At 39.4% G+C, this 71,832-nt stretch overlaps 4 protein-coding genes and 1 non-coding gene across 7 annotated transcripts; 4 read left to right on the forward strand and 1 right to left on the reverse strand.

Annotated features, from left to right (window-relative positions):
* Positions 1 to 4,469: 4,469 nt before the first annotated feature.
* LOC103695893 lies at positions 4,470 to 11,749 on the forward strand. 2 transcript variants are annotated; one of them, XR_602316.3, is made up of 4 exons: positions 4,470 to 4,700; positions 8,481 to 8,760; positions 9,919 to 9,993; positions 11,549 to 11,749. XR_602316.3 is itself a non-coding variant. In XM_008777338.3 (3 exons), exons 1-2 carry the CDS (start codon positions 4,625 to 4,627, stop codon positions 8,720 to 8,722), a joined length of 318 nt encoding a protein of 105 aa, XP_008775560.1. In that variant the 5' UTR covers positions 4,471 to 4,624; the 3' UTR covers positions 8,723 to 8,760; positions 9,919 to 10,222. The 2 variants fall into 2 exon arrangements, 1 of the variants encoding a protein (XP_008775560.1); XM_008777338.3 differs by lacking the exon at positions 11,549 to 11,749 and having other exon boundaries at positions 4,471 to 4,700; positions 9,919 to 10,222.
* Positions 11,750 to 12,951: 1,202 nt separating this feature from the next.
* TRNAY-GUA lies at positions 12,952 to 13,044 on the forward strand. The gene is made up of 2 exons: positions 12,952 to 12,988; positions 13,009 to 13,044. It is a non-coding gene; the product is annotated as a tRNA-Tyr (tRNA).
* Positions 13,045 to 21,445: 8,401 nt separating this feature from the next.
* On the forward strand, positions 21,446 to 35,263 carry LOC103695894 (KH domain-containing protein At1g09660/At1g09670). Of its 2 annotated transcripts, none has more exons than XM_008777339.4 (7): positions 21,446 to 21,844; positions 22,853 to 22,938; positions 23,343 to 23,488; positions 28,831 to 28,965; positions 29,050 to 29,166; positions 34,375 to 34,518; positions 34,622 to 35,263. In XM_008777339.4, exons 1-7 carry the CDS (start codon positions 21,738 to 21,740, stop codon positions 34,766 to 34,768), a joined length of 882 nt encoding a protein of 293 aa, XP_008775561.1. In that variant the 5' UTR covers positions 21,446 to 21,737; the 3' UTR covers positions 34,769 to 35,263. The 2 variants fall into 2 exon arrangements, with proteins under 2 accessions (XP_008775561.1, XP_008775562.1); XM_008777340.4 differs by having other exon boundaries at positions 28,831 to 28,917.
* A 3,227-nt stretch (positions 35,264 to 38,490) lies between these two features.
* LOC103695896 (glycine-rich cell wall structural protein-like) lies at positions 38,491 to 55,485 on the reverse strand. The gene is made up of 3 exons (XM_008777342.4): positions 55,223 to 55,485; positions 46,113 to 46,287; positions 38,491 to 38,741 (listed from the first exon to the last, which is right to left on the reverse strand). The coding sequence occupies exons 1-3, from the start codon at positions 55,356 to 55,358 to the stop codon at positions 38,651 to 38,653; spliced, it is 402 nt and encodes a 133-aa protein (XP_008775564.1). The 5' UTR covers positions 55,359 to 55,485; the 3' UTR covers positions 38,491 to 38,650.
* A 2,152-nt stretch (positions 55,486 to 57,637) lies between these two features.
* On the forward strand, positions 57,638 to 58,498 carry LOC113461146 (zinc finger BED domain-containing protein RICESLEEPER 2-like). The gene has a single exon (XM_026800708.2). It carries the CDS (start codon positions 57,638 to 57,640, stop codon positions 58,496 to 58,498), a length of 861 nt encoding a protein of 286 aa, XP_026656509.2.
* The last annotated feature ends 13,334 nt before the right edge of the window (positions 58,499 to 71,832 follow it).

Here is a 71,832-nt window from a genome sequence, read left to right on the forward strand (position 1 = left end):
TATCCGAGCGGATTCAGCCCATAGCCTATGCGAACTAGGAATACTACATCACTAGTCCATTGAGCTGACTAGGAGCTGATCATAGTATTTATGATTGGATTTGTGGCACTTATGATTTATTTGAATTGATTTGAATCCTTAGCTTGGCAAGGATACTAGGACTTAAACGAAGAGAGTATATGAGGACCATGCAAGCATGTGTCTGCTCTCACATCAGCTATGCACTAGATAGCTCTTGAATACTTATACAATACCAAAAAAATCTAAATAACGTCTTCAAGCTAGCCATTTTGGATGAGATTTTAGGTTATTACAAAAAAATCCATCATCTAGGTTGGCACATTACACAGCCGCACATTCCATAGAGCATAGCCCTAGGGAACATGCAAGACTTGATAATTCTGATATGACAACCCAAGTGATGGGTTTGGAGCATGACAATATATGTAGGCATCATTTGCTCGAATGGAAGCCATCATTTGCTTCACCATCCCGACATGCATATAGATCAAGAGGGTCCTTCTGTTTACATCCATAAACTCCTTACTTCCATATGTGCTGCTTTCTCAATGATCCAATCAACAAAATTCTTCATGTCATCCAAATAATAATTGTTCTCATATCTTGCCTAACTTAAACAAAAATATAATTAACACATGAAAGTTTAAGGTCAAGAAAAAAGTATTAGTACCAAAGCATGTCACCTTATGTCCAAATGCATGATAGTACTTGTCACCTTCTCCATGGCTGATTGATCTTTCTCTTCAATCTCCATGGGGCGTTTGATTTGGAGAAGCGGGGTCCCCTGCGGGCACCGCAAAAGATCTGTTTAGAATGTGGTCTTTCGGTCTTTCCTTGCTCATTAGCCAAGTAATAGTTTGACTGATTGCACTTCTCTCCATTCTTCTTGGACTCTTGGTATCCATCTTCTCTTAACAACTCTTATACGCCATTATAGCCTTCCCACTGGCACGCTCGCTTGGCCACTTTCGTGTATCATTGTTTTTGCTAAATCTATCAACTTCTTATGTCCGAAGAGAGCGAACAATGATCGGAGGATGGATCAATCAATCCACGTAGACATTTCAGTTCCATATCTTTAATCTGAAGTTATTTCTGTCACTCGTATGCCCATGCTATGCCTATCTGAGCATGCACAACAAAAGATTCGAACTTGCTACGATATATATTGAACTTTGAGAGTCATGCACGATTCTATGACTATTATCCTACTAGTTAATCATCGAAAAATGACATATTTCAGAGTAATATATATTTGGTTGAATATCTATTTTTTTTTTTAAAAAAGTAAAATACTTGTTGTGTCCTTAACAAAGAAAAAAAATCTTATCCTACTCTATCTAAAAATTTAAGATTATTTTTGAAAAAAATTACTCTAATTTTCGATCCATGAAAAATAACTTTTCTATATCCCATATAATTTTTTTTACATTAAATTTTTATATAAAAATTTTATTTTTATAAAAAAGTACTTCTTATTTTTTTTTAAGTTCTCAATAAAACATAAACTATTCCTTCATTTATCCATTAGTCTCTCTCTCTCTCTCTCTCTCTCTCTCTCTCTCTCTCTCTCTGTGTGTGTGTGTGTGTGTGTGTGTGAACCAAACGAGTCCTCAAAATCCTTGGCATCATCTAGCTTTGCTCTCACCAGTGTTTTGAGTCAGGCCTAAATCTTCTTTTCCTGGTGAATGTGAATAAATCAGCAACTAATTATATCCTAAATCTGGTGTACCTGCTCAGGCCCATAATATTCGCCACGTAGCCAAAATGTCCAACTCAGCGAGGAGAAATTAGCATGGAAAAAGGAAGCCTCTCGCAATCCGCTTGAAGACTCAACTCTCTCTTCCCTCGTTCCTTCTCCCAATCCATGGAGGCCAAGCAGGGCCAGCCCAAGCCTTAGGCGACCGAGGCGGTCCCTTAAGGCCTCAGCCCAAAGGAAGGCCTCTGGGAGAGCTGCTCCAGCGTAGGCTCGTAGGCATCCAGGCTCCTGCATGGCCATGGCAGCATCCAGGCGGCAGACGTGGCCAACGGGGTTACGACTTACAGCCTACAGAACAAGACGTCCTAGCTGTCCCCCGTCCATGGCCCGTCTTCTCCAGGCTCCAGCGTAACCCGTTTTCTCCATCCGACCATCTGTCGTAACCAGTAATCCAGATAACCAGTAAATCGCCGTAGTCACCCGTCTTCCTCAGCTCTTCTTCTTTGGTTCTTGTCTTCTTGAGTTCTTCCTTCCTGAGTTCCTCCGTCCTCGGCAGTCGCCTAGTCGGTTGTCGGTCTTCCTTAGTTCTTTCGAGTTTCGTCGGCGTCCTTTGCCGTTTGGTCTTTCGCCATCCTCTGTAACTCGATTCTTATAGTCTCACTTCGCCCATTCGCCACTGGCCCACTCACCGTCCTCTCCGTCGGGTTGGCACTCCACACTCAGCCAAAGAGAGTGATGAGGGATCAGGGAGGCGGTGTCGCCGGCGTGACAACGTCTCTTCTCCAGTTCTCCTTCTCCGCCCTCCGTCCTCTCCAGGTGAGCTTCCGACTTCAGTTTTCTTTTTTTTTTTGGTGACTTCAGTCTTCCGATTAGCGAATGGCGAATGACTTCCAAAGCCAACGAAGGGGCAACTAGGCAAGGGGCTGGGCCCTGGGGACTTCAAATTTCTTTTTTTTTTTTTTTAGATTATGCTATTTGTTTGAAAACCTTGTTTATCTCTTAAAATTGCTGCTATGTGTTTGCCTTCTAGTGGCTATGGTTATCATTTTACATTTTTAATCATTTTGTTCTTACTCTTACATCATTGTATGCATTCTTTGTTTTTCTTTTTGTGCATGTGCTGATTAGGTGGGGGGGGGGGGGGGGGGGTTGGATGCATTCTCTGCTAATTGAAGGCGCATATTTTCATATACTTGATTTTTTTTTCTAGTTCGATTTGTCTATATTTCAATCTCTTCATTGATTAAAGTTTGCTGGGGGGGTGGGGGTTGGATGCATTCTCTGCTAATTGAAGGCGCATATTTTCATATACTTGATTTTTTTTTCTAGTTCGATTTGTCTATATTTCAATCTCTTCATTGATTAAAGTTTGCTGCCAGAGCCTCTATCATGTTTTAAAAGAGCAAATACTCTTTTCATATGCAAGACCTCCTAGGACAAATTTCTAGAGGACAATGATGTAAGGCTACCGATTGCCAGAAATTAATCTGCTTGACATAGATGTTTTGTAAAGTTAATCTTGTATTAATAGTTCCTATAAGGATCAAGAAACTCTACATTTGGTGTATGTGCCTGCAGTTACGAGGCATTTCTTTTTTGTACTGCATTCAAGCAAAAAATTTGGTTCTCTTCTGCTGTTGTTGTATATAACCACATTAGCACTTTAAACCCTACATTTAAATGGCCACACACCTGTATGGTAGTGCTCAAAGCCTCAAAGGCTGCACTTGGTTCAAGAATAAGACAAATAAAAATAATAAAAATGATGTTTGTGTGAATCATTATATCATGAGCTTGAAATTTTTTATTCAATCTTATTTTTTGAATAATTCTTTATTAATAAGTATTTTTTCATTCTTAAATAAATTTTTAAAGTATTTTATTTTTATTAAATAAATGGCGTTTCTTAGGGAGCTCGCCTTGGCCCTCCAAATACATTGGGCCGCCTTGAGGCCAAGAATCCATGGCGAGCCTTGCCAACGTCTATCTCAGCACCCCTTCCTCCCCTCCGCCTCCATCTGTAGCCGCTCCGCCGCTGGCGGCAGTGGTGGCACCGCCCTGAGGCTGGCTCCACGGATCCAGGCCAAGATCCACGAGATCTTCGTGCTGGTATTGGGCTCGACGATGACCGAAGGAAAGATCGTGTCTTAGGTGAAAGCCAAGGGCCAGAGCGTCGTCGTCGAGTCCGACAAGGCCGACAAGGACGCCGAGACCTTCTATGATGGATATCTCGCCGCCATCATGGTCGAGGGGACGGCGCCGCCGGCTCTGCCATCACCCTCCTCGTCGAGACCCAGGACGAGATCCCCCTCAACAAATCATAGGCGGCCACCGTCGACCCCGCCGTCGCTCGTCCGGCCGCTGAAACCCCAGCACCACCATCTCCTATGGAGACTTTCCCAGAAGCCTTATCCTCTTCTCCTTCTCCGAAGTTCTCCCCCTGTTGCTGCTTCTTCGGCGGAGGGCTGGGTTCGGTAAGGGGAGCACTTCGTTTTTTTCGTCCTCCTTACGCGCAGTTGGACATTCTTGTCACGTGACGTAGGATCTAATTCCTCCTAAACCGCTGCCCAGTCTGTGGACTAGGTCCACCGTGGACCTAACCAGCTGTCGTCCGCGCCTTCGAGCCAGTTGTCTAAGCTGTCTTTCGCACCAGCCCACCGAACAACCGTCCGATTCATCCACTCCTCAATTAATCAATCGGCCTACAAGCTGAGAAAATTTATTCTGAAGATATAACGTGAGAAAGCTACAACCCGAAATCTAAAATTTCCGTTCGCCTCTCTCTCTCTCTCTCTCTCTCTCTCTCTCTCTCTCGCTCTCTGAACCGCTTCTCTTCTCTACAAGACTTCGAAAGTAACAGGAACCGACCCAGCGCGACGGAGAAGGGGAGAGAGAGGGAGAGAGATGAGTAGAGACGTACGTGGAAGATCCTACCGACGATTCCTCCTCCTCGTCGCGATACATCTCCAATTCATTTCAGGTTTGCGATTCTTCTTCGATCCGGTATCAACAATTCGCAGGAAAGATCTAAAATTTCAAATCTTCTCGATTCCTCTCGTGCTAGATCTCAAAGTGACTAGATCTCTAGGAGAACGTCTCTGTGTTTTGCCTCAAATTCTGCTTTCTTTCGCAATTTATGGATCGGATAGACATCTTTTACCCAAATTTTTGATCTCCGGATGTGTGCCGATTTTGCATTAAATTCTATGCAGGCGATTTTTTTTTTACTTAAAATTATGTGGGTTTTGGTTTCTAGGGCTTGTCGATAACAACTTGTTTTAATTTTTCCCTCGCGTCTTGTATGTCTATAATCTATTTCAATATCGAAATTTGTCTGATATGTTCCGCTTATAGAATTCTAGGGGTTAATGCAGTAGGATTCGGTGACGTTGCAGGAGTTGAATCACTTCTTTTCAGAGTTGGGAAGCATATAGGTGGAGGAATTTCAATATGATTTATGATCCGGAACCAATGTCCGTGTATAGTGATAGTTGGGGTATTTGTGGAGGCGGTTATTCCTGGATATATAACAAGTTGTTTCCTTTTTGCTGTTTAATTACCAGTGTATTGGTATTTAGTTGTTTGTGGATGCTGTCTCTCGAGGCTGGGTCAAGCCTGTGTGCCTCTCTCGAATTTCATATTACGTGGTTGGGCATTTCCTTTTGGGATGATAATGACTTCTTTACTGGATGTATTAGCTTAGTCAAATCTAAGAACTTCTCGTGAGAATTTTTAGGTTGGTTTGGCCAGCTGGGATGCCCTATGGCCTGGTTTGGTGTTATCTTCTAACTCAGTGATCGGCCTATTATTTCTTAAAATGTATTTACATGTCATTTTTCAGCTATACTTAGCCTCCCTGTCTAAAACTCAGTGGGTATAAAACTTGACTAGGCTTACAATGCAAAAATTGCTTTCTGGTGCAATTATGGTTATCTGAAAAACTTTACACCAAAATGAAAGAAAAATCATTTAAATGGGGACATTTGGTCTTCTCACCTGTGCCTTAATGCTGTATTTCACTATTTCTCAGGACTCTGAAAAAATTATTTCTTGTCGAGTCTTGGGCTAAAGCAAAAGTTGTGGGAAACTGTCGTAACTGTAGTAGTGGCAGTTATCTGCTCCTCATGTGTCCTAGCTGGTGCAAACCCAGGCCTTCATACTTCATTGTTAGCACCCTTGCTACGTGAAAGAGAATACTTACTGTTAATCTGAACCACTGGTTTGGAAGGAAGAATTTGGAGGTAATCTTTAACAAAGGATAACAAGAGGAACGATATGTTGATGTGCAGTCTGCTAAAGGCAGCTCAATCATTAGGGAAAAATTTTTGCTCAACAGCTGCAAAATAAGCAATATCTTACTTACCTAAACCGGGAGTAGACGGGGTAGCGGATTCATGTATATGGGTGGGGTAGTTTAGCTTTAAAAATTTAGGGCATGAAATAACTGGGAAGTGTTTGTATTATGTAATCAAAGATTTTTTTTCCTCCCTTTGGGTAAATCAGTGAAATCTCCCACTTTAATTCATTTGACCTACTCTGTTATAATTGGCACTTTTGGCAGTGCGACTCCACCCTTGAGCTCAACTCTACTTAGTCTTTTTTCTTTAAAAAATGTTTTTCCTTTTCATAGCGACTTTTCTTTGTGTTATTTTCAGCTCTTTAACATGGTAATTCCTTCGAGGGAACCTGCTATGGGTGTTCCAGACGTTTGTGAGTCACAGGCATCACATGCGTGCAGTGTAATATTTTGTAAAATAAACAAACTAAGACCTAGTCAAGAGAGCAGGGCAAAAAGTTGCCACAAGTCTGTCCAAAATTAAATCAAAGATATCCAATAGTGAGTAAAATAAATTTCTTCGTTTATGCAACTCCAAAGTCACAGCCCAAAAAACGTATTAGAGGTAGTGACAAAACATTAAGAACTAAGTGACTGAAGCAGGTGCACAGCCAAAGGAAAAAAATTTCGGTGCACAGATCAAAATATTTAACTATGTTTTTGATCTCTATAGATTTCTTCCTCTTTCTTTCCTCTTCTTGATCTGAGGATTTGCAGTTATTTGTAAACCTAGCTCAATCATATGCTAGTTGCTGAATTGTTCGTGGCTGCTTAAGCTTTTTCTAATTTTTAAAAGATGAAAGAGCTGGAGAACCTGATTCGTGATGAGATTTAACTGCTGTTCTTCAAGGTTTGAATGCACCATTATGATCATTAAAATTATCTATTATGACCTACTATTTTAGAAGGAAGTCTAGTGGTTTCTGTATATCGGTACATTTTTTGTAAAGAGATTATCTTTCACATCCTTTTTTCCCTAAATTCTTGGGATCACTACTTTATGATTTGGTTATACAGTTAACAATTTTGAAATTTTGGTGACTTTTCAATCACTTAGATTCTGTTTAGACTTGTTTCAACACCTTATTTTTAAGTTAAACTCAAATTATGTTGATGACATAGGATAGTTCCTAAAAAAGATGGCAGCATATAATAGCTTAGTCAAAAGGATCTAGTAAGGTTGATGGGGATTTAAAATGCACTAGACTTAATTATGGCCCTACTTTCGTTAAGTTCAGATCTGAGATTAATTAGAAGTGGACTAGCTAGGTTGAACTTTTAAGGAAATTAGCTCGTAATTGACTAGATTCCTACTAGTGCTTTGGAATGTATGGTTAGAATTTGCCTTAAAGCTGTTTAGATGAGAGAATAACTGAATTCTAGTGCTTGCTGCAAGTTTCTGGAAAATTGTGAGATTTTGTTTTGAAATATGAAGTTTGATTAGGTGATGAGTAAAATATGTAGATCATAGGGGAGATGCAAAGGGTTAAATTTTTAGGTTTGATCAAAGTAAAAGGTCTTGATTGCAGATCAAAAGGAAAAGAGCATCGCACAGAATAAAAAAGTGGGGTTGAAGGAATATAAGAATAACAAATTATTATGTGACACAGTCCATACCTAAAAAATGCTCTTGGGGGTTCAAGTTGCATAATTCTAATATGTGGCATCACACAAACATGAATTTTTTTCTCAGAGATAGAATACCTGCAATTGCACTAAACCTCCCCATAAAATCTAATTAAGTGATGAAGCGATACTCTGCTCTTATAGGTTGGGGTCCTATTCCTGACCTTTATTCAAGCTAAGAAATTTTGTAACAAGAAAAGTGAAGCATCGAAAGATTGTAAAACTACTGGAATTCCCTTCTTTTCCTAAACGCCAAGACTTAAAAAGAAATTTGCTGAAGTTTCACATGAGATTGATAGTTGCAAAGGTTGCTAACAAATCTGTTAAGATGTTCCCATGCGATCTGTGATCACAGATCAAAATTTTACATTTCAAAAAAAAAATATGTGTAGTATTGTCTGAAACTTGTATTCCAGAGTCAACCAGAATCAAATGGGGCAAACTAAATTAGGGAAAAGGTCTAAACAAAGTTGAAAATTGTTCTTGCTTCCCATGTTGGTTCAGCAGGTCAGAAATGGAATAGTGTTGGACGTTGTGTTCAATGTTGAGTGGTTTTAGCTTTGATATGAACTAGAAAGCTTGTCTATGCTTGAGTTTATTTGTCTTGTTATCTATGTACTGAATATGGACATATGCTACAAGTGAAACCTCTATGCTTAAATTGCTACAGAGTCTATTTTAGGCCAAGGTTTATGCTGCAGACCTAATTTTTATTTATTTATTTATTTTGGATGGTGAATATGTTTACAGTTATAAAACTAGTTTAGTCAACTTCTAAAAGTTTTCATTTCTTTGCAGGTCTAGGTGATGATCCATCAACTTCGAAGGATGCAACAAAAGCTGATGCCCATTCTAATTCTAGTAGCAAGACAGGACGTGAGATACTTTATATATGTCTTGGAGTGGCTGGATTTGTGATATTTTCTATTTTCCTTTTCAAGTATTGGCAGAAAAAAAAGAGGGAAGAGCAACATGCACGCCTGCTAAGGCTGTTTGAAGAGGATGATGATCTTGAGCTCGAACTTAGTCTTCGGGATTGAGAACTTAATTATCAATTGATTGTACTTTTATGGGTGAGGTAATTTTTTGAAATCTACATTTGGTTGCGACTTATTAGAGTTATCATCGGGATTATAACTGGACATGACTGGAATTTATGATGTAATTCTTTTTCTCTGCCTCAAAAACTAGTTGAAATTGCGTATGTTTCATATTTAGAAAAGTCATTTTTGCTTGTGGTTATTTAGAAACTAACCCCATTATCAACCATAACATGTACTCACATATGAAAATGACTTCACCATGCTAGGAATGAACAGGCTTCTTTTGTTTAATTTATTTTAATGTTGATATCATACAATTAGGATAAATTCAGTTTGAAGTGGAAGGAAATGAACTTGACAGATAAATGAAAAATAATACTTGAGCTTAGACTCTTCTTGGGCCTGCTATGTAGCCGACTGCTCCCTCAATTTTCGTTAGAGTTTATCACAAACTAGCTGGAGTGATATGAAAGCAACTCACCGTTACGCATCTCAATTTCTTTCAGAATTCTACTTTTACTAATCATCAATTCTGACTTGAAACCCAAAATCAAAACTCCATTGGATATTATCGCTTGGTTGTCATTTTTGCATCTCATTCGTTTCTCCTTATCTAAACATTTCTTTCTTGAGAAAGACCTATTTGGACAATTGTTCACCAATCTGTCCATTCAATCTCCTTCATGCTTTCCAATACCAAAGTCTTCCTCCTTGCAAAGTTTTAGGATAATATCTAGCCTTCTAGTATCTAGGACTCTTTTAGAGACTAAATTTCCTAGAATGGACAAGGTTAGTTTCACTATTATGCTGAATTTTTTGTCCGATGCAAACAATTGTTTTCTGTACCCTGTTATTTTGCTGACACTGACTCATGCACCTTTATTGCAAAAGTACATACACATGAAATTTGTCATGATAACATTCACATTAATCCTTTTGGGTTACTTGGTTCTGTAGATGTATATGTAACACTAGAAGGATATAGGTAAGTTGAAATTATGGTGTTGTTTAGGAACTTGAACAGATATCATGTATTATTCTTTCCCATGATTAATGTGAAGAGGAGAAATATCGTCTTCAAGAAAGTTGTTTATAGAATCTTTCTACCTGACATATTGCAATTACTTCTTTTCTTATCCTTTATTTTATTTCTATCATGGTGATTGCTAATACGTTGTTTAAATTACTTCCAGGTCTCGGTCTCCATTCATGACAATGTTCTCCATTGTCAGTGATTGTAAGAATTTTGTTGAATCTGAATGTTTAAGGTACATGAAGATGAGACCAGATGTATTTCATTTCTCTGTAGTTAATATAATGATGCAATGGATTAGGAATTCTTCCAGTAAATGGGAATTCCCTTCTTATTTCATTCAGAAAATTGATCTGGATTTGTACAATGTATGAGTAATTTTCATAGTATACTGTGTCCAACTGATACATGTTCAATGTATATGTATATTTTATATAAATGAGTTTGTTTCCATTTATTCATGATATGAGGACAAGCTTTTATTAAGCCAATTGTGTTTCTCTGAGTTTATTTTTCATATTGCATTGATGAATTTTAAAATGACAAAATATCTCACAATGTATAAATGATGATTAGTAACTTTCAAGGAGGCAACCAGGAAGGTTTAGGCAAGACCAATATATAAAGCAAAATGCTTCAGGCAAGAGGGCCATTCTCAAGAAGTAGAGAGTGCACCTTGTCTGGAAGCATTAACCAGAAGGCTCCACTGGGTTAAGGAGAGTAATTTTCTTGAATAGGATGACATTATATTTAACATTCATGAGCATCTCAACACTCTTTGCCTCATGACTAGATGCTAAAATTATAAAGCTTTTTGACTGCAAGGTAGAAGAGAATTTGAAAGAGGGACCTGTGTAAGAGTTGTTTTGTTGTAGGAGTTGATTTGTGTTCAGACTCCACAAGAAAGATCTTAAATGGAGACTATAGCACATCAAAATTGATTAAAGGTGTTATTTTTTTGTAGACAATTAAATACTCTGACATGTTATGGCTTCAAATATTATCATTATCCCCATATTTATACATTAGTAAGTCTCAGATAATTTGCTCATGCCTGTCGTCATTATTTGCCTGCATAAGAGAATCGAGAAATAAGATAGAACATGGCTGAACTTGGCACCAGATCCTGCTTTTTCCTTCTGCCCTTCAAATATGAATGAAACAAAATACTGCTCATCAGTTAAATCCTTTTCCTGTGTGCAATGCAAATAATTAGCTTTTATTTCCTCTTTTATTTTTTGATTGTTTCAATAAATGTTCAATGCTACTACATTTTCCAAGTATTGTTTTTACCTTATTTACATTCATCCTATGCTAGCAAGACTACTAAGCTGGTTCAGTCATCTTTAGACTTTGTCATGAACTGTTACGAAAATTGTAAAACATATTGGTTGATCTTATATGAAACTCTTAACGAAAGAATGATTGGTCCATGTAACTTCATCACGGCATAGCCTCTTGCAATGACATTTGTCTTCAGCACATTATCATGGTAGTCTATAACAGGATTTAAAAAACAAATATGACCATATATATATGAAATTAATGTGGAATTAGTTCATCGACGAAGAAGCAAAATTTCATTCCTCCAGCTAGGAATCTCTAAATATCTGAGATATCTAACAACTTGGGGAAAACATTGTACAGGAGACCTCAATTCTACAGCCATACACAGTGATGATTGCAAATTATGCCTAAATATTTTTTTCGCTAAGTGCTATTCATTTCTAATGAATCAAGACAGGATCTAAGCCTGTGAATGACTTAGTTCACTTATCTATTTTATGCAGGCAGCGATGTCACATATGGTACTTATATCTCTGTGCTTCCGGTTATCAAAGTATTCAGCTTTCTCGAAGCAATATTGTACATTTATGTAAAAGAAAGTGAAAAAATAAATGTGTCTACTCAATTCTTTAAGCAACAAAACTTTTTTTCATTTATTATTAGATAAACATTTCAACTTGTCTAATGCATTCCATGTCCAGTGATATGAGAGATCCAAATAATTTTAAACAAGCCTTCTTTTTTTTTTTAAGCTGAGACTATTATAGGTACTATTTAGATTTTTTCTGAGCATCCAACCAAGACTACAAGGCTACAGGAACGAGAGCCTGTTCCGAGCATCCAGAGCTATAATTGCTGCAGGTGTCTCTAGCTTAAAACTTGGAAACCTGCCTCTTGGAGAATTGGACTCGCTGAAAAACAGAAATTGCAAAACACAAAATGTTTCATAGTAATCAATTACGGTGAATGAGTTATTCTCAAAAAAAGAAAGAAAGAAAGAAAGAAAAAATATTGGTCCAAAGACTGATGCTGTTGATGGAGGAAGAACGAGGGGGGCCAATAATACTAGCTGAAATTTCTCCAGAAAAGAAAATCAAGTTCCACTCATGGTACTTCTCTTTTAGAAACAAAATGAAAAGTTTACTTCCACATGAGAATTCAATTTGAAAAGCCCTCATAATATCCATAAGTTTCAGAGCCCTTGTTGCCCTAAACCTTATACTATCCATAAGGGCACGAACCCAAATATACACTGATTACAGATTCCACCAAGTATATTACCACGCAGAGGAATCCATAACTACTAATGTCTGATCTAAAGGCTCTATGTTTCCATACAGTTAAACATAAATAAAAAAGTATATAATACTGTCTCTAACACCAACTACCGCTTAGCAATTGACAGACATGCCTTGGTCTTTCCCTTCTAATCTAGACACAAAACTCAAATTGAACTCAAGTCCTTTGCGAAAATTCTAAAAGCCCTCCATGAGCCTGTAATTCTCAGCATTGAAGCTCTGTTCCGTAGAACCCCCAATGGTTAGAAAGAAATATCACATGCCTTTAAAAACCAAACCCTAATGCTCAATCGAACCAAGACTCCTCTCACGGCAAGCATTAAGGAGAATGGTACTATCATATAGACCGAAGTTTTGTTGATGAGTGCTAATATATGCAAATCTCTAACATTATAACATAAAAAAATCTTACATGCTTACGGGTAGCTATAGACATTATATGCTAAACAATCTCTACTGCAAGATTCAATGAAGAATAACCATTTGTTCTGCTTAAGAACCTAACTATTACCGTGTCATAGAAGTCGATAAGTTGTTCCCAAGTGGCAGTGTAGCAATACTGGACTGATATGTTATAAGATAGCACATTAGAGCAGGTATCACGTGTTCCGACCTTAGCTCAGTTGGTAGAGCGGAGGACTGTAGTTAGTATCAGCCTATCAGTAATCCTTAGGTCGCTGGTTCGAATCCGGCAGGTCGGATATTTTTAAATTTCATGATGATGGTGGTCGCACCATGGGTATTTTTTTTAAAAAATATTTCTTTGCGATGATTTCTTAATTTTTTTTTACAAAATTCGAATTCTTTGCAATCATATTTTTTGCATGATGTTTGTTCTAATTGTGTTCTAATTATTCAATTCCTTTTCCATAACGCATTTGCCATTAGGAATGTTTTTCTAAAACATGTAACTTCTCCTATATTTATTTTGGTTATTTATCAAAAATTAAATATTTCAGTCTAAGATACATTTTTAAATTTTATGATGATAGTGGTCATACCTTGGATGAATATAATAAAACACGTAGCAAAAGAAAAATTATGCGAAAGAGCAACATGAGGAGTCTAAGAAATTTTTCTTTTATAGAAAAATTATGCGAAAGAGCAAGAATTCTCCATAAAAAAAAATATTTCCCTCTTTAGTCTAGAAGATGAGGAGCTAACATGGTTGATATCTATTATACTTGTTAGGCATTTGTCTTTGTGAAGCTATTTCTTTAAAAGATGTTGTAATTGGCTCGAGGATTTAAGAAGGCTTTGGAATAGGAATGGCTTAAATATATATAGGTATATGTTGTAATTCAAATTTGGCCCAAGGGTGACCACGCCGGTGGAGCCGAGGGGGCCGCCAGTGGTGGAAGGGGAAGACGGGAGCCACTTCCTGCACTACGGCCGCGGACCTGCACAAAGCCTCACCGGTGTTTCCAAACATGCCTATATAAAGGCATGCCCTATATTTTGTTTTTAGAGTGAATTTAATTCGAGTTTGAGTGAATTAAGGAATTAAGCATTTGGCTTGTTTTTTTTCTTTTGGGTATTCTGTATCTCTAGACTCTTTTCTTTGGGTAGTGAGCATGTTCTTGCTTTGTATCTCAGAAAGATTGTCTGTAAGTGATGATTACTAGAACTTTATATTTCTAGGATGGATTCCTTTGGGTGGTGAGTTTTCTTTTTCATCAAACTCTATATTCCTTGGGTGGATTCCTTTGGGTGGTGAGTTTTTATCTATCCATTGTTCTTGTTCTTGGGGATTTTGGGTTTACCTCTATTATCAAATTGTTAGTTGGTGTTGGAGTGTTCGTTGTTGGCTTTTTTCTTTATTTTTTTCGGCATCAGATTTGGTAGCAGAGCGTCCCAAGTTGTCATGCCTACTCAAGGTCGTGGTCGGAGAGAATAAGAAGTTGAGGGACCAAACCGCGAGCGGGATCTTTGTGATGCTGCAAATGAAGAACTGCGGGGAGAAGTGCAACAGCTTCAACAAAATTTGGCATGTCTTCAAAGACATAATATTCCAAATCATGAATCAGAGGAAGCAGATTCACATGATAAGGAAGAGGAGACCAATCCTTTTCATCGTGATCATAGCCCAACATCGAATCGTTCTCAAAGGAGTCGCGAGTTTCAACGAGAGTTCGACATCAAAGTTGATATTCCTGATTTTGAAGGAACGGTGCATCTTGATGAGTTCGTTGATTGGTTGCATACGGTGGAGCGCGTCTTTGAATACAAAGATGTACCAGAAGATCGCAAGATAAAAATTGCAGCCATCAAGTTGAAGAAACATATCTCTATTTGGCGGGAGCAACTTAAGAAGCAGAGGGCACGTAAAGTAAAAAGGCGAATTGTGACATGAAAAAAGATGAAAAATGTGTTGAGATAGAAATTTCTTCCAAATAATTATAGGCCAGATGCTTTTCTCAAATTTTATAATTTTAAGCAAAAAAAATTATCTGTGGAAGATTATACTACTGAGTGTGAGTATCTCATGTTGCGGTGTGATGTTGCCGAGGAGCAAACCATAGCCTGTTATCTTGGCAGGTTACGTGGTGAAATTTGTGATGTGGTACAATTGCAACCTTATTGGATTTTTAACGATGTATGCAAGCTTACAGCTAAGGTTGAGAAGCAATTGAAGGAGCATCGTAGGGGATTTTTTCGCTCTACAAGTCGTGACACTCTTTTTAATCGGAAGAGTGCTGGACCTTCCAAGGCTAATTCCACCAAGGCATCCTTATCAAAAATTTCTTCTAAAGTAAAAAATTCAGCAGCTAGTTCTAGTCGTTCCCTACCTCCTACCGGTCATCGATGCTTCAAATGCCAAGGTATAGGCCATATTGCATCTGATTGTTCTAACTGTAAAATTATTTCTCTTGTGGAGGAAGATGAAGGTGAACCCAAAGATTTGGGTGAACTAACATATGATGAGGAGGTAGAAGAAGAAAAAGTAGTTTATGCCGATCAAAAAGAACCTCTGGTTGTTTGTAGGAGTTTGAGCGCAGCATATGTAGAAGATGACTTGTCATGGCAAAGTCTGTGATGTGATCATTGATGGAGGAAGCTGTGAGAATGTCGTGGCAGCAACAATGGTGGAGAAATTGAAGCTCAAAATGAAAGATCATCCTCAACCATACAAGCTTTCTTGGCTTTGCAAGGGTAATGAGGTAAAAGTTCACAAGCATTGCCTTGTTCAATTTTCTATTGGCAAGAAATATTCCGATGAGTTGCTTTGTGATGTTATACCTATGGATGATGTCACTTATTACTTGGTCGTCCATAGCAATATGATAGAAAGGTGATACGTGATGGGTTCAAAAATACTTATTCCTTTGTGAATGATGGGTGAAGATTGTGTTAGGGCCGACTAAAATAGAGAGCAGTCCCAAGCCTTCTAAAGGGGAGGAAAATAATCTTTTGTCCAAAACTGAAGTTGAAAAAGCCGTAGTAGAATCTCGTAGAACCTATGCCCTTGTTGTTCTAGAGGAGAATGAGGAGAAGCGTGAGTTGCCTCCTATCATGAATACTTTTCTCCATGAATTTTCTGACATTGTTCCTGATAAAATTCCACCTGGACTACCACCTATGAAAGACATACAACATTGCATTGATTTCATACCCGGTGTTAGTCTCCCAAACAAGGTAGCATATGGGATGAATCCTAAGGAGCAAGAAGAGTTACAAAGGCAAGTAGATGAGTTGATTACTAAGGCATTAATGATGAAAAGCATGAGCCCTTGTGTAGTTCTAGTTCTTCTAGTGCCTAAAAAGGATGGTTCTTGGCGTATGTGCATTGATAGTAGATAGTGAACAAGATCATAATCAAGTACCGGTTTCCAATTCCAATCTTGATGACCTACTTAATCAATTGCATGGTGCTTCTATATTTTCTAAGATCTTCTTAGAAGCAGTTATCATCAGATCCGAATGAGGCTGGGAGATGAGAGGAAGGGACGGATTGTATGAATGGATAGTTATGCCATTCGGATTGTCGAATGCTCCGAGCACTTTTATGTGCCTTATGAATCATGTGTTTGAACCTTTTATTTGTTGTGGTTTAATTTGACGATATTTTAGTGTACAGTAAGCATATTGATCAACACTTGATGCATCTTCGTCAACTTTTTGAGAAGCTTCGGAAGCAAAAGTTATATGCGAACTTGAAGAAGTGTCACTTTTGCACTACTAGCCTCATCTTTCTAGGCTTTGTGGTCTCAAGTGATGGAATCAAGATGGATCTAAGTAAGGTGGAGGCGATTACAAGTTGGCCTGTTCCGAAGTCTATTCATGATATTCGAAGTTTTCATGGGTTAGCTTCATTTTATCATCGATTTATGAAAAATCTTAGTACTATTATTTCTTCTATCACTGATTGCTTGAAAGGAGGAGTCTTTAAGAGGACTGAAGAAGCACAGAAGAGTTTTGAGATTTTGAAGGGGAAGGTAACTAAAGCTCCTATATTAGTATTGCCGAATTTCGAAAGCATATTTGAAGTAGATTGTGATGCTTCTAATATGGGCATTGGTGCTGCCGTTAGTTAAGAAGGTAAGCCTACTGCCTATTTCAGCGAGAAGTTGAGTGAGTCTCGGATGCGATATGCTACTTATGACAAGAAATTCTATACTATCGTGCGAGCTGTGGATCACTGGAGCCATTATCTTTTACCCAAAGAATTTGTCTTCTTTTCTGATCATGAAACACTGAAGTGCATCAATAGGCAACACAAATTGAACCGACGACATGCTCAGTGGGTGAAATTTTTGCAGACCAATTCATTCACCATTAAGCATAAGTCCGAACTTCAGAATAAGATGGTCGACACACTAAGTCGAAGATATTCCTTACTGTCTACTATGTAAGTGAAGGTCTTAGGCTTTAAAGTTCTCAAGGAGCTATATCAAGATGATCCGTATTCAGTTACTATTCTAACTGAATGCATGAAAGGGCCATTTAATCATTTTATGTTGCAGGATGGATTTCTTTTTAAAGACAATAGATCATGCATTCCTCAATGCTCAATGCGGGAGGCAATTATTCTAGAAGCTCATGGAAGTGGCCTAGCTGGACATTTTGGGTGAGACAAATTTTTTTCGTTGATGGCGTCTCATTTCTACTGGCCTAGAATGGAGCGAGACATTATGAGGCACTTAGAGCGATGCAAGACTTGTCATATAGCCAAGAGTCATGGGCAAAATATAGGCTTGTATACCCCATTACCAGTTCCAAATTCACCATGGGAGGAAGTTAGCATTGACGTTGTGATGGGGCTACTGCGGTCACAAAGGAATAAGGATTTTATCATGGTCGTTGTTGATCGTTTTTCGAAGATGGCGTATTTTATTCCATGTAGCAAGATTGTGGATGCTTCACATGTAGCTGACTTGTACTTTCAGAAGATTGTGCGACTTCATGGCGTGCCAAAAATGATTGTCTCGGATCAAGATACCAAGTTCATGAGTCACTTTTGGCGCACTTTATGGAGAAAGCTTGGAACGAAGTTACTTTTTAACACGTCACATCATCCTCAAACTGATGGCTGAACTGAAGTTGTTAGCCGAAGCTTGGAAAATCTATTGAGGAGTCTTGTGGGTAAAAACATTCGTCCGTGGGATCTTTGGTTAACTCAAGCAGAGTTTGCCTACAACCATTTCACAAGCCAAACTACTAGTTGCAGTCCTTTTGAAGCAGTGTATGGCCTTAATCCAATTAGCCCTTTGGATTTGTCTCCTATTCCATCAACACAATAATTTAGCGGAGATGCCGATGAGCGAGCCAAGGCTATTAAGAAGATACATGAGCAGATTAGAGAGAAGATTATCAAGCAAAACGAGAAGCATCGTGCTAGTGCCAATACGTGTCGTAAGCCGACGGCTTTCAAAGAAGAAGATTTGGTATGGATTCATCTTCAGAAGGAGCGTTTTCCAATAGGGAAGTATGGAAAGCTGATGCGTCGAGCTGATAGTCCATTCAAGGTGTTGCAACGTATTGGGAAGAATGCTTATAAGATTGAACTTTCAGGAGACTATGGTGTTTTAGCTACATTCAATGTATCTGACTTGTCCCCTTATCATGGAGATGAAGATGAGGATGGGCCAGACTCGAGGACAAGTCTTTTTCAATTGGGGGAGCATGACATGGGTGCGCAAGAAGAGTTTTTTCAATCAGGAGAGCCAAAAAGAAATTTTGTCTATGGCAATTTTGACACGGGTGCTTAAGGAGGGTCCCTTTCAACCTGGAGAGCCAAAAAGAAATTCTTTCTATGACAATTTATTTTTGGTTTATGCCAAAACAAAGGCAAATTTTAGAATGCCTAAATATGGTTTTTTCCTTTTTCTTCATGTTTATGACTTTTATAGAATGGCAATATATGGTGTTTTTCTTTCTTATGGGATGTCTACTTAGGGAACACCTATTTATGGTATTTTGTCTTTCTTCCTAAGTTTAGAATTATTTGGAATTGCTTAAAAAGCATTCTAAACGTGCTTATATAAAAGCATGCCCTATGTTTTACTTTTAGAGTGAATTTAATTCGAGTTTGAGTGAATTAAGGAATTAAGCCTTTGGCTTGTTTTTCTTGTTTTGGGTGTTGTGTATCTCTAGGCTTTTTTCTTTGGGTGGTAAGCGTATTCCTGCTATGTATCTCAGAAAGATTGTCTATGAGTGGTGATCACTAGAACTCTGTATTCCTAGGGTGGATTTCTTTGGGTGGTGAGTTTTCTTTTTTCATCAAACTCTATATTCCTTGGGTGGATTCCTTTTATCTATCCATTAGTCTTGTTCTTAGAAATTTTGGATTTACCACTATTATCAAATTTCCGGTTGGTGTTGGAGTGTTTGTTGTTGTCTTTTTTCTCTATTTTTTTCTGTTATCATCTACTTAAATTCGATCAAGTTTATATTGAATAAAAAGGATCCTATATTGATGATCCAAGTCCTTGGATGAGATCTAGTATCTCTAAATTTCTTACAACAAAAAATCATATGATTTAGAGATCCTTAACCTATGCATCAAGTGATCAATATATATATAATTTAACTTTATTTATACTATCTGATTTTTTGACCACTTGATGCATTTATTAGAGAACTCCAAATTATATAATTTTTGGTATATAAATAATTTAGAAGTAGTAGATCATATCAAATAGCTCAAATCTTAGATATGGGATCTTTATTATTGATATAGACTTGACCAAATCGAAGTGGAGATTCACTCAAGTGCAGCCAAGTCTAGCTCTCTTTCTTTATATTTATATATATATTTGTGTATATATATATATAATATATATATATATCTATATGCATGCTTGTATGTTTGTATGTATTACATTATCATCCTTTTCAAAATTATCATAAAAGTAATTATTCCAAGCCATACTTTAAAAGGCATATCCAATGATAGATACCTTTATCCTCAAATAGGTACATTATAGTTTTTATAAAAATTCTGACTATTGACTCCATTAATATTAAAGGATCCATACCAAAGCTATTACAAATAAGTAAAATATTTTGCATCATCATATTTAAGAATATCAATTAGCAAGCATTTGTATGGAGCGCTCAAGATACTAGCTATGCTATACTATAAGTGCAAATTGAACCAATATATTTATCAATTTTCTATCAAACTATTTATTAATCATTCAAGCAAAAATTATTTTAAAATATTTTATGGTAAATATCTATTTAGAAATATCATGTCCAATTCCTTAACTATCTCTCTTGCACTTTTTTTTCATAGGCCTTATATTTTTTTCAAACTTTTTTCTTTCTTATAGGACTTGTTCGAGCAATCAAGAAATATTTTCTTTGCTATAAAACTCTATTTAAAACTACCGACAAATCTCACATCTTTGGATTGCTAAATTTGCATTTTGTGTTGCTCATATACTAGTGTGTATGAATTATTGGCTCTTTATTATCTTGGTCAATATAAATTGATAATCTCAAGATATGAATTAATATGTATTATATTATCTGATACGGTTGATCTCATCTTTTAAATGTATTTTTGGTTTTTTAGTTACTAAATATTAAATCAAACAATAGGTAGTCTCTCTTTTATGATAATGTCTAATATTTTGATAAGATGGCTAAAAATCACATGAGATATGTAGATATCTTGATAATTTAAAACTATTTTCCATCTTAATGAAGATAAATTGGTGCATTGGTTTATCTTGGCTAGAAATCAACATTGAGTGAATTTGGGTTGGTATCCCTTGAACTGTCAATATAGTTGGACCAGTGCCCCAATCAGAACAATGCAATACCAGTCTTGCAAGTTGGAATCAAAATGCAAGGAGTTGTATTAGTGTCCTATCATCTAGATCCAAAACTCCCAGGAATTGAAATTAAAAGCAAAATCCAAAATGCTCTATGTAAATCAACACTTCCATGGTATTGATGTGGTCTTTAATAATCTCATAGAAATATCTATTCAGATATTTAAATGCATATCCAGACATGCCTATCTATCTCCAATGTCCATGTTTGAAACCATAAAATGCTCAAATCATATAAATAAAGTTTTTGTCACCTAATATAGTTAATTTAACTTAATAAGCAACCACATTTAAGAAGATCAGAAATTTGGCATGTATAATTGAAAGTTTACTGAGAGGGGCGTGCACACATGACCATGACAAATGATTTGATAAAAATAACAAGAAGAAAATGAAGAAATTTTCTAATCATTACTAAGAATTATGGTAAGCATTAAGATAAAAGGGTAAGAAAACACATGAAAGAGGGAAAATGATCAACTCTCTTGTGGCAAGTATGAAAGGATTTAGCCCCTCAGAATGGGAGAAAAGCTTGTCCACCTGGTCACCTCAACAATCCTAATCTTTAATTATTTTACATGGTTAAAAGAACAAAGAAATCAAAAAGAGAGGATGGCCACAGGCCATTAAGGTTGTGGGCCAGCTTCCAATCAATGACTTTGATCAATTTGGCATCATTCCATAGTGTCCCTCAAATGGACGGCTGGGATCAATCATCAAAGTCTACTCCGAGTCAGTGGGGCCCAGACCGACAGCAGGATTCCACGCCGCTTCAAAACGCAATAGATTTGTAAGAAGCAGCCACTGTTTTTTTTTTCTTTGTTTTTCTGTTTGCTGCCTTCCAAGAAGAAATATAATTATATATACATGAGAAAAGAGCATCCAGAGCCATGTTTCGGGTGTTTGGGTCTCTCTCCGTCTCCCTCCCTCTCCCTTCCGTCTCTGGGCGGAGACCAGGGGAGACGAAGAAGAAGAAGAGGAGCCCTCGCCATTTATAGCCCACCTATTCGATTTCTCTATCTTTTTCCGTGTCTTTTTTTTTTTGAGCTTTGGAAATCTCGAATTCTGCTGGTATTTCTGAGCGATTTCTTGGTTTCGATCGACCATAGGCCATGGATGAGAGAATCCCACCGGGTACTTACTTCCAGTACTCCTCTTCGGGAGTCCATTCGTCTCCCCATCATTCCTTGAGGTCTCCTGCGTCTTCTGATAGAGAAAGGTCTGTTCGATCGCTTTCCCGGTCTGTTTTCTGGTTTTCTTGATGTGGGTTTAGCGAGTCTTGATTTGGGTGTGATAGGGCGTGCGTGCGTTTGTTTCTTCAGTGTGTGTTTGTATTTTTTTTGCTAATTTGGTGATTTTTTAGTGGGTTGCTTGATTTTGTTTCCTCGTGTTTGCGAGAAATGCTATTTTTAGGTTGATTTCGGATTTTTTCTCCCCTTTATTCGGGGTTGGATTTGTGTACTGTCTGTTTAACCTCTTTGGGGCTTAGGGTTTTTGGTGACTATGTGCTACTTTTGTGTGTGCTAATTTTAGAGTGGCTTGAGTTTATTTGCTTGTCTTTCACTTGTTTGGTGTGCTGTGCTAGCTTGCATATGTGTACTGGCTGAAATGGTCTTGTTTTGCTCTCTTGAGATGTGCTGAGGTCTATAAAGTAGACAATAAATTGAATCAGAATTTCGCAATATATGTGCCCACGTATGCATGTGTATATGAGTTTTTGTGTACTTAAACAGGTAGGGAGTTCAAATAGTGTTGGTGCTGAAACACTTCAGGCTGTGCACTGTACTGTTTGTATTTAAAATCTGAAATTGGGTCATGCTGTTCGCTACTATCATGGTTAACATTATTACTGGTATCAATGACTGCTTTGTATTTAGATCATTGTTATATGCAGCTTGCATATACAATTCTATATCAGTCTGTATTGGTGAGTACCGCTTAAGGACCCATGGCTTATGTACTCCTTCCCGCACCAAACATCTCACATAAGCTTTTGGTGTTTCCAGTGAATATATCCCTTGTGCTATTTATTTACATACATGTACATCCAGATTGACTGCGTTCACAAATGAACACATGTTATCAATTAGTTTGTCAAGTTCTGGAAGTATATGCCACTTTTGGGGTAGTATATTTCCGCTCTGTTTGATGAGTATCGTGCTAGTCCATTTGATTTGGGCCTTATTAAGTGTTACTAGTTATAAGTTACTCGGTCTTATGTTAATAGATATTTGGCTGAACTGCTGGCTGAGAGACAGAAATTGGTACCATTTGTTCAAGTACTGCCATTTTGCTGCAGGCTTTTAAATCAAGGTATGTGGTTCCTGTGCTTCTGCTTGTTACATGCAGTTCGCTAACTTAAGTTGATCATTGTATTAGTTTGTGATTTACTTTGTTGTTATATGGTGACATTGTGAGTCAATTTTGTTGCATCATGTGGTCATACTTGTCATTATGGTCGGATTCTCACTAAAATAGTATTCAAGGCCCTTTTGTTTAGAAGTTCTTGAGTTTATACCTGCAATGGTCATCCCATCAGTTAGATAGCACCTTGTTTTCGGAAAACTGCATTCAATAAGATTTTAGTTTGATTACTTCCTCCTTGTCTACATCATATTATATGCAAATAAAATATTCAACCCTTTAGTTTCTAGGAGATGTTCTGAGATGGCCTTTTTTTTGTCTTTTTATTTGTTGACATATAAACTTCAATACAGAAATTGTTCGGGCATCTGGTTTGGCACCTAACCAAAGTTTTGTTGATCCTGAGAGAATTGAACATGGCAGTCCATTAAGGCTGACTGGCCATCCTTCAAATGGTGGACCAATGGATTTGGAGGGTTGGCCAGGAATGCAGACAGAGGTAATGTACTTCTACTGGTTGCACGTGTTTTGATAATTGCTTTTCTTCAGCAACTCAATCAGAAGATATATGTTGCTTTTTCATCTCTTCTCTATAGGAGAATTTGTGTTTTTCTGTGTTCATCTGGAAGTTAGAGCCTTTAGATTCTATGCTTTTAAAATAATGTAAAACATTTTGTTTCCCTTCTCCTTTAACTTCATCAATATGCTGGTACTAAAAGCTTCTGTTAGTTCAACGAAGTTTTGTTATTCTAACAATTTACTTATTCTCTTTGCTGAATTACCTGATACTAGTTGCCTTTGTGGTTGTATGCCTGCTGCTTGCTATGTATGCTAATATTCAAGATGTGATTTCCAGAATTGTAACCAATCAGGTTAATTGTTTGCTGCAGCATGAATTTTTGGATGTTGTATTGTGATGTAAGACAGACCTTAAATAGTGGGATCTAGTAGGGTTTAGGATAAGGCTAAACCTATTTATTGCAGGAAACTTCTGTTCAAGCTTGAATTTTGAGTACTTAGCTAATAGAAATTGGAATTTTAACACTTAACATGGAAGGTATAGAGAATTATGGTGTTGCTGGAATTTGTCGCAACAGTCAAAATTTGGGAAAAAAAATTTAAGTTAAGGGGAACCTATGTTGAACTATCTCAGTGAGGAATGATAAATGGTTGAGCACGGATGCTGAACTAAGTTTTAAAGAGAAGTTCGATGGAGTTTATGAAGACTCTCAAACTTGCAGAACAGGGAATAGTAATAACAAAATAACCTGGAATAGAGGAAAATACCAGGAGAAAAGAAATATATTTGATACCTAGATATGGAAAATCTTAATATAGAGATAACCTGAAATGGGTATGCCTGGCAAATGAGGATATCCATTAAGCAAACTCCAAAATAGCTAGGACAAGGCTTGATGATTATAGTTATGTCACCGATGCTAGTGACTTCTTATCATCATGAAACTAGGTTCCTTACACTTAAGTTTTGAAGGGCTCCCGCCATGAAACAGGTAGACACTCTTTGATTGTTCATTCTTCATTAATTTAGCAACTAATAGCATAAAACATTTCCCTATTTCTAAACTTGAGAATCTGGTGTTTAAATAAGGGAAAATGGTAAGGAAAGAAAATGTAAAATGGAGCTATTATAGTCCCTCATCTTTTAGGTGATGAGGAGGACCAGCTGGATCCATATAGTGTTTGCTGCTCTTTAACTTTTTAATTTTCCTTCTCATGAACCAATAATACATAAGAGAGGTGTACCATAAACATACTTAAGAGAGAGAGTGCACAATCAATAATAGTATGATTTCTTTCTTGTTTGAGACTCCAAAATGTAAAAGCAAAAGTTTCAATATTGATTTTTCAACCCCTGTGATATCCTTGAGCATCTTTTACCAATCATTGTAAAAACACTTCTTTTTTTCTTAAACATCTACTGATCTACATTTATACTATTTTAAAAAAGTGAGAAATTTGATATCTGAAATATTTTATCAAGATTCCATCATTTTTTCCCAAAATATCCTTGACTGAAAAAGAAAATCCCTGCTAAAGTTTCCAGTCACTCTCATGGCTCCTCTCCCTATCTATGAGCATCCATAATTAGAAAAACAGAAATGATGAGTGCCTAAATGCAGATACCTAATCATGACCCATCAGTATCTCATCTGACCATAAATATAGATGCATCTTCTTTATTCTAATCAAATTTGGTTAGTATCTTAGGGTAGATATAGACACCTCTCCTTTATTCTGATCAATTTCTCATCTTACATATAGGCGAGCCTCCTCTGTTATTTTCAATTTGGGATCACGGCCATCCATTAAGATCAAAAGAATACTCCTTTTTTCTATAAATTTTTTCCTTGATTTTCTTCCTTGGGTAAAGAAATACAGAGTAAAGGACCTCTTATTAGGAAAGGAGTATATTTTAGCAAGTCACATATCCAAACGATTAATTGAATAATTCCAAATATATCAATTCTGGAGCATATATTGGGGGCTAGAGATCTGATTTCCTTCTTGCATCATATGGGAGACTCTGATGGAAATCGAGTGAAGCTAGACGGCTATATTAGAGATATAAGTGTAGGAGCTGTACCGTTTCCATTAATCCATGGACAACTGTCATGGAATTGCCTTTGAGCCAAATCTTGGATGCTGGCCTAGGCACCAGAGAGGTTATATTTCACCTTCATATTGGAGGCCGGCCTAGGCACCAACCAGGTTATATTTTCACCTTCTCCAAACCTTGAACCAAGACCATTTCTAGAAGTTAACAGAAACAGGAAGAGCTATTGCAGACAATGGGTTACACAATAGTCACAACAAGTATGTTTTCATTCTAGTGGCGGTACCCCTCTTTCTTTCAGGATAACTCCCTTGGTATCCAGTCAATCGCACAACTAGAATTTTTGACACTTAATGCTCAGCTGGGGTAGTAGGGGGAGCAGCTGCCTCAGTGAGGCTTCGTATCGGTTTGTTGCATTTCTAGCGGTGCAGAGGTTGTTTAATCACCATCAGCCAGGCTGTGCTCCTTGCCTTGCGTGCCACCAGCCTCACCTTGCATGCTGCTATTGTGTATCCATTGGCCCTTGTAGTGAGTGTCCTTGTCTTGGCAGAGGCCATGGCCCTTGTAGTGAGTGTCCTTGTCTTGGCAGAGGCCATGGCCCTTGTTCACGGGATGTGTGTCTTGGTCGCATGGGATGCGAGTCCAGTGCGCACAGGGAGCTTGGCCAGGCTGCTTTGGATGCGAATATCATGCGTACGGGATGCACACCTAGGCTAGCCGGGTTACAATGCTCCTTGGTACTTTGGATTTAAAAGCTCGATGGTTCAAGTCTTGGCCCTAAAAATGTTAATTTTTCCCCTGAAGAAGTTCACTCATTAAAGCCTCCTTGGACCTAATGACGCAATCACAATCAAAGTTTGACATTTGATGACAGCATAAAGAATGCAAAAAACTATGTGAAAGCTTCAAATACCATTGAAGTAGCATGTGGGTGTGCATTGGACAGACTTTTTTGAACATTATGGGATTATGAAAAAACTTATCTCTGGAGTTAAATGCTTCACTGGAATTTGATGTCCTTAACTGGCTATATGACTGGATCAGACATGATTTTAAAGGCCAGATCGTCATAATAAAAATCTCTACTTTTTAAGTCTTTTCAGTTGTCTGGTCAACTCATGAAGTGTAGGGTTGCTTTAGGAATTAAAGCACTTCTATATGTAATTAGCTACCTCTTCGTCCCTTTCTTCTTTCTTTCGGGACCTAATAAAGGTCCCAGTAGAGGTGATAGCTTTTCCCAATAGAGTTCTAAGTAGAGCAAATAACATAAGAATGCATGGGACAGAAGAATACATGGGCAGTTTGCTTGTAAAACAAGTATTGACAGAAGAATTCATAGGCAGTTTGCTTGTAAAACAAGTATTGCCAAGGCTTTAAGTCCGTCCTATGGCTGGACGCCGAGGTTGTTATGCACACTGATTATATTTTGAGAACAAGCAAAAGGAACTTCAGGTCAGGTTTGGTCCTTCATCCACTTTCTCTTAACTATCTTAGCAACTCTCATGCTTTTCTTAATCTACATTCTTAGTCTTTCAACCATCTTATTTGCTGCATGAGAATTTATTTGCCGTTGCTAACTTATTTTCAGTTTTGATATGAAGATTGATCTTATTTGTGTGAATTTGATCCCCTTTGATAATCCTTAATGCTTAAAAATGAATTTCAGATCTTAAGTTTCGGTGATATTTGCTTTCTCTCATTCACTGCTACCCATTTCATTGGAGTTGCACATTAGTTAAGATTGAACTTACTCTTTAAATCCTATAATCTTTATAATGTCATTTCTAGTATCTTTCCCCATTGCCCTAGGGTAGGTTAGTTTGGTTAGCCATTTGATTGCAACATCCAAAAATTCCTATATTTGGAAACTAGATAGCAAGCTACATAAAAAATCCTAAAACCATATTAAAACTAATTCTCAGGCTCCCCATGCGTACACAGAGCTCACATTAATCCTGCACTTAGCCAGAATTAGTTTGCTATGTTCAACCTTGATTTCTCTCCATAAACCACTGTTTGGGATGGAATCAGCCCCGCTGGTCACTCATATAATGACCTCATAAACTCCACGAGCTTTCATCCAGTGTTTTAGAAAATTCCATAAGCCATGGCCTAAATCCAGCATTGCATGAGCCACAAGCTGAAGTCCTCAACATCGTCTAACCCAACCCAGCAAAGGTAGCATCAAAGAAGATGACAATGGCAAAGAATCTAATCTAAATGTGGCAGTTACTCTAAGTCACTATTTCAAGCTGATGATTGTATCGTCTCTGGCAACTGTAGGGCTTATAGGCAGCAACATTATGGTGTAAGTGTCAACATCCATCAGTAAGGGTGAAAAAAATAGTGATTTTAATTTTCTTCTCTCTTCGTTTCTTTTTGCTTTTTTAGCGACGAGTTTCATGAAAAAAAGGCTAATACAAAAAGCTGATCAGAATTGGGATTTGGCTACAAGTACTGTGAGGCAAGGAAAATGCATGATAATCAAGTATCCAAAAGTTCTGTTTTGTAGTTATAGGTTCCAAAATTAAGCCTGTCTTAACCTAAAAATAGTTGTTGGTGTCTTGATTTTGATGATCCAAAGATTGAACTTGTCAAAACATACCTTAGTTTGCTCAATCTCTCCGTCCTGCACCCTGCCTCATCTTCCTAACTCAAGTTATTAAATACTAAGTGATTTGAGTCCCTTTCTCTACTACTTTAAGAAGGTATAACTTCTCTCCTGCTGAACTTGAAATATCCAATTAATGGCCTATAATCAAAATTTTTTTGTCAATGATCTTGTGTACCATTTGAACATCAGAATGAATTTACAAACCCCACTCACACAATCGATATGTTTAAAAATCAGTTTACCAGCTTGTTTTCTTGATGCCACATGCATCTGCTAAGCAACCAGTCAAAGGCTTTCCATGATCCATTTTTTCCTTTCTCCCCTTCCGACTTGTATATGGGGATGTGTGCCCGCATGTCGAAGAGGGTGAGGGAGAGCATGGGGGAAAGTTGGGAATTACTGGCTTTAGTGCCAATGATCTGATCTTCCGTGTAGCCAAAGTTTTGGATCAGCAACTGCTTAGATAATGCATTGTTTGACACATACATAAATGTACAGCTTGATACGTCACTGATATTGAACTTCGATGCTGTGGATTTAATGCATTTTTCCCTCAACATCGACTGACCTGCTTATATCTAGAAGTTCGTCTTCATCACTATTCTGTACTGATTATGCCTAATACATATTATTTTATGCTAACCCTGTTCAGGATAATGGGTATTTCCAAAGAATGGGGCCCCTTCAAGCATCACCTGTTGGTTGGAATGGAGCTCCTGGTGTTCCTACAAGCCCAATAGTAAAGAAAGTTTTGAGATTAGATGTTCCTGTCGACAAATTTCCTAATGTCTGTTAATCTTAACTAACTTTTGAGTTGACTTTTATTGCATTAAATATTAATTAATATATTTGCATTTTCTTTTTGGATCAGTACAATTTTGTTGGCCGTTTGCTGGGACCTCGAGGAAACTCATTGAAAAGAGTTGAAGCTTCAACTCAGTGTAGGGTTTATATTCGCGGGCGTGGTTCAGTGAAAGATTCAGTAAAGGTACTGTGATGATTATTATCTTTAATGTTGTTAAAATTTGTCTCAGTTCCTCTTGAACATGCCTTAGATCATCAATCATTATGGTATTTGAAGTTTCAACTGTCATATATGCATGACAGTAAGTGTACATGATGTCTATGGTCTGACCTAAGACCTAATTGTACAACAAAGTGATGCACTTGATATTTACAGGAGCATAGTGGCAATTGCTTGAAAACAGAGGGTATAACATATGTAGGAACATGTGCAATTTAAGAACATTATCTGCATGATGCTTGACATAATTGGGATTTTAGTTGTGCCTGTTGATCATCTTTATATTTCCTTTATGTGAAAAAAAAATCAAAGGTGGAGATACATAACTGTTATTTCAATACGAAAGGGCAATGTAACATCTACAAATATGGATTGTCATCTGTATGATCGTTTACTGGCTTAAGATAATCTGGTGGATAAAAAATCAGTTAATATCAGTATAAACAAACCATGTAAACACATATAGTATCGATTATTTAGAAAACAATCAATATTAAGTTTCGGATTTATGTGATTAGATTAAGGTATGAGCCCTTGGTGTGGACATGAGGACTGGATTGATTTATGTTATTTTTTTATTTTATGTGGGTAGGATTAATTTGCATATTGTCATTTGAGGATCTTTTTCGAATTGTTTTCTTCGTAGGGACCTATTTGTTATTTTGTGGCCCTATATATATATATGGGGCATGCATTTGTTTAGAATTAATGAATGATGAATAAAAATTAGTCTCCTTTCTTCTTCCTCCTCCTCTCTTTTCTTCTTCTTCCCCCTCCTCTCTTTTCTTCTTCTTCCCCCTCTTCTTCTTCTCTTCCCCTCTGTCTTTCCTTCCCTACCTCCGTCCTGCATCAGCTTTGGTATCAGAGCCAGGTTCGACTTTGCCTCTGTTGCTGAAGTCAAGGGATCTAGTTTATGGACGGATCCCCGCTGATTCCTTTTCTGCCTTTTCCTCATCTACATTTTGCTGGAGTATTTGCACTGCAAATGCTGGAACTCATGGAGGATTGCTGCACGGCATGCATTCCGAAGAAGGGTGGTTCCCTTTCTTCTTTGTTTTCTTCCCTCTCCATCATCTCACCCTCCGTGAAGAGAAAAGGGGCAAAGCCCTCCCGTCGGTCGCTTCCCACCCAGCGCCATTCCATCAGTCTCCTTCGCAATACGCCGTCGCCGCCTTCGTCCCCCACCACCGCTGTCTCCGTTCTCTTCCCTCTCTCTCGGGTCTCACACAGAGAGGAAAACCCCATCGCCGGGTACCCCCACAGCGGCCCGAAAGGCAAATAAGCCGGCCTCCTTGTCGTTTTCTCCTTCAGTCGTCGCTGTGCATGCACCAACTACCGCCGCCGCGCCGCCGATTCACCATCGGACACCACCGCGTCTCCTCGGAAGCTTCAGCCGCATCTTGCTGCCATCGTCCGTTGCCGGATCCAGGAGAAGGATGCCGCCGCCCCACTTGACGCCGCCCCACTCCACCAGTGCAACGCCTCCCCGCAACCACTGCCGCGAAATCAGGCGTGATCCATCGGAATCGTCGAAGGTGGAAGATGGTCTACAGTGCGGGGAAGGCCTAAACCCGTTAGCCCATCATCCATTAGCCCGAACCAATTCAAAAAAAAAAAAATCAATCTTGCGGATCGGACTATCTTAACGGGTTGGGTCTGTTAACCCGATAACCCGAGTCCATTTGAGTTATTTAAAAAAAAGAAAATTGAATTGATCCAGAAATGAAGAAATAATCCATAATGACACAAGAAGCCAAATAATCCATATTTTTAGCCTCTATGTTCAATTTCAATCAGTTTCAGCTGAAATTGGTCAAAACCGTTGAAATTGGACCCAAAGTGGTCAATTTTGGCTGAAATTAACTGGAACTATTGAAATAATCAAAACTTAAAACCTTGGATTAATTTCTCAGCCAGCTAATTAACACTCACTATTTTATTAACACAAGTGTTTTTGCACTAAACTTCTCCTTACCGTGTAGAGATTCGGATGAATCTGTCCGAGTCAACCTGGTCAGCCCATCACCTGCTACGTATTTTAGGTTGGATCAAGGTAAAACCGGGAGTGATCTCAAACTTGTTTTGAACTGGTGACCCGGACGGATCAACTGCTTGAACTGCCCAGGATAAATAATTAAACCCTGTATGCTGACCAGCAAGGAAGAAAGACGGAAAAATTCAAATTCCCGTTCTTTTCTTAACCCTAACTACGCCCAACCTTTTCCTTGGTTGTTGTTGTCGTTGTGGTTAATGTTGAGAGAAGCCTCAATGTCGAAGCAAGAGAAGGTAGACAATTGGGGTTTCGCTTTGACATGGGAGGTGGTGGAGGCGGGGGGGATGGCAGGGGTGCTTCTGCAGTCAACATAGGAGGAGGGTGCCCCATAGGGGAGATCGAAGATGTCGGTGACACAGTGTCGGAGGAGAGGAGTGCTAGCTATGGGGCCTCAACAAAGATGGTGAGAGGAGGGCAGGCTTAGGAAGGATTGATGGCAAGGCAAAAGGAGGGTGGGTTGTGACAGGTTGAAGGCAATAGTGAGAGAAAGATTGGAGATCGACACATCAGAGGGCTGGAGTCTGGGGAGACATGAGAAGGGGAAGATGTGAATAGATACAGGAAAAATGAACTAGGGTTATAAAATCCATACGAAAAGGACTTGAGGTATTTCTCGCCAGCCTGATTAGACTTGCAGTCAACCCATGGACTGCATTCAAATTGTGGACCTAAGACCAAACCAACAATCCAGTGGTCTAGGTCAACGGGTTTCGAACACTGCTCATCTAATGATTCTTCTAGTTCCTCCAATTTTTTTCCTCATCTTTCCAATTTGTTCTGTTGAAGGAATTTTTTTTTTAATAGCAAACTTTAGGAAATTGCTAATGTGAATTTGAGCTTCAAAAATTATAACTGTGAAAAACAATTTGTATAATCATTTGGTTTTCTGGTGAGAACAAATGCTTATTTATTTTTAGTACATTGAGTTACTTTTGGGGGAAAATTAAATGTTACACCACAACATTGTAAGCCTTCAAGGTGGATATGTCAGCATAGACAGTCATGCATTAGTTTATGAATAGATTAATATGTCAATAGTTTCCACCATCTGCTGTTTGGGAAACTTGACATTATGGGGCTGCAGGACCTGATTAGTTAGAAGATGAGGTTCCTAAGATCTAAGTTGACTTTAAGCATCATTTAAAGTTCTGCTTCATGAGCCCCATTCTGCCATGATGACCTATTAATGGTCATTCACATTGTTATAGGAAGTATCTCTAGCATCTCTCTCATCCTTTGCTTAAAGCCATAAACTATCATCATGTTTGCAAAGTAGGGACCATTGAAATCAGCTTTACATTATTTCAGGATTATGTCTACCTGCACGCCTTGTCAGCTACATTCGTTTCTTACTCTTTTTTGCCAAATTTTCTGCCACCCATTTGAACTTTCATGCTTCCCCTATGTTATGTAAGTGCTATCTTCCAGGTTTCCATTTGATATGATCCATGGTACATAGCAATCGCTTGGCTTCAAATTTTTTTGGATTTTTTTGCCATGTGATGACTATGTATTCATGCTTCATTATGACTTTTTTATTGTTCTATTTTGTAAAACTTTGGGCACAGAAAGAAATGACTGTTTAGGGTTGTAAGTATGCTACATAATTAGTCATGGTTAATTTTCATATCTTAATCTCCAAAGAGTCCTGCAAGTAGGCTTGTGTCTCACCAGGATTTTATAGTAAAGTTTCGGTCGCGTTCTCTGTGTTTTGCAGTTGTATTTTACTCGTTGCTTTTCCTTTCTCATGTTCTAAATATTGTTTAGTATATATTAAGGCAATCCTTCCTTTTGCACACCTGGTGGAAAGGAATTACAACTATAGACATCTTTTATTGTTCTTTCCTAAGGTCAGCGACAATCAAGGATGGAAACTGTCACCAAAATGAATTGGTTTCAGCATGAAATGATCCAAAATTAACAGAAACTTTGGGCTACGGACAGTTTTGTCTGAAAATGACCGGTAGTTTTGGTGGTTTTTTTTACCATGCTAACTGATTATATATCCTAATTTTTGTCATAATATTGATATTTAATATCATTTTGGGATCTTTTTTTTTCATTTGTTTAGCATCATTTTGAGGTCCTTTCTGAATTTCTTTAAGTAAATTTGATTACGTAGTGCCAATTTTAGTTCATTTTTGAGCTAAGACTTAAAATACTTATGGATGATACTTATGAGAAATAGGTACTTCCTTAACATTAACCATATATTATTGGAAGGTTTTTAAAAAATTAAAAGATTTGGGTGTTGGCTCTAAACAAATTTAAGAAATAGGCAGCTTTTCTTAGATTTAAGAAAATCTTTTCTGTCTTTAAGAGAATTTTTCAGGAAATATGAGGAAAAGGATCTATGCATAAGATTGAAGTTTGGATTTGCTAGTTCTTAGCTTGAATCCTTGAGACTTTTAGATGAAATATATCAAATTATAGTTTTGTCTTCTCATAGGCTTAGTAGATTATAAGTTTTATGCTGGTACTCGTTACCTAGTATGATGCTGGTTACTATATCAAGTTTCATATTCATATGTAGTTTTGTGGTCTTGTCATAGCCAAATTTAGGTCCTGTAGTCATCACGAAATATGCATGGAATCTAGAATGTGCATTCTTGAATTTATAAATCTCCTATAGAAGTCTTTGAGATCTATAATATTAGATAGAACCCATTCTTTTCATATTAAGATTCATAAATTATGACTTAATTAATGAGGAAACCTATTTCCTTTATTTTCTATTATGTGCTGGGCCAAGCAGTTAAAAAGAACTGCTTTGATATAAAAGCTTGTCTTCTGTGAGCTGTCTTGGCTGGGCTACTTTCCTATACCATTCTTTCCTTGCATTCAATCTAATATGCATTTATTTTACTGATCCTGGTACACTTGTGTTTATGATAGTGCACTCTACATCAACCTTGAACAGCTTAAGCAGGATTCATACAGACTATCAGAATAACGTTGACTTGTTTAATCTAGATTGAGCTATTATGTCTTTGTAATTCTTTTTATCCTTTACGTTGACTAAAGCTAAAATCTATTATTTTATCTGCAAAACTATCAATTTTGAAGTAGAACCTCAACTGCGTATTACTGTCTAGATCTGAAATTTCATTTTTCTATAGGAAGAAAAACTAAGAGATAAACCTGGATATGAGCACTTAAATGAGCCATTACATGTTCTTGTGGAGGCTGAGCTTCCAGCAGACATAATTGATGCTCGATTGAATCAAGCTGTGAGGGTATTGGAAGATCTTTTGAAACCAGTGGTACTTAACAGTGCACCTCTCTCTCTCTCTCTCTCTCTCTCCCTCTCTCTCTCTCTCTCCCGTGCTTGCTCTCACTAGGCTACTTAAACTGGTCTTGTTTCAGGATGAAACTATAGACTACTACAAGAAGCAACAGTTAAGGGAATTGGCCATACTGAATGGTACTTTAAGAGAAGAGAGTCCTCATATGAGCCCCAGTGCATCCCCTTTCAACAGCACAGGGATGAAACGAGCAAAAACAGGACGTTGATTCAGGATTTTGGTGGTGGATATTAATTCAAACATGGCAAATATAGTTGGGTTCCATTGCCTTATGGGTGATTCAAGATTTTGGTAATGGATATTTTTCAAACTTGACAACTGCCTGTTGGGTTTCGATACCTTTGGAGAGTGCTATTTTCAGATACTCATGGCCTGCTCATTCTTGACAGTGGAATCATCAGAAGGGCCCTGAACCCTTTAAGATGTTTTCTCCTGGTTGATAGATCAAGTTGGTTATATCCTTTGACACAAACATGTCTGTGTGACAGTTCCTTATTGGTTTATACGTGGACATTGCTATGAAATGTCTGTAATATTCTGTCTTTTTTAATTTAAACTTTAATGGCAGCATTATAAGTGTGGGATAACTTCATTGTGTGCTCCCATGATAGAATTTTAAACAATAAACTGTTGTTGTTAGTATCCGAGTTTTGTATCCACGGCAATTTTAATATATGACAGATCAAACACTGTTATTTAATCATGCATAATCTGTATAATTTACCATTCGTTATTGTAGAACCATTTTCTATACACGTAAATCCAATCACGTTGTACCTATGAACATCCCTTTTTTGTTTGTAGTATTTCACTGTATACCTTTTCAGGGAACTTTATAATATTGATTGTAGAAATTTGGCAGAAGGCATGCATTTCTGCAAGTATGAATCTGACTGCTTTTAATCTGCGTGTCACCAAATCCCGGAGACTACTTCTGGGGCTTTAGGGAGACACTATTTTGACAGGAGGTTGCTGATGTCTTTTGCACCTCTCTTTAATCCTATATACTCTAGCAAACATAGTGCGAGGTTTGTACAGATCGTGTTAAATTGCATAGAGGATGGTCAGCGTGATGAAATTCTATTATTCCCTGAGAGCACTCTAAATTAATAGAACCAGAACTTTCTACCAAAGACTTGTGAAGGAAGCTGATGTTGCAGTTCTTTATTATCTCAATCACTGCTGATGGAAACACGATGAGCGGCTGTAATGTCTGGTTTATAATGAGCTCTAGATCCTTTTGGAGTCTGATTTTGTAGGTGGCTCTGATATGGGTCATTCTTGTGCAGGCCAGGATAGTTTGCTGTCATGGCAATTGGCATGCGCGCGGTCAAATTCGCAATTTGTCAAGATCCAAATTGAGAGAGAGAGAGAGAGAGATCCAAATTTAATTTGTCCAGATCACAATTGACGAGGTTGCGACGGTCAAGTTCCCTGGGATTATTGGTTGAGGAATTTAGCTGGTTTCAACTAATTCCGACTTTAGGATCCCAGGATGATAAATTCAAAGAATTAGGATCGACACAATTACCGGTGCCTTTAAATACTAGCAGATGGTTCTGGCATTAACAACTCCACCACGCTTTAAACAAATTCAGTTCAAACAACTTTAATTTCTATGCTTAATTCCTTGAGCAATATTCATCAACAATGCTTGATTACCCTGACAGCAGCAACATACTCTGCTCAATAATTTTGAAGCAAGTTGGATGTCACATGATCATATGAATAAACGTATGGGTTACAAGGAAGGCTAACTCCACACAAGTTCCAAGAGACGAAGTTTCAGACCCCCATGTTCCTGACTCGATACGGTTTAAGTTTCAGTCCCAGATGCAGAGAAAAAAGTGGCTTGAAGACCTGCACACACCGCTCTATCTAGTGTCATGCAGATTCTGCAATCCAACTTATTAATAACGCATGCACTTCTACATGAATAATCTTTATTTGGTGGTAAATACATTGTAAGGATCAGGTAAAGCTTCATGCAGCTAGCAAGGTCTCCCATGGAAGGAGTTCATTATATATAATTAATATATATATATATATAGGATTTTTTGCGTGAATACCCTTCTAAATATCGAATTTTGCGTGATTACCCTTTCAAAATTGATATTTACATGTATACCCTCGTAAAACTCTGTTATTGTACAAATACCCCTAATATAACGGTTGTTTTAATGGTGTTAAAAAAATCATATTTATATTAATTAAAAAAAATTTAAAATGATGTTACTATTCTTACTATTTCCTCCCCCCGTATCGGGATCCTAAGAAGAAGAAGAAGAAGACAGGAGCTCCACTTGGGCCAGAGAGAGAGAGAGAGAGAGAGAGAGAGAAAGATCCCCTCTATGAACTAGCAGTCCTCTCTCTCTCTTCTGGGCCCAAGAGATTCTGAAGCAGGGCACAGCTGTGTGGAGCTCCTATCTTCTTCTTCTTCTTGGGCTCCCGATATGTAGGGGACGGGGAGGAAGCCGGGCACCGAGGGGGGGGGGGTGCGGTGTGGGGAGGGAAGAGTAAGGCGGCGGCGGCGGCGGCGAGAGGAAATAGTAAGGATAATAACGTCATTTCAATTTTTTATTTTATTTTTAATTAATATAAATATGATTTTTTTTAACACCGTTAAAACAACCGTTATATTAGGGTATTTGTACAATAACAGAGTTTTACGAAGGTATACATGCAAATATAAATTTTGAAAGGATATTCACGCAAAATTCGATATTTAGAACGGTATCCATGTGAAAAACCTATATATATATATATATATATATATATATATATATATATATATATATAGAGAGAGAGAGAGAGAGAGAGAGAGAGAGAGAGAGAGAAGCTTTCAAGGGCAAGCCACGCGAAGTATTGAGCACAATAGGTGGGGGTTTCGCAATCCCCACTAGCAACAACCAACATGGAAATGGCTATTTCTTTGAACTACGTGAAAGGTAAACCTCCATGCACCTGACCCTGTTCTTGATTTCGTAGGGATTGAATACGCCAATGAACAATATGCATCTAAAATCATATACAAGCCCTACATGGATGTGCTAAATTTTCTCATATACAGGATAATGCGCAAAGTTAAACAGGTGAACAGGAGCTTGTCTCGACAATCATCCTCTTCTGCCTTTTTTTTTTTTTTGGTGGTACAAATCTTTCTCTTCTGCTTAAAAAACCATATTGGACCATGTTTCTTCAAATATTCTGCTTTGGATAATTATATTATGGGCGGGTCTCTCGTGCATCCCTCTCTATTAAAAGAAAAGGAAAAAAAAAAAAAAAATCGTCTTGAGCTGTTAGGGATATTTGAAAAAAGGCTGGCTACCCCTATTTACATAACCAAGTGCCCACGGACCTCTTTTACAAAATAAATAAATAAAAATTTCTTGATGTCATATATATTTTTTATGACCACAATTTAATTGTTGCTGCTCACCTGTATCATCTAATGATTTCTAGCTAATATGCTCAGTATATGCAATTTTTCTGTTATCATGAGTACGTAAGATGCTAGTGTTCAGTACGTAAGATGCTAGTGAGAAGACCGTGAAATATTTTAGGAATGGCTTGTCTAAGTCTTTTAGAATGCCAGCTAGGGATGTTATTTAAGAGTATGCACCCTTTGTTCTGGACACAGTCAAAATGCCCACTGGATATAAAGACTGAACTGGTGTGATAGGATCTTAAGAGGTAAAGAAAAGAGAAACAAATGAAAAGAGACAGAGACCTATCTTACAATCCAATGCCAGCAGCATTCACGTGGACTTAATGCGGTATGTGAGAAATAAGCAAAGGTGCCTAAAAGTATGAGAAAACATGGCCGGAGGCTCCATACTCTGGATTAGGGCCCCGTGTGGCCTGGTCACTATATATGGCAGAAATGGAATCAGATGCATGGATAACCTAAGCATATTTAAGCCCAGTATGTGAACGTCGAAGAATTTTGAGCTGCCAATAAAAAATGGTATCTGAAAATGTTTTCAACCTGAGACTTCTGCATCAGTACTTCGTTACATGCACTAGGTGGGTCAAGGAAATGTAGTCTTCAATACAATAATATGTACTTCCAATTTTCCTAGAGCTCATTTCACCTCCATTTGTCGATCTCTCTTGAAGTCGCTTTGATTAGCTTTTTGGTACTCTCAATAAGCTCATCAACCAGGGCTTCAATCTGTTGCCTGAAAAATTGGAAAGAACAATAGACGAATGTAAGCACAGCATGAATAAATTCCAACCACAAGACAACATAAGAAAAAGATTGGGAACATCAAAATCTTGAAAGCAGTGGGCAATGTCAAAGTACAAAAAGAAACTGCACGATACCAATATGCACAAAATTTAGTAAAGAATGATAACAAATATGCCATAGGCACATGATTACATTCTTATACAATCAAGAAAATGAATCAGACTAAGAATGAGCCAGGATAATTGATTTAGCTAAATTTCGTAAACTTAACAGCTTGTTAAAGTGTTCTAGTTCTACCAGTGATGGCCAAATGCTTTATTATTAGCAGGCAGAAGTGGGAATAGCATATGGAGAAGAATTACATGAGATCAATTAATATTTGACAACAGTATATAATGATTCCTTGAGTATATCATGATTAAAGTTATCTGATATTCACCACATATCACTTCAACATTTTCATAATTGCAATCTTCATCCTAGTTAATACTGTTAGGGATGGTCATGTTGAGCTCTTTGGTGAGATAGAAGGTTATTCTCTGTAGCAGGGAGATTTCTGGTGTTTGGAGGTCCATCCTCTTGTTGTTTTCTTTTCTTTTCATTACCGAAATGAGAACTGGTTAGGCGCTTCATGCCTAACTTTTTCCTCTAAAGTTGATATTCATGAAATGCTTAGCTGCCATCTTCATTATATAACATTCTAAATGATCATTTTCTTCTCATAGTTTGGTCTCAGTTGGTATGTTCAAACATGGTCCATTATAATCATCCAACCAGGGTAGGCCGAATCAGACCGAACTATCCGATTCGGCCCGAACTGAACCGACTCTGTGAGAAACCGGGTCAGTTCACTTATTGGAATCGGTTTCGGCCTCGAACCGGCCGGAACAGGTTCTGAACCAATCGAAACCGGCCGGAAAAGGCCCGAACCACCTGGAACCATTCGAAATCGGACGCTTCCGTTCGAACGGATCGTACCGAGTCGATCCGGTTCGGAACCAGAACCCCTTCCCTTCTACTTCTTTTGTTAAAAACAAGTGTTGAAAAGGTCTTACGGCTAAACGACTCCCCTTCCCCCCAAGTTTCAAAATTACACCGATTCAGCGCAATTGGAGTAAGATCCAAATAAGATGTGTTCTCTCTCCCTTATCCCATTTCTTATATTTTTTTTGTTTGAAAAAATAGCTCAAAATTTGCAAAATAAAAAAAAATTGGGCCAAAATTTTCAATTTGGCCTTGATTTTATTGTATGCTATAGATCTATAGATGATCTACACGATGACATAAAAATTTTTAATTTTTAGATTATATATAATTTTTAAATATTAAAAATATATTTTTAGATTAAAAAAATAAAAAAAAATATATAAAATCAGAAGTGTATGTAGGGGCATGCAAGCTACTCTCCAGAAAAATTTGGTGTCCATTTATTCAAATTTTGATGCGATTACGCGCATAGTAGCCTAAGCCTAAATTTGAAAAAAATTGAGAAATAAATAGCTTTTAAAATATGACATCCATTATTGGGTTCTACATGGATCTGAGCTAAAATTATTTTTTTTAAATATTTATATTTAAAAATTATTTTAAAATTCAAAAAATAATTAAAAGATATAATTAATACTAAAATATATGAAAAATTAGTAGTACGTATTACATAATTTAGAAGTTATTTCTGAAGTGGAAAACATATTTTGCTGAATTTATGATATTTAAACATATTTTTAATTTAAAATTATTAAAAATATATAGATAGATAAAAAAATATAAAATATTTGCATTATGTATTAGATAAATCAGATATATTTTCTGAGGTAAAAAAATTATCTTCATCATAACGATATTTTGCTATTTTTAAATAATTGAGAAACTAATGTACTTGATAAACCTGTAGAAATAGAACCATCAAGAAAAAAGAAACCAGAATGTGACATTGGTTGGCGTTATGAGCAAATGCTCTTGGGTCGACAACATTGGAAGTGCAACTAATACAACATAGAGTTCAAGAAAGGAGGGGTAATCAAATTGAAGCAGTACTTAGCTGGTGGTTACTTCAACGTATCAATGTGCTGGAAATGCCGATGAAAGGTTTGGGAACTGATGAAGAAACACTTCTAATTTCAGAGTAGCAAAGGAAAGTGTTTTCAAGAAGAAGGTGGAGGTGGACTGCAGAGCGGCAGAGCCACCTTTCTATCACTCCAGAGACTTAGAGGCATTTGTTCCAAATGACGAGGAGACAGATTCAGACTCTCATGCAGGCAGACTTGGATGATCAGTGGCAACAAAATGAGATGGCCAGGCATAAGGTTCGATTTGAGCCGTCATATTACGAGTCGGATTTCGGTTCTGTGAGTAGCAAGGCAAATCCAGAGTTCAGTAGGATCTCCTCAGTCGAGGAGGCCGTCAGTAGAGGCGGTGGCCGTATTGCATTTATGTTGGAAGTTTTTGGTAACAAAAAAAATTCATACAGAGAGATTCCACTATAAGCAGCAATTCATGATTTAGATTCATATACCTACTCCAGCAGAGATTCGAAGCAACAGAGAGTTGACACAATGCTGAAGAAGCATAAGAATGATATGTGCCGAGTTATTAAATCCTGATTCCACTTCAGCCACAGCCCAGCACATATGGCAGACAATACGTACTATAGGTCTGCTATTTTCTCCATATAGGCTACCGTCCCGCTGTAGATCCTCTAGATCCGAAGGACATCTACGGTGAGCTTCTTGATAATAATAAAGAACTAAAGAAATAGATTGCTTTATATACGAGCAAATGGCCCATATATGGACTGATAGTGATGTGTGATGGTTGAACCGGTCCTACTAGACAGAGCATTATCAGCTTATTGACATATTGTGATACAAAAACTTTCTTTCACAAACCAATTGATGCTTATGATCAGGTGCACAACGCAACGTACATCCTCAAATTAATAAAGAAGGTAATTGATCAGGTAGGAGATGAGAATGTCATGCAGGTCATCATTAATAATGAGCCACGATATAAAGCCGCCGAAGAGATCTTGATGGAGTGATGGCCATATATTTTTTGGACCCCATATGCTACACATCGTATCGGCCTCATATTGATGGACATTGCGAAGATTCATAGTGTGTAGTAGATAGTGGAGGCAGCCCAAACCATCACCAGATATATTTATAACCATACATGGGTTTTTTCACTAATGAGGAGGTATACAGGAGAAGAGATCTTGAGACCAAGAGTCATACGGTTTGCTACCAACTACATTACACTTGATAGTATTCTTGAGAATAAAGCAGCCTTATATTAGATGTTTGTCAGTCCCAAATAGAAGAAAAGTAGATATGCGAGGGCTGACATTGAAGAAAGCATTGTCGAGGACTTGGTGACAAAGCAGACATTCTGGCAGCAGGCCACTGTGATAGTGAAGGCTATCATACCATTATATCAAGTGCTTCAGGTCGTGGACAACAAAAGGTACCCCCAGATGGGCTTCTTGTATCACATGATGGAGAGGGCAAAGATTCAGATCAAGAAGACAGATCCAACATACGCCTAGGAGTACATAAACATCATTGAGCAACCGTAGGACTACCAGATGAGTAAAGACTTGCATCTAGCAGGTAAGCAGTAACATTAAAAATTAGATTGTTCCTATACTTGTACAATTTTACTAAAACAATAATGAATTCTATCTATAGCATACTACATGAACCCTCAGTTTCAGTACACCGTAGCTGGAATCGATATGGATGACAAATTTCTAGCCGCTCTGCGTAATACGATTTACAAGATGGAGCCTGATCTAGAAATCGTGGTCTTATGTCTATAAGAGGTAAGTTAACTTAAGTGACATATGTAAGTTAACTGATATTTTCAATTATTAACATATATACAATACGATTCTTTTTCACATACCAAAATATTTAGAAAGAGCACTAATAGTTTTGGAGTCTCCACAGCTGTCGTAAGTAAGAAAAGTATGAATCCAGGTATATTACACATCAGAAGGACTGTGGCATTAGATGGTTACTAATATGATACTATCTTATATATAATTTTTTTAATATTTTTGCAGCTAAATGGTGGAATCCATTTTAGTTTGTCCGCGAAAAATCTTAAGCTGCTAGCTATCCAGATCCTCTCCCAAATGATCACCTCGAGTAGCTATGAGCACAACTAGTCCACTTTCGTTCTCATCCATAGCAAGCAGAAGAACCGTTTGACACATAAGTGCCTAAACGATCTTGTATATGTTCATAACAATATGAGGTTGAGGTTGAAGTGCATTCGGAAGGAAGTGAAATTGTACACAGATCCGATCTAAAGTGTTTTTGTTGATGATGAGAATGATCCTATGATCGGATGGCTTGTGGGCAAGAAGCAGGAGCCGAAGCTTGATGAACAAGGATCGTCTCCTCGACCGGCTAGTTTCGTAGCTAGTGAGGTTAGGATCGATGCAGGGCAATGAGCAGAGAGCAATATTTTACGCATTCTTTCAGTTGATCAACCACAGCCATAGGAGAGCCAGTCACCACATAACTTCTTGTCTGAAACAACCTCTCAGAGATGATTGAGAGATGCTTAGACAAGGCCACTCCGCTATCCGGTCGACTCAGTCAAGAGGGCAACATACATCCTCCTAACATAGCCAGACAGAGAGGGACACGAAAAGTAAGCAGAGAGTGGCACGAAGAATAAGCAAACAGCGAGTGACACGAAGGGTAAGAAGACAGTTGCCCAACACACTTAAAAAATAAAAGGCACATGCAGCCCCAATGGAGAGTGGAGGAGCCAGTTCTTTCAGATTCAAAGACCAGAAGCAGCAGTTCTGGTGGTCATAGATCTGCTGGCCAGAGAAAGAGTAGAGAACATGAGAGCACCGTTTATGAGACAGCCATAGGATGGTCTTCGACTCACCGGAGAGTCTCAGTTTACACATGCTACACAGAATAGGGACTACGATGCATAATCTAGTGGAGCCCACGAGGATCCGATTGCATATAGAAGATAGGTTCTTCGAGGTTATTCAGAAGGGCACGATACAGCTGCAGATGGTCTCGCACATAGAGTAGGATTTATAGACGTATCAAGTTCCGAGTCGTATACTGAATCCTATTACCCATAGCCACATGCAGTCATAACCCATACAAAAAATGAATATGGATATGGTACATCTGAGGTATCTTCCAATGGCTACTATTCTACCCAGCTCGGAGCATCTTATGAGTCGGATTTTGTTGCCGGCTTATTCGGATGGACCCCTTCACAGTCGTTTTATCAGTTAGTTTATCAGTCAGAGAATGCTTCTTAGAGTCAGAGCTTCGGCGAGAGATCCGAGAGTGCTTATAATCTGGAGCGCATTCCTTATGGGATGAACCTACAAGACTACAATGTCGCTTGGTTAGAGAGATGGACTGATGTGCTTCCTCACTATGCTAATGATCCAGATATCTATACATCGCCACTAACGAGATTTTAGATATTAGTATGTATGTTGTACTTTAAATATATGCAATTGATTGTTATTTTATATTTTTGCACTAGATTTAATAATATTTCATGTTGCTTCTTTTAATATGCAACATCTTACTAATCATTTTACCTTTTGTATCATTTTAAAATAATAAGATGTATCATTTAGGTTAAATCGGAATCATAGAAACATCAAAAAAAATCAGAAAAACATTAAATTAGACTTAAAATTATTGAAAAAGTTCAAAAAGATTAATTACCAATTAAATCAACTTGAAAAACTCAAAAAAATTAGGCACGCCGGTTCCGAACCGGCATGTCTAAGCATACTATGTGTTGGTATGGCATCGAACTAATACCGTATCGACCCGTCCGCCAACCGGTGTAAGTCCCAGTACCGATTCAGGGGACCTTGCATCTAACAATTTTGTAACATCTTCAAATAGTCTATAGGCTTTCCAAGGTAACTAATGTCCGACTGTTTGACTCATAGCTAACCACTGGCATGGCCTTTACAGTTGGAAAGCCTCTTGTCATAAAACAGTACTTACAGTCCAATGTTGTTTACCCTCTCAGGTGAAGGTACAGTCCATTGCTTCAATGAATACCTTCAGAATCTTACTGCCCAAATATGACATACTGTGTGGTTGCCAATCTATCAAATGCTATTTGGGATTAGACACAATCAGATTCCTTTTCCTTCCATGTCTATGTATATGTAGTTCTCTTTGCTTAAATTTATTTCACCCATTCTTCAAAATTATTTTACATTAGGTACACTTAATAGTTGACCTCAGATTTTATTCTAATTGTATAGATTGTATTCTTTTGTCAATAGCATGTTACCTAACATCTGCTACGTCAGTACTTTATGCTTTCATGCTTTCATGAAGTAATATAGATAAAAATCTATTCCAATGCATGAAATAATATATTTTATTTGGAATAACCATCAGATCATAACTAATTTGAAAGAGTACTAAAATGATGGATTGCCTAGCTTTGTGGGCTCCGGCATTATGATGTTAGTGAAGAGAATGCCCACAAAAAGAGCTTCCGTTGAATAATGAAGAAACCATAATCAAATTATAAAAAGAAATAATCCAAAATCAAATTATACAAAGAAATCATCCAAAATCAATTTATACAAAGAAATAATCCAAAATCAATTTATACAAAGAAATAATCCAAAATCAATTTATACAAGACGCCTATAGCACTCTGGAAGCATAATTTTATGACTTCCAGGTTCTCTCAACCCACCTAACAACAACAACATATCACTTTTCTAACATTACTCCTATAAAACTCGCATAGACTTTAATAAGTTCATTTATCTTTGTTTTAAACAAACTGCTAACAAGTAACCAATTAAGAATTCTCTTAAAAAATTAAAAGAATCTAAACCAACAAAGATCACTTTCCTAGTTGTCACTTATAAAGTTATTATGTAAACAACCTAAATTGAATCATTGATTTTTATGTATTAGGTGGTTAATTGAGTGCAAAAGTAGAAGCCTACGAGTTATGAACTTAAAGTAATGGGCACCCAGTCTGATGATTTCGATATGCCCACTGAAAAGTTGGGGCTCCATGGAAGAACTTAGACTTGTCTGAAGGTGGAGAGGACCTTACATAGCCATGTGACTGAGAAAGGGTCTTCCAAAAAAGGCATGTGAAAACAAAGTAGATAATCTTAATGAGAAGCTTATAATTCCAATTCCAATTAGTTGAGGTAAGAGTGGTGGTCATCATAATGATTTAACAAATAGGCCTCTACAAAAGCGACCTTAAGTGCCAAAAATATACTAGGTTTAAATGCAAATACATTATTTATCATGAAAATGACAATCAAGGTCATGCCAGACTAATGAAACAGAGTCATTAAGTTACTTACTCAGGTGGAATGTTTCCTCTCCCGTGGAATAGCTTCCCCACATTTGTATATCTTCGGTTCTCATCATATGCAATTCCTTTTCCCGCACCATAACCAAACCCAATACCTATTCCACATCCAGCACCAAGTCCAAATCCAAATTGTAAACCAGGAAATCCAGCACCTATGCCCGCACCTGTTTTAATAATTTAAGAGTGAAAAGGCACCCGCATGTATCAGCATTTTAGCAAAACTTTATAAAGAGAATATAAATAGTACTACAAATCAATTTATCGTTTTAAGTTAGAGTAGGAAAAGAATTTTTCTTCCTGAAAGTTTAAGCAATGATTAACTCTCAGCAAAACCAACTAAAACGCAAAGGTATTCTTTTATCTGCAATTCTGCTTGGTGTTAGCTATGGATATGCTTTAATGGTAAAGACTTGAAATTTGATGTCCATTCCTCTTCCTTCCATCAATAATAAAATACTGTTATAATAGAATAACTAGGATTTTAGAACTCATCGATTGAATTGCATAGAATCCTTGACTGCCAATAATGTGCAGCAAATGAGAACCAATAATGTAAACCTTATGCTGATGATTGGAAATATGGCACAATGGCTGAAAGTCTGAAACAAAGTCCTTTTGGATTAATTATGACTGGGTGATGGTTAGTGATAATCCTTGTGGGCTAATCAAGTACCAAAGGCTACTATCCCATAAACAGGCTGGGTTGGGGTCGGATCCATGCTAGATCTGCAGCTGAACCCAATAATGTATGGACCTGAATCTGATCCCAATGGGACAAGTAACATCCACATCTAACCAATATCAGATTTGAGTTTGGATTCCAGTTAATTATCAGGTTTGCTTGTGCTCATGTAATGACTTACTTAGGTTTTTTCCATGCTGATACTTTTAACTTTTTTTCCTTCTATTTTCCTTCTTCCACCACTTACTAAAATAGTTTTGAATTTTTTTGCTTTAAAGCACTACTTGCCAATGCAACTTAGATATTCTATCACAGCAAATGGCTAACAAATATCTTGATCAAGATAAGCAACAAAAGTCTACATGATTTTTAAAAACATTTATTATCTCCACAACCACATAAGCTAATGTGGCAAATAAAAAACTTGCAGTTGAAAGTAGGACAATAGTTCATAGATCTCTAAAATATATCAATAATTCCGATCTCAACTTTTGCTTCAGAAGCTTCCTCTAACTGCCTCAGAATTTCCTGAACATTTCAGTTTTCCAGAATCACAGAGTGCCACAACATTTTAATACTCGGGCACAATGAGACAGAAATGGACCATCATGCTAACATTAGCTAGAAGTGCCGTGCATATGGGGACACCAAGACACTTGGCACTCATGCCAATTATCAAGGTAAAACATAAGCACTAGTGGGAGGGTACTTGAAGGTACTTGATTTCATGCATCCAAGATATAGAAGGCATGTTATGTACATAAGACTAGACAAGAATAAAAGTAGAAGGCAAACTATCTTTGTAAGTTCATATATTTATCATTACATCTCTAACTAACTATTTTTTTAATATTTCACTGGTTAGTGGACAAAAAGACAAACTCTCAACTATTCCTTAGGATAGAAAGATAAACAGTGGAATTGATTCATGTGTGATGCCAAACAACGACAGTAAATATTGCCCACCACAGCCATACGTGTCTCATTATATTTTGTTGTTATAAACGTGCCCTTTGGATACATAAGTATTTGATCAAGCATCAGAGCAACCAATTAACTTTAACTATTTTATGTGAAGACCATTTACTTCTTGTGAAATTCACGTAGCCTTTGGCTGCTTATATTGGATTGAGATGCTTATTAGCCTTCTATTGCATCCGCAAAATAACCTAACTGTTGTAGTTTCAGTAAGCTGTCAAATACATTTAAAAAAGAATTTTTAAGGTGTTAAGTGTTGGCTAAAGGAAAACAGAGGGAAAAAATTTCATGAAAAAGCATAACTAAACTATTAAATTGGTCAAGTTAAAAATGACAATAAACTGGAACACATAATTGAACATTAATCGAGTTCAGATCTGATGCATCTTAATGGGTTCAGATTTATGTCCAAATCTGATAGAGGATGTCAGGTTCAGACACAGATCTAGCATGGAGCCAACTAAAGTCTGACCTGTTTTCCATTCTCCTTGTTAAAAGAAACAATTCCTCTCAAAGTGGTCTCTAGGAGATTTGGATCCTCTTGAAGTGATCCATCTTCTTCCACCTTTCCTACATATTGTTATTTAAGATATAACAGTATCAATATCAATTACTGTCAGAGGATTCGTACTCGCCATAGCTACATGTTCACGATCTCAAGAATCTGGTGCAAGCGAGTGATGCTTGGTATGACCGCTTGAACAAGATTTGACTAACATACGCAATGACAAAGAGCGACTTATACAATATATACCACAAGCTTCTGATGCAGCAAAGACCAAGACTTGCCAATAAGTGTCCAACAAGATGGTATAATAGGCGATGAAGCCATTCAAGGAGGCCAACAAGTTGCAGATGTTGAAGATCAAGGCTGAACTGAAGCAAAGCAATGCCACCATCAACAATAACATTACCACCCCCATTGATCTCAAGGAGTTGAGTACTGTGATGAATATCAAATAAAGTTCTTGAGCAACAACATCCTTGGCGGAGGTATCTAAAATTAGTTCCAACTCAGATCTGTGCAATGGTTCTATTGTTAAAGATCAAGATTCGAGAGTTTTATCGTCAAAGATTCATCAGTTTTTGATTCAACAATCAATGGAGCTGATGATGATGTTATTGAGAAAGATCTATTATAGGCCACGTCGGTCAGAAAGGGGCCTAAAACCGAACCCCAAGTCCCAAGGGTTAAGATTGCACGTGAGATAGGAGTTGCATGGCTTGCGGAGGTCAAGAAGAAGCTGTCAAAGTTGTTGCATGGATTACGCAGGGAATAAAACAGCTTCAAACGTTTACATGCAGCGTTGCCTAGTCAACTAGCCATTGGAGCTAGTTTAGGAGTCTGTTTTTCCATTTCAGTTACTTCCCGTTGTTGTTTACTGAGTTAAGTTTAGTAGCTTAAGTTTCAGTCATGTACTCGTTGGTTTCGCCGGGCTTTAGCCTATTTAAGGAACTAGAGTTTAGCAATAAAGAAGTGAAGAAAATTTCCTCAACTATTGTGGTACCGTTCTCGCCTTAAAGAGAATATTTTTTTTATCTGTTATAATCCTTCTTTGACTGGGACCACTATCAGTGGTATTAGAGCGCGGTTTTAATGGCCACTAACAAGGAGCAGATTGAAAGATTGGAAGCTGGGCTTAGTGGCCTTCAAGAAGGCATGAGTTGTATGGAGCTGGGAATCGCCGACAAGTTACATCACTTAGAGGAGAGTTTCAGCCAACCTGTCCGACATGTTGCGATCATTCAAGGAGGACTCAAACAACACCAGTCACAACACCGAACGAGGAGAAAATTCTCAAAACCGCACCGAGAACAACTGGAAGCAGGAGGAGGACGACTGGTCTGTTCATCAAAAATGGCAAAGTTGAAATTTTCTTGGTATTCTGGGAAAGACCCCACCGAATGGTTCAATAGAGTGAAACAGTTTTTTGATTTTCAGGACATTTCCGATGCACAAAAGGTGCCGCTAGCTTCGTTCCACCTTGAAGGCGAGGCAAATCAATGGTGGCAGTGGCTCAAGAGGACTTTCCAGCAAGAAGGAAGGGTGATTTCATGGGAAGTTTTTGAAGACAAGCTTTGGGCTTGTTTTGGACCATCCGAGTGTGAAGATTTCGATGAGGCTCTTTCACGGGTCAGGCAAGTCGGCTCATTTAGAGATTATCAATGTGAATTCAAGAGGCTCGGCAACCATGTTCGGGGCTGGATTCAAAAGGTGCTTGTAGGGACGTTTATGGGAGGTTTGAAGGCGAAGATAGCCGACGGCATTCGCATGTTCAAACCACAAACTTTGAAAGATGCCATCAGCTTGGCAAAAATGCGAGATGACCAACTCACAAGATAGAGACGATTCCTGCAACCACCTCCACCACCGGCGCGGGCTTCGCTAGCTCTCCCACAAGCAAATCATGCAGCATTTGCTGCTCCTGCACTACCGGTTAGACGGCTGACTTGGGATGAAATGCAACGTAGAAGAGCTCAAGGTCTATGCTTCCACTGCAACAAACGTTTCAGGCCGGGCATAGGTGCCAACGATCTCAACTGCTACTTCTAGAGGGGCACACCAATGCAGGCGGTATTATTTGTGAGGACGTTACGAAGCAACAACCACTGGAAGAGGACCCAGGAGTGCAACCCAAGCAGGAACTAGAACCAGAAATCACCTTACATGCTTTGACTGGATGGTCTGTACCCAGAACGATGCGCATCACAGCCAAGATTGGTCCCGACGAAGCTGTTGTGTTGATCGACAGTGGATCAACGCACAACTTTGTTAATGACCGCTTGGCGAACTTGCTTCGTCTACCAGTTGTTCCAACCGAAGCATTCACCGACAAAGTAGCAAATGGTGAAAGATTACAATGCCAGGGGAGGTTCGAGAAGGTACGGGTTAACTTTCAAGGCACTGAGTTTTCACTCACCCTCTACTCTACCATTGTTAGGCTTAGACCTTGTATTGTGAGTCCAGTGGCTCCAAATGCTGGGTTCTGTAGTTTGTAACTGGAAACAGTTAACCATGGAATTTATTTGGGATAACCAAGCCCGAAAGCTACAAGGAGTAGAGGTGCAAGCTATTCAGGGGGCTTCATTGAAGGAGATTACGAAGGATTTTCACCAAGGCCATGCATTATTTGCGGTTTGTTTCCAACCAACCATGGGGACAGCAGCTAGGGACGAGTCGCAAGTCGAGAGGTAGCAGGACATGCAGAAGGTGTTGCAAGAATATGAGAAAGTCTTTAAGAAGCCCACCAGTTTGCCACCAACCCATGATGTAGACCATTGCATTCAGCTTAAGGAAGGGACTGAGGCCATTAACGTCCAGCCGTACCGATATGCCCATTTTTTCAGAAGGCAAAAATTGAGAAGCAAGTCCAAGAGATGCTAGATTCGGGGCTTATCCGCCCTAGCACCAGCCCATTCTCCTCGCCAGTACTATTAGTAATGAAGAAGGATGGAAGTTGGTGCTTTTGCACGGACTACTGCGCGCTCAACGCCGTCACCATCAAAGATCACTTTCCAATCCCTATGGTGGACGACATGTTGGACGAGCTCTACGGTGCTTCTTACTTTACTAAATTGGACTTGAGGGCCAGGTACCACCAACTAAGAGTTAATCCTCCTGATATCCCTAAAACTGCATTCTGTACTCATAACGGACATTATGAATACTTAGTCATGCCATTTGGTCTTTGTAATGCGCCTTCTACATTTCAAGCAATAATGAACTCTATATTTCGTCCCCATCTTAGAAAATTTATATTAGTTTTCTTTGATGATATAATGGTTTATAGTCCTACTTGGGACAAGCATTTGACACATGTAAGACAAACTTTGGAGATATTGAGGCAGCACAAATTCTTTGTCAAGTCTAGCAAATGTGACTTTGGACAACAAGAATTGGAGTACTTGGGGCATATTATCACCAATCAAGGAGTAAGGGTGGATGAAAGCAAGATTGCAGCCATGGTAGCATGGCCACGGCCTATTAACATTTCTGAGTTGCGTGGATTTTTAGGGTTGACAGAATATTACAGAAAGTTTGTCCAAAACTATGGCATGATCGCGCGACCTCTCACCAACCTTCTCAAAAAGGGACAATTCGGATGGCATGATGAAGTTGAAGCGGCCTTTCTTGCCCTCAAGAAGGCCATGACAACCACGCCCACCTTGGCAATGCCAAATTTCAACGACTCCTTCACTATTGAGACAGACGCATCCAGTGACGGAATTGGTGCGGTATTGACTCAACAAGGCAAGCCAGTGGCGCTCATGAGTTGGGCCCTAAGGGTGACCAAGAAATCATGGTCCACTTATGCCAAGGAGATGCTGGCCATCGTAGAGGCAATATGTGTATGGTGGCCTTATTTACTAGGCAGAAAATTTTACATACAAATCGATCAAAGAAGCCTTAAGTATTTTTTGGAGCAAAGAGTGGCAACATCGGAGCAACAGAAATGGGTGGCCAAGCTTTTAGGCTACGACTACGAGATCATACACCGCCCGAGCCGTTAAAATTCTGCAGCCAATGCCCTATGACGTAAACAAGGTAGTCCCATTCTTCATCATATTTTTATTCCGCAGATTAATTTATGGGAAGAGATTAAACAAGCGGCAAAAGATGACCCATACATCAAATCCATGGGGCATGTGGCCGAAGTCCAACCTGAAGGCCCATTCAAATGGCACAATGGCCTACTCCTTTACAAGGGACACGTGATCGTACCGGCCAACCCATCACTATGGGCCAAGCTACTCCATGAGATGCACGACACTAAAGTGGGCGGCCACTCGAGTGTGCTACGCACGCTTAAGAAATTGGGCAACAATTCTACTGGCCTGCGATGCACAAGGCAGTCCAAGAATATGTCAAAGGATGCGAGGTATGCCAAAAGACTAAGGCAGAAACTTTGGCTCCCGCAGGGCTCCTACAGCCGCTACCAATTCCATGCCAAGTCTGGGACAAAATTACTTTGGATTTCATTGAGGGACTACCAACTTCGCAAGGCAAGGATACCATCTTGGTGGTCATAGACAGGTTAAGTAAGTCAGCTCACTTTCTTACTTTAACCCATCCATTTACCGCAAAGACTGTTGCAGAAAAGTTTGTGGAAGGGGTCATCAAGCTCCACAGGATGCCCAAGACCATTGTGGGTGACCGAGACCCAATCTTTATTAGCAAATTCTGGCAAGAGTTCTTCAAGATGTCAGGCACCAAGCTGTAGCTCAGCTCTGCATACCACCCGCAGACCGACAGACAAACGGAAGTTGTCAACCGCTGCATTGAACAGTATCTTCGGTGTTTCGTTCACCAATGGCCGCACAAATGGAGTTACTTCTTACCTTGGGCGAAATACTGGTACAACACAACGTACCATATTTCTACCGGGATGACTCCCTTTTAGGCACTATATGGCAGACTCCCACCTTCCATTCCCTCATACAAAGATGGTCTCTCACTTGTACATGAAGTTGATCAGCATCTTTTGAATTGAGATGAACTACTTCAGCAACTAAAGGCCAATTTGGAGCGGTCTGTTAATCGGATGAAACAGATGTCATATCAAAAGCAGAGGGATATCTCGTTCAACGTCGGCGAAATGGTCTTTCTTAAGCTCCACCCTTACCGCTAGCAGACGGCCTTCAAACGAGTTCACCAGAAATTAGCCAGCCATTTTTATGGGCCCTACCAAATTTTAGAAAAGCTCGGCCCCGTTGCCTACAAGTTACAACTACCTGAAGAGGCGCGTATTCACCCAGTTTTTCACATATCGCTACTTAAGCGGTATGAATATCAGGGCAAAAATACGGAAGCACTGCATGCGGAAGTACCACCATTCACCGATGAGGGGGTGATCATTTTGGAACCTTTGGCCATCCTGGACACTCGCTGGATTAAACACGGAGCCCAACTTGTTGAAGAAAGCTTAGTGCAATGGAAGCATCTACCGATTGAGGAGGCAACCTGGGAGCGGTCTAAGATGCTGCGGGAGAGATTTCCAACCATGGACCTTGAGGACAAGATCCACCTCATGGGGGAAGGATTGATAGGCCATGTTGGTTAGAGAGGGGCCTAAAACCAAAACCCAAGTATCAAGGGTTAAGATTGCACGTGAGATAGGAGCTACATGGCTTGCGGAGGTCAAGAAGAAGCTGTCAAAGTTGTTGCATGGATTACACAAGGAATAAAATAGCTTCAAACGTTTACATACAGCGTTGCCTAGTCAACTAGCCGTTGGAGCTAGTTTAGGAGTCTGTTTTTCCATTTCAGTTACTTCCCGATTTACTGAGTTAAGTTTAGTAGCTTAAGTTTCGGTCATGTACTCGTTGGTTTTGCTGGGCTTTAGCCTATTTAAGGAACCGGGGTTTAGCAATAAAGAAGTGAAGAAAATTTCCTCAACTATTGTGGTACCGTTCTCGCCTTAAAGAGAATATCTTTTTTATCTGTTATAATCCTTCTTTGACTGGGACCACTATCAATCTAATCATTGATGAAATCATGGAAATGATTGTGGAAGATTCGATGGTTAAAAACGAAAAGGAGCTAATCACAAATCTAAACATTGAAGCATCAAATTTTGTTTGTACAAGGATGGCGATCAAAACTCAGCAATTCAAGGATCTGTTTCTTGTTCCTTATACAGGTACATTAGCATATGCCATCATTGATTTAATTTTGACTGACAAAGGCAAAGGTCGTGATAAACTGGCTTAACAATTTAGTAGCTCGATCACCATATCGGTACACAAGAAGCAAAGACCAACTTTTGTGGTGGTGCATTGACTGTACCTCATCATGCCATTCGATCGAAGAAAATCTCCGTTACATCTCCACCTTGTGGAGAAGGTTGATTTGAAGGGTGGGGGAACAACATGATCCCTAATCTAAAAAGAGAAACCTGCAACTAAGCTAATTTTATTTTTTCAATTTATTTAGTTTTCTAGTTTTACTAGAATTAGGTCTTTTCTTGTTAGCCAAGGCATCTTAGCCAGTAAATATATGAGTCCTAGGGCATGAACTATCAAGGAGGAGAAATCATGTTTTAATGGGGGCTAACCATCCTGGAAGTGGTTTCTAGGAGGTCTGGATACCCTCGAAACAATCCATCTTCCCCCTTCTTCCCATATACTTCTAATTAAGATAAAATTTCAGGGAATTTCTTTGTTAAATTAGTTCAATGGAGGGAATTATATTAAATAAATAACTAATCTATCATGATTCACTCCAAGCTAATCTGGTGCCTGGTGGTAGAGCAATTCTTGGAAAGCACGATAAATTTGTTCAGAATAGCGGTCTCACCACAAACTCAAAAAAAAAAAGGAAATAAAAACAGAAGAAATTGATCGGGTGCCGAGATATATATATTAATAATCCAAAGAACAGGGAGATATGGTGTCAGCGGAAAGAGGAAAAGAAAAAAAAAAAAATAGAAAAAGCTGACCTCCGAGGAGGCCGATACCGACGCCGACACCGCAGCCGGCGCCATATCCGATACCGGGTCCAAGCTTCCCGAAATCTTTGGATTTCAACACCGGGAGGTTCCACAGCAAGCCCCTACCCCCGCCGTTCCCGTCCATTCCGACTCACCTATCGATCTCTCCCTCTTCACTCTCTCTCCGCTGTTGCTGGAATATTCCAGGCCATAGCAGACGGATGTATCATTTTGAGGTTGAGTCCTACCCGTTCCGAATGCTGGACCACATGGGGTATGCTGGGGTGACCGGGAACGAGCTCATTTGAGCCCGCCTCTGCATCTCTTCTCATCGTGTAGTTTTTAATTAAAGAGATTTTCTAAATATAGTTTTTAGTTAAAAATTCCCTATTATCTAGCAAGTAGAGGTAATCACGGGCCTTCTGGCCCGCCCGGCCCGCCCAGCCCGGCCCGAAATTTTTCGGGCTTGGGCATTGAAAAAGAGCCCATTGGTCGGGCTTGGGCAGGAAAAATGGCCCGATCAAAAAAATTGGGCCGGGTCTGGAAACTTTTAAAAATGGTCCGGTTCGGCCCGGCCCGACTATAAAACAGTAAAATATAATATATTAAAAATAATTAAGAAACCCTAGTAAAACTAAAGCCCTAATTCCTAAACCCCCCCTCCCCCTTTCCTCGCTGAGAGCCGCCGCGACCCCCCCCCCCCCCAAACCCCCCCCCCTCTTTCCCTCGCTGAGAGCCGCCGCCCCCCCTTCCCTCGCCTGAGAGCCCCCCTTCCCTCGCGGAGAACCACCGCCCCCTGTAGCCGGTTTCCGCCGGTTTCCCTGTAGCCGCCGCCTCCTTTCGGTGTCGTCGCCTCTTCAACGACCGACCGACGGCTCTTCGCATCCTTCTCCCCCGGACGGCAACCTCTGCGGCTCCGGTCACCGACTCACAGTCACCGGTAAGATTTTTCTCCTCCTCCTCCTCCTCTTCGAGCTCGATTCCGGATGAATTTTGCCCAAGCTCGGAAGTAAAGCCCCATATAGCTTCAAGCCCGGATGGAAGAGAGAGAGAGAGAGAGAGAGAGAGGTGGGGGGGAGCGAGAGAGCTCGGAACTCGGAACTTCCATTAGGTTTTGAAATCTTTGGGACTCTGGAGCTTCCCCATCGGGCCGAGTTTTGAGGGTGGGGGGGGGGGGGAGAGGGAGGTGGCTACGAGTCTTCCCCTTTGATGGAAGGGAGCTTGGACAGTAATTTTGTTTTGGGTGGACCGGTGGAGACTGGAGAGAAAGAGGGAGGAGGGATTTGGTTGGCTTGATGCCTTGATGCCTTGATCTTTCATCCCATCGAAACTCTGAGGAAGAAAGATCAGGGGATTGGAGATGGACGAGGGATCTTTCATCCCTTCTCTTTTTCGGTTTTGGTCTTCAGAGTCCTCCCCTCACATTGCTCCAGTTCCACTGTTCCAGCTATAGTTCTCCCTTGACCTGAGATGGGCTCCTGATTTTTTTTTTTTTTTTGCCGGTTGGATGGGGCTTTATTTTTATTATGATAAATACTACTATCCCAACTCCCAAGTAATGAAGGGATGGTTTGTTCATTGTTGATAGGATAATTCTTATGAACTAAATTTTTTGTATAATTAGTTGTATAATTTTTTGATAGGCTTATGTCAATGGCAAGCGAAAGTTCACCTATTCCTGTGGCAGATAATGAGCATGAGGATTGTTATGTCAAGGATGGTAAAGCAAAATCAAAGGTATGGATGCACATGGTCAAGCTTCGAACCGAAGATAAGGACATATTGAAAGCACAATGCAAGTATTGCAAGGAGATTTTTTCAGTTGCTTCTAAGAATGGTACGTCTCATATATGGTGCCACTTAAAAAGATGTTCTAAACGTTTTCATCATGACATAAGGAATTACACTATTTCAACTGAAACCACAACTTCTGGAAGCACATCTTTGCATTTGAAAAATCCCAAGTTTGATCAGGAAGAAGTTCGTAGAGCTATTTGTATGTTTATTATTGCTGGTGCACATCCTTTTAGAACTTGTGAGGAACCTGGTTTTAAATATATGGTATCTGTTATGTGTCCTCAATACAAAACCATGAGTAGGCATACTATTAGAAGAGATGCATTGAAATATTACATGGATGAAATGAAGGTTGTGAAGGAGGAGTCAGCACAAGCACCGGGGAGAATCTGTTTGACTTCTGATAATTGGAAAAATGATTACACATAAGATGAATATATTTGCATCACAGCACATTGGATTGACAATAGTTGGAAGTTGCAAAAAAGAATAATTAGATTTGCAGCCTTAACCCCTTCCTTTGATGGGCTTTCTATTGCTGATGAGGTCGCTTTATGCTTGGCTCAATGGAAAATTGATAGTAAGGTTTTTACCTTGACATTGGATAATGCATCTTATAATAATACCATGGCTACTTCTCTCAAGATTCGTCTTTTTGCAAATAAATCTCTCTTGCATGGTGGTGATTTTTTTCAAATTCGTTGTTGCTGCCATATTATAAATCTTATTGTGCAAGCTGGTCTGAATCTCATTGATGGTGTTATTTGTAAAATTAGAAATGTGGCCAAGCATTTGAAAAATTCAATTCCAAAGAAGAAGAAGTTTTATGAAATTGCTGAAAAAAGTTTTCATTTGAATACCAGAAAAAGATTGCGTTCTGATTGCTGTGTTAGATGGAATTCTACTTTTTTAATGTTGGACCGTGCTGTTTATTTCAAGGCAGTTTTAGATCACTGGGGACAGCGTGATAGAGAATTTGGAATCTTTGCACTTTCTGAAGAAGAGTGGGAAAAAGTAGCTAATCTTCATAAGTTTTTGAAAGTGTTTTATGATGTGACTAATCAGTTTTCTGCTAGTAAGCATCCAATAGCAAATATTTATTTTAGGAGGGTGTGGGAGATTCATAGAAAATTGATAGAGACTGCTAATGGCCCATATGATTTTATGGTTGATATGGTTAGAGAGAGGCAAGTTAAATTTAACAAGTATTGGTCTGAGTATAGTTTGATCTTATCTTGTGCTACAGTTTTGGATCCCCGTTGCAAGTTAGAGTTAGTTGAATATTGTTATTCTAAACTTTATGGGAAAATTAGTGCAAGGAAGATGGTTCAGAATATTAAGAATACTTTGTATGATTTATTTGAGGAGTATATGCTGCGTTCAACTTCAGTCTCTTCTCCCAAGATTGGAACTTCTAGTGGCAGTGATGTTGGTAACCATGATGCAGATAGTTTTGAAGATTATGAATTATTTTTGAGTAAAAAATAAAAGCTTGATCATGGGAAGTCACAATTAGATATTTACTTGGAGGAGCAAAATCTTGGGCTGCACATCGATTTGGATATTTTAGTATATTGGAGAGATGTCTCAGGTCGTTTTCCCGAGCTTGCATCGATGGCTCGTGATATTTTGGCTATTTTCATATCAACAGTCCCTTCAGAGTCTGCCTTCAGTATGGGTAAAAAGTTGATAAATCCTTGGCGAAACTCACTTTCACCAAAGACAATTCAAGCTATTACATGTTATGAGGATTGGTTGCGAGCAAAGGGCTTCTCATTAGGTAATTCTTTAAATCTTTGCTTGTTCTTCTATTTTTTTCTCTAATATATATTTGAATAAAAACTATTTTTTTTGTTTCATATTTATTTGTTTTTACATTTTTTTAGGACAATCGGGTGTCTTGGGAGCTAACATGGAAGAATCTAGTGAGGATGAAGATGACGAGGAAGAGATGGAAGAGGGATTACATGGTTCGGTCATTTAGATATTCTATTAATAACTCTAATAATTATTCATGTTCAATTATTAACAATTGTTAATGTTCCAATTTTATGTTTGTAGGTTTTGAGAGTTAGAAGATGCAAGGATATTCTTCTACAGTTTTCTATTATGGAAGTGGCTTCAAGAATTATGATTACATTTACTTTTGAATGCACAAAGATGCATGTTTGTTATAATGTTAATAGGACAATATAATTTGTATTTTGTCTAAATATGTAATTGTCTAAGTTTGTAGTTTTTATTGTTGGGTTGTAATTTTCAGCTGGATAATAGTGTTTCATACATTTTATTTTCTTTCTATTGGCTTGAAGATGCAAATTTTTTCTTTTTTAATGTTTATAGATATATCCAAATTCCAAAGTTTGAAACCACCACCAACACTATCTATTTGAAATAGGCTACTTATATGCTTAACATTAACTAATTAACCATTGGAGAAACAAAATAAAGCTAAAAAAATACATCCAGTTTTAGAGAGCCCATTAAGCTGTTAGGCCATTTTGGCCCATTTCTAGATTCCAAACAAAAAAAAAAATCGGGCCTGTCGGGTCGGGCTTGGGACCAGATTTATAAGGTTGGGTCAGGCCTGGACAAAAATTTAAGCTCGACAGTCAGGCCGGGCCGGGTCTGGGTATAGCCATCGGGCCTAATTTCTGCTGTAGAGCCCGGCCCGGCCCGAATTTTGATCAGCTCTACTAGCAAGGTTGCTTTCATTTATATCATAAAAAATAATTAAAAAAACCAGCAAGGGTGTCAAGTTTGAGGGTCCTCTCTATTAGGCCCTTTGTATTGAAAGAAATCTTTGTGCGCATGTTCCAATAATCGTGCGATGGGTGTGGAATATTGTTGAGGACCCCCGTAAGCCACACCATCGGGGCGGCAGGATAGGGAGCAGTTGATGGTTATGGACGAGATTGGAGCACAACTAATGTGGATGGAGACCGGCCGAGAGGAGGAGCAACGGACAGCGCCACACATAGGCCACGCCCAATGTGTTGAGGACCCACGCAAGCGACGCCAAGATCGCGCCAAGCCAAGAGAGAACCGTGCGCCAACTGAAGGCCCAAGTGGCCAAATGATGTGCCTTGTGGCCGGCCACCCTTTGCCCAACCACAAGGTTCATCCACGACATTGACATCGCATGGGATCCACCCGCGCGACAGACCTCACCTCGTTAACTCAACGGGCACTCGGCTTGGTCTCTGGCCGAAGTCGGCTCGGCCTTCGGTGGGGTCTGAGGTTGGCCTGGACTCTGGCCGAAGTCGGCTCGGCCTTCAGCGGGGTTCGAGGTCGGTTTGACCCAGACTGGAACTCCTAGGTCGCATGACCCGCTCAACCGGGACATGCGTCCCGTGCATCCGGGACGTGCGTCCCGCGTGGAACCTTCACCAGCCTTGGCCGAACCTCACTTGGCCAAGGCTCATGACTTGGAGAGCAACCATGCCAACACTCAGCCATTTGATCTATCCGCCCAAGACCCTCCAAGGGCAACTATGTAATTGGCCCTTCTTAGGGTTGTAACAGAGGTATATAAAGAATGTTGAGAGGAAAATTAGGAGATTTTAGAGAGTATTCAGCATAGTGTTCAGCCGCCAAGAGCTTGGAAAGCTTGGCTTTTATAATCGGCCCTAAAGCATGTTCTAGGGCTTGGGCTAGCAAGGATCCATCACAAGCCTCGCTAGATTTTTTCTTTTTTTTGTAATCTTTTTGGAATAGAATCATTCAGCCATTTTTCTTTCATTTTCCACTTGCAAATGAGTTGATTCCATCAAGGCCAAAGCTTGAGACAAGCTATAGCCAGTAGTCCTGTCCTTGGCCTTGAATTCCATAGCCGTTAAAGCGCATTTACCACCCGGTGTTACCTCCTCTTCGGCCCAAGGCAACAGCTCATTTCAGCGTGCACAAAGAGCAACGAAGGGAAGGCTTGGCGTGGGGCTTAGGGCCGAAAGCCCCCTCCAACAAATATCCTCAAACGACTGGTGGGCTGAGGGATGGGTGATCGCAAGCCAAGGAGAAGGTAGCAGCTGCGGCACCAAGGGATGGCGAGGAGCGCTCTGTCCCGGGGGTGGCTACAACAAACCTATCGTGGGCAGAGGTGGCTAGGGGCCATCCTCTACAGGTGGCCTGGATTGGCTACAGGATCTTGGGTATGGAGTTAGAGATGCTTCAGCGGCATTTCATCGATGTTCTGAAGCTTCCGTCGGAAAGAGTGGAGAAGGCTAGGATGGCTTGGAGCTCCACGATGGTGATAGTGTAGAGCTTGGGGAGAAGAGTCCTAGCGGATTGGTTCGCCCGGGAATTGTGCTTGAAAGGGAAGCTTGACTATGAGGTCGAAGCTTTCCCGATGGCGGAGGAGCACCACTCCCTTCGCTTCAAGAACGAGGAAGATCGGAAGGCAGCGATGGAGAACGGGTCGTGGCTGGTTGCTGGACAGCTCCTAGCAATGGAGAGGTGGCAACTAGACTTTGTCCCAGGGGTGAAGGTGGTGAATCAGGTGGTGGTGTGGCTATGCCTCCCACAGCTTCCGCTCAAGTATTGGGAGAGGGGTTCCATCTTGGAGATTGCTGCTGCGGTGGGTAGTCCAATCGTGGTGGACGGATTCACCGACCAACTGCGTAAATTGGGGTATGCGAGGGTCAAGATCGAGTTGGATGCTAGATCTTCCCTGAAGCCAGGCATCCTCATCCAAGGACTGATGGAGAAATTTTGGCAGATGTTCATCGATGAGAGCTTGCCGGCATTCTGTTACAGTTGTGGCTGCATCGGGCATGGGGAGGGTGTGTTCTAGTTCTCTTCCCTGGCTCTGGTTGAGGCGGTGGGAGTGGGGGCTCGGGTTGCTTCGAAGACCGGGAGGTTCAGCAAGTGACTTGAATGCACTAGGGAGGGAAACGGGTGCACTCGGGCGAAGCTTTGAGTCAGGCTCCGAGAGAGGTGGTGAGGTGGGCCAAGCTCGTTGCGGAGACAATGAACTAGATGGAGATGGGTCGGGCTGACACTATCATGTCAAAGGCTGGACCGAGCCCGGGCGCACTAAAGAGGGCTTGCAACCTGCCTAAGGCCGGTGGGGCATCTAGGTCTGGGAGATTTGCTCTGGGTACTCAACGGCCTGGCTCATCCTCTTCGGGTGAAGTGAGACTGGGGTGGCAAGGTCAACATGGGAAGAGCTCGGAGCTGGTCTATGGGATGGGTTGCGTGGTCCGAGCCCTCCTGAGTGGCCGGGCGGAGTGAGTGGATGTGCTCTAGGCCAGTTTCATGACATCAAAGGTTGGGCCGAGCCCAGGCACATGGATGAGGGCCCATAGCCCGTCCGTCATGCACGGGGTAGCGGGGTCGGGGAAGAATGGGTCGGGCCCTCTGGAGCTTGGTCTGCCTGCTTTGTTTGCAAAAAGGCCGGGACGACGGAGGGACTTCATGCGCCTGAGGGTTCGGAGTTCCTCTCTATCGTTCAGGCCGGATCTGCATGGCCGCCCCAAGCTACTAGCAAGGAAGAGGGTGATGCCCTGCAATTGGAGGGTGGTGGCTGATAGTCAACTTTAAAGACCACGCAATAGCACGTATCTAGTAGGATAGTGATTACGGGTATCGATCCACAGAGATTGGGGTATAGTTGTTTTTCTTTAAAAAAAATAAAATATTTAAAAAGGAAGAGTTGGTGAAGAAAATTAAACTAAGGAATTTTAATAAAGCAAAATGCAATTAAAAAAAATATCAGTTTGGGGAATCTAGGGCAAGGAATTCACCACTAACATCGGAACAAGGGTTATTTATATTTTATTTCGTTCTTGGATTAACATGCAAATCGGCTACAAGCCTAATAAGCATTTAAATAAAAATTCACAAAAGTAATTTGGGCATAATCCATCTTCAGTAGGCATGAAATGTCCACCCTAATCTAAGGTGGCAGCACATCGCATCTTTCCTAAGCATGGACTATCTTATATTTACTTAGTGATCATGAAGAACAGTTGTACGAACATCATACTTAAAATCACAGAAATTAAATATGATTCAAAAGAAGATATCCATTAAAAACAATAAGTTCATACAACCCCAAGAATATAAAATAAAATATAAAACCCGTGTCCCTTTGTTAGGGCTGCATCCGGCCATAGAGAGAAGATCAGCCTTCCATGGAGTCGTGGGCGGCAGCAGCAGCGATGTAGAAAGTCTTCATCACGACTGGGTTCTCCTTCTTTTCTCCCGTCGGCTTCCTCTCCTTCTTGAACTTTATTATTTTTTTTCTTTGGGAAATCATTCCCAAAATACCCAAACTACTATCTCTCCCTCTTTGGATCGGTGGGAACTCAGCCTGAGAAGAGCCAAGCTTCTTCTTCTCCCGGTGGGAAACTTGGCCTTTGAACCCGAGCTTGATGGGAGAAGCCTCCCTCCCCGGTGGGGGAAGAAGGAATGCCTTGGTCATCACGTCCGACTCCTTTAAATAGACTTCCCATCTCCCTGTTCTGAGTGTAGATAAGGATCAATGGCTGCGGGATAAGGATGGAGGCTGAGAAGATTTCGGACGCTGGGAGGAAGGCTTTGTTTGGATGCCGTGAAGCTCGGGAGTTTGGCTTGATTTGCGAACGGGTTTGAACGTGAAACAGGGGAAAGAAGTTGGGATCTCGGCTGAGAGGATGTTATTTCGAAACAGGGGAAGATGCAGGACGTGGCAGACTCGGGATGTTCCATGAGATCACGCAGGAAGATGGGATTTGAGTTTATCCCGTGAAGATGGAACCAATCCGAACGGGATAAGCGTGGGATCTAGCGGAAGAATTGGAAGATGATCAACGTGGATGTGATTCCGAGGGACATTGGGAGATTCGGTGGATGCTGCCGTTGGCTGAGATGAAGCTAGGAGGAAGCTGGATGAGGTTGATCCGAAATAGGGGATACGGAATAAGGATGAAGTCAGAACAGGGGAGCTGGGACGGGTTGGATTTCATGGGCGATGAAGTCTATCCGGACGGGAGGAATGCCGTGAAACTTGGGATGCACACGAAATTGCTGCTTAATCCAATCCGCGGCTGATGTTCACGGCTGGTTGCTTGAAAGAGATCTGGGAAGAAGATCTTGGATCCGTGGGTCAGAGCTGGATGCAGGATGATGTGGACGGTGAAGGATGTATGCGTGAGCTTCGTCCGTGGAGCGGGATGGCTGGGAGATGACGAGGTTTCGGATGGGATCAAGATAAGATCATATTTCAACGTGGATGAGAAGTTGGACGCGGCTGAATGGAGTTGATCCGGGAGTTGAGAGGAAGGACTGAGATCTGTTCGTGAACGGGAGGTCGGTCACGGTTGGCTTGATTCGGCTGGGAAGGATAAGGATAAATACGGAGAGAACGCTGGGAAGAAACGGAATGAATGAGCTTGGATATGGCTCGGTTCGTGGGAAAACAATGCAAGCTGGAACAGGGGAGCTGATCTTTATCCATAGATGCTGGAAGTTAGGCGTGGGAGAATTAACGTGGAGGAGGACGTGGAGCGGGATGGATGCATTCAGCTGAGAAGGAAATCCAGAAATGTGGGATGAGCTGGCTCCAGGCTGAGGAGAGATGGATGGATGACGTGGGAAGAAGCTTTGGGATCCGTGCAACTAAGATGGTATGCTTTGAAATCTGAGAAACAAATAATTGAAGGGATTTTATTAAAATAGGAGAATTGGATCATGTGGAAAAAGAGTTAAGTGACTGAATAGGGTCTTGATTTGCGGGATGCATGTGGTTTAGGTCCAGGAATAATCCCTAATGAACTTGACTCAACCTGCATACATTAGACTCAATCAGTAAATAAGTAAATCAAACTCGAATTAATTTATTAAAATGCAATGATGAGGGTAACACATTTTTTTAGTTAAATTTACAAAATATGTGAATTAAAATAATGATAAGTGCTATGAATAAGATATGAATTTATGCATTATTTAGCACTTATCAGTGGCCCACCAACGTGAGCACCAGAGATGGTGTTGGCCCCGTCGACTAGTAACGGGGTCTCTACATTAGTTGGGGTATCCATGGTCAATGTGGTTGTCGGGGTTTGACGAGTTATCCATGACCTCCGTTCTGTAGGGATCCAAAATAGAACGACTGTATCATACGATAACTGCATTTAGGGGTTCATCATTCTATTCTGCTGGAATAAATACTACATGCTGTTAGGTGTCACTGGTGGATGGTGAGACTCACAGGGACTATCTCGATGGTCGATGATCCCTGATGAGTTGAGTTGGAATTGTTCCAAACCATTGAAAGGAGTTTTCAATGATATTGAGATAGAGATCGCAATATATCTCACTACCAGATAGAATAGAACCTATGGGGTTACACACATTAGAGGTATTAACTGATCCGATGGTTGAATGTGAGTAGGGATCACAAATAAATTATAATTATCAATTTGATTGATAATTGGTTTAACCCACTAAAAGTTAGTGAGTTGAAGAAGGAATAAAGGAATTTAATTAATTGGACTTAAATACAAATCCTACTTAGAGTAGGATTCCTAGAGTCCTAATTGGATTAGGGCTTCGAATTAAAATTAGAGTCCTACTTGGGTAGGATTTCTAAAGTTCTAATTGGATTAGAACTAAAATTGAATATGTCCTAATTGGATTAGGATTTCTTAAATCCTAATTAATTATTAGTCTAATGAATTAAGATGACTCCTAATTGGATTAGGATTGAAGAGTTCAATTGAGTCATAATTTATTTGAGTTCTAATTAGTTAAGACTTATATGGAATAAACCCAAATTGGTTCATACTTTGATTAAAGCCTAATTGGATTAGGACTTAACCAAAAGAGGGCCACCTAATCCTCCTTAGGTTAACCAAGAAGGAGGGGCGTACGCCCCTCCTCTTTTGGTTCCTTGGTGCGGCAAACAAAGAGGGGCAACCAAGAAGGAGGGGCGTATGCCCCTTCTCTTTTGGTTCCTTGGTGCGGCAAACAAAGAGGGGTTGGTGCCCCTCTTGGAGATAGGTTAGGAGCTTCTAAAAAGTAGGAGCTCCACAAGCCTATAAGAGGAGGCATGGGGCAAAACCCTAGGGCATTCAAGCCCTCTCTTTCCAGTCGTGATCCCCTCTCCCCTTCTCCTGTTTCAGCTGCAAGCAAAGAGAAAAAAAGAAGAAGCTTTGGCGGCATCCTTCCTTCTCTCTTTTGGATCCAACGTCAAGCAAAGGGAAAAGGCTGCAAGTGCGTGTATTCTTCTTCCTTGATCCAACCTTCTTCTTCCTCCTCCCTAAGCCAATCAGGAGTTGATTCAAAGGAAGGATATCAGCCATCAAAAGTTATCTCTGGAAGGAAGCTAGCACCCTGGGAAGACAAGAGAGCTTTGATCGGTCCTCTGCTTCGTGTGGATATCCGTAGAGGCCGGACGCGTATGCGGCTTCAAGCGAACCTTCATTAAATACCACGATCATCTATTTGCGGTGATCATCTATCTGCACAAAGTGAAGATCTAATCTTCTTAAAGATGTAAAAAGTTATTAATCCTAATCTATCTACGAATGACGGTTTTAAATATTGTTCATGCGATGAACGGGATCTTACGCATGCCTTCCGCTGCATTCAGAATTTTTCTGCGGCATGCGAGAGATCCCAACAGTGGTATCAGAACCATGGTTACGTAGATTAAGATTAGAATTAATCATTAAAGGCATATTAGATCTGAAATTTAAAAGATTATGCTTGCTGAAATTTTTTGCATATAGAATTTCAGGTTGCTGATTTTTCTGCATGCTGATTTTTTGTATGCTTGAATTAATAATTCTATTACTTTGATAATATGATTACAAATATTTAGAATCATATCTTGCATGATCAGCAACTCATGAGATAACATAATCTGTTAAATTATAGATCTGCAAATTATATTTATGCATGAGATGCGTATGGTGATGATCATGGATGAACCCTTTTGAATGTGCTGAAATATTCTGCGATGTTCTATAATGTTATGTGATGGCATGTAATTCAGATTTTCAGATGCCTGTGTGCATCTTAAATTCATGATTAGAGACCTGCGTGTCTCATGAAAAAGGATTGTAATTATTCTTTTATTTTTAAATTAATCTGGAATATAATCTGTGATGTGTGTTGCACGTCGATGGTTGATCGATGCATACCTCTACAAGCAAGAATTGCGCGGGTCGAGATCAAGGGTTGATTCAAGATTGATCAAGGAGTTGATCACAATTGAACATAGGAGATCAAGATCAAGTCAAAAGTTAAAGACGATCTAACCAATTGACATGCATGTGCTTGTACTATGACTCCATCCTAGATCCATGATCATATCCAGTTACATTTACTTTATGATTATGCTTGGATGTTTATGTTTATGTCTATGCATAGCGGGTAGATATTTATTTGCATGAGATGTGGATAATCAATCGAAAGAGACCTAAATTAAAACCTCCTCAATCAGTCGAGAGTGAACCAACAATGAGCAAGTCATATTAGATTAATTGATCTAATTGATGTCTAGGAAAGTATGAAAGGTGGTTACTTAATTAGATTAATTGATTTAATTGGCAATAGGGCAAGAGTTGCTATAGTGGTTGTGGGCACCTATCCTCTACGACTACCGTCTGATTTTAATTTATTGCATAGAGACTGTTATTATATACCTGCTGCTAGTAGAAATTTGATTTCTGTTTTGTGTCTAGCACAGGATGGTCATGTTTTTACATTTAACAAAAACTGTTGTTCTATTTATTTCAGAAATAAATTAGTTGCATATGGTTTTATGATCGTCTCTATCACTTGCATATGGATATACATGTGAATGTGTCTGAGCAAGAAGTTAGTGCCGTAGGATCCAAAAGATCCAGAGATGAAATAAAGCAGAAGTATTTGTGGCACCCCAGACTTGCCATATTGGAGAGGACAAAATGAACAAAATGGAGAAAGATGGGCTTCTTGGCTCATTGACTTCCGAGTCATATCCAGTTTGTGAATTATGTCTTCAAGAAAAAATGGCTAGACTACCCTTTGTAGGACATGGGGAGAGGACCACTGAAATACTTACCCTGGTACACACTGATGTGTGTGGCCCATTCGATGTGCTTGCTAGGGGTTGTTATTCGTACTTAATTACCTTTACCGATGATTTTTTACGATATAGGTATGTGTATCTTATGAGACACAAATCTGAATTTTTTGAAAAGTTCAAAGAGTTCAGAAATGAAGTAGAAAAATAAACTAAAAATTTTCTAAAGGCTCTTCGATCAGATCGAGGAGGAAAATACCTTAGTGGAGAATTTCGGAACTATCTCAAGGAGAATGGCATAGTCTCACACTGGACTCCTTTGGGTATACCTCAACTCAACGGGGTGTCAGAGAGGAGGAATCGAACTCTATTGGATATGGTCTGATTCATGATGAGCTTCACTGATTTACCTATATTTCTTTGGGAAGATGCCTTACTTTCCGCGATTTACTTGTTGAATAGAGTTTCCTCTAAATCCATTCCTACCACACCGTATGAGATATGGCATGGTAAGAAGCCGAGTCTTGGTCATCTCAAGATTTGGGGATGTCTGGCCCACGTCAAGCGACTGCAGGCGGACAAGTTAGAGGCTAGGACCATATGTGCTCGTTTTATAAAATATTCTAAAGAGTCATTAGGATATAATTTTTACGTCTCAGAGGATCATAATGTGTTTGTGAGCCGACATGCCATCATCTTGGAAAAATAGTTTATGCGTGATAGAGGCAGTGGGAGGAAAATTGAGCTCGAAGAGAAAGTCTCTGAAAAGCAACAAGTTATGGATCCTATAGAACCTATTCATATAGAGCCAGTACACGTAGTACCTCCTCCACCTCGTAGATCTAGTAGGGTCTCCCATTCTCCTGATAGATACTTAGGTAGGCTTATAGAGGATACTGAGGAAATGTTTCTCATGGGAGATAGGGAACATGTACAGGATCCCAATACTTACAACGAGGCGATATCAGATATCGATTCCGAGAAATGGCTGGAAGCTATGAAGTTGGAGATAGGCTCCATGCATTCCAACCAAGTCTGAACTTTAGTGGATCCACCAGAAGGTATTGTACCTATTTGATGTAAATGGATCTACGAAAAAAAGATGGTTCGGATGGAAAGGTAGAGGCCTATAAGGCAAAGCTAGTGGCGAAAGGGTATAGTCAGCGTGAAGGCATTGACTATCAGGAGACCTTTTCACCTGTAGCCATGCTGAAATTCTTTCGAACATTGCTTGCCATTGCAGCATTTGATGATTATGAAATATGGCAGATCGATGTAGAAACTGCTTTTCTTAATGGATATCTTGATGAAGATATCTATATGGAGTAGTCTTTGGGTTTTACTTCCAGTGATGAAGATCACAAGGTCTGCAAGCTGCAAAGGTCCATTTATGGACTAAAGCAAGTATCTCAAAGTTGGAACACTCGTTTCAATGATACAATCAAAACATTTGATTTCATCAAAAACGAAGAGGAAACGTGTGTTTACAAGAAGGTTAGTAGGAGTGCTGTTGTGTTTCTCGTATTGTACGTGGACGACATCCTCTTAATTGGGAATGATATTTTCATGCTAACCTCGGTCAAGGTCTGGTTGTCAAAAGAGTTCTCCATGAAAGACCTTGGGAAAGCATCCTATATTTTGGGGATAAAAGTCTATAGAGATAGATCTAAAAGGATGCTTGGCCTATCACAGAAGATGTACATAGAGGAGGTACTGAAGAGGTTCAGCATGGAAAACTCAAAAAGGGGTCTTTTACCCCTTAGGCATGAGATTCATCTCTCCAAAAAGATGTGCCCCAACAAATCTGAAAAGATTCAACGCATGAGCAAGATCCTTTATGCTTCGGCAATAGGGAGCCTCATGTATGCCATGCTGTGTACACGACCTGATATAGCCCTTCCTGTGAGTATCACTAGCAGATATCAGTCGAATCAAGACAAAGAGCACTGGACAGCTGTGAAGAACATTCTTAAGTACTTGAGAATAACTAAAGATTTGTTCTTGGTCTTTGGAGGAGTATCAAAGTTAAAGGTATAAAGATACACAGTTTCAGACTTCATGACTGATATTAATGATAGAAAGTCTACATCTGGATATGTGTTCTTGTGAAATAGTGGTACGGTAAATTAGAAAAGTTCTAAACAACCGATCATTGCTGATTCTACTATGGAAGCTGAATATATTGCCGCCTCTGAAGCTGCTAAGGAAGCCTTCTGGTTCAAGAAATTCATTGCAGAGCTAGATGTAATGCCATCGGATGCCATAACACTCTACTGCGATAATAATGGTGTCATAGCTCTTGCTAAGGAGCCAAGGTCTCATCAGAAGTCCAAGCATATAGAACGGCATTTTCACCTCATACGCAACTACCTCGAAAAGAAATATGTCAAGGTGCAGAGAGTAGATTTCGCGAACAATGTGGCGGATCCATTCACTAAGCAGCTAAGTCAGCAGAAAACTGATGCCCAGCTTGAGAAGATGGGACTTAGATATATGATTGATTGACTTTAGTGCAAGTGAGAGATTGTTAGATATATGCCCTGAAGCCAATCTAGCTAACACATTATTAATTTTGGGATATAATTTTGTACTTAACTTTATTATTATTGATTAATAAATAGGCATCTTTTTCATTCATATTGTTTATGTGTCTATGAATCGTCCAAGAAATTAATAAGATGATTATACATATTCTCAAGAGTTGAGAATTTGAGCCATGTGTCATTGATGATTAATTTCTAAATGCTTCTGATCAATGGATCATCACGAGGATGGTGATCGATCCGATGAGATCAGTGCACAAATCACTTTCCTTATGGATGGACGAGTCTCGAGTCCACAGTGTAGGGACACTGAAGTGATAATGCAGGTGCTTGTTAGAGAACAAGGGTACTGAGCGTGACCAAAACAAGAAGTCACTTGGATGTCTATCCACTCTTCAGTGACTTGTTTGATGTTGCAGTAGTATGATTGATCCTTTAACCTGCGGTGCTTCAGCTACTCACAGTAAAATTACTGTAGTTTGATTGCACGCATTCATGGTCTCTAGACATATGGATCCTTGTAGTGTAGATTGGCTGCAGTAGGTTCACTGTAGGAGTAGGGTATGCGCCTACAAGGAAGCTATCGACCGTGGTAGATAAGGAGTGATCCTATGTGATTTATAAGACCGAGTTTGTAAGACCTCCGCCGGGGCAGTATGTACAGTGGAGAAAGAGTTTTTCACTTTCGAACTTAAGTCGAATAAATCTAGACATATGACAGACGACAGGGTTTTACGAGTTATCCATGACCTCCGTTCTATAGGGATCCAAGATAGAAGGACAAAATCATACGATAACTGCACCTATAGGTTCATCATTCCATTCTGCTGGAATAAACACTACATGCTGCTAGGTGTCACTGGTGGATGGTGAGACTCACAGGGACTATCTCGATGGTCGATGACCCTGGTGAGTTGAGTTGGAATTGTTCCAAACCATTGAAAGAAGTTTTCAATAATATTGAGATAGAGATCGCAATATATCTCACTACGAGACAGAATAGAATCTATGGGGTCACACACATTAGAGGTATTAACTAATCCGATGATTGAATTGTGATTAGGGATCACAAATAAATTATACTTTTCAATTTGATTGATAATTAGTTTAACCCACTAACAGTTAGTGAGTTGAAGAAGGAATAAAGAGATTTAATTAATTAGATTTAAACACAAATCCTACTTAGAGTAGGATTCCTAGAGTCCTAATTGAATTTGGGCTTCGAATTAAAATTAGAGTCTTACTTAGAGTAGGATTTCTAAAGTCCTAATTGGATTAGAATTTAAATT

This window comes from Phoenix dactylifera, chromosome 7 (genome assembly GCF_009389715.1).
Source record: "Phoenix dactylifera cultivar Barhee BC4 chromosome 7, palm_55x_up_171113_PBpolish2nd_filt_p, whole genome shotgun sequence".
Taxonomy (NCBI): Eukaryota; Viridiplantae; Streptophyta; class Magnoliopsida; order Arecales; family Arecaceae; genus Phoenix; species Phoenix dactylifera.

Excerpts from the sequence above, each read along its gene's own strand:
- LOC103695896 (XM_008777342.4), bottom strand. The coding sequence starts at position 55,358 with ATGGACGGGAACGGCGGGGGTAGGGGCTTGCTGTGGAACCTCCCGGTG. Across the intron at positions 46,288-55,222 it reads CGGTATCGGCCTCCTCGGAG|GTGCGGGCATAGGTGCTGGA; the intron begins GTCAGCTTTTTC and ends TTATTAAAACAG. Across the intron at positions 38,742-46,112 it reads AGAGGAAACATTCCACCTGA|GCAACAGATTGAAGCCCTGG; the intron begins GTAAGTAACTTA and ends CCAATTTTTCAG.
- LOC103695893 (XM_008777338.3), top strand. The coding sequence starts at position 4,625 with ATGAGTAGAGACGTACGTGGAAGATCCTACCGACGATTCCTCCTCCTC. Across the intron at positions 4,701-8,480 it reads ACATCTCCAATTCATTTCAG|GTCTAGGTGATGATCCATCA; the intron begins GTTTGCGATTCT and ends ATTTCTTTGCAG.
- LOC103695894 (XM_008777339.4), top strand. The coding sequence starts at position 21,738 with ATGGATGAGAGAATCCCACCGGGTACTTACTTCCAGTACTCCTCTTCG. Across the intron at positions 23,489-28,830 it reads GGCCAGGAATGCAGACAGAG|GATAATGGGTATTTCCAAAG; the intron begins GTAATGTACTTC and ends AACCCTGTTCAG. Across the intron at positions 34,519-34,621 it reads AAGATCTTTTGAAACCAGTG|GATGAAACTATAGACTACTA; the intron begins GTACTTAACAGT and ends GTCTTGTTTCAG.
- LOC113461146 (XM_026800708.2), top strand. The coding sequence starts at position 57,638 with ATGGCTACTTCTCTCAAGATTCGTCTTTTTGCAAATAAATCTCTCTTG.